Consider the following 72,089-nt stretch of genomic DNA (forward strand, 5'->3'; position numbering starts at 1 on the left):
GAAGAAAGTTAAATCAAATTACTCAAAAAGCTTTCAGTGCTAGTTTAAAATCTTTTTCTTTCTTTTTTTTTGGAAGATCCAATAATCAAGTTTTTAAAAAAAATCCAATTTGGTAATTAAAATATACAGCCTATTCATGTTTTTTGTGTGCATTTTTGCAATGTGAATTCCTTTCCACATTGCGTTTTCGAACGTTTGGACCATTTTGACCTTCTGCTCTCGCCGTAGCTTGAAGTTGGAAACATGGCGCTGGCAACTGCCCCAAAACTTTTCACAGGACCAGTTTAATGACCTGAAATGCCTTTTCTGCCTCTGTCAGCGGGTTGTGGACCTTTAGGACGCTTTGTGTTAAAATTCTCCTCCGAAAATAGATTGAAACGGATCAAACCACGATGTTCAAGATGTAACTTTAGCGCTGTTTGCGTTGACCGGGGCTCAAACCTGGGCTAACCCACAGGGAGCTAAAAGCTAACTTTATCAACAAGTGAGCGACGTAACGCTTTCTAAACCAACGTGAGTCCTGTTGATCGCGTTGAAATGACTTAAATCACCTTAAAGCGGTGTTCAATTAACCTCTGTGCCTTTAGTTGACACTGGTTACACTAAAACTGGGGAAAGATGTGTCGTTTTCTGCGCTACTGCGTGAGCCACTGCCTCCACGCCGCTATGACCAGACTGGAGGAGGTGAACGGGGATGTCAGCGTCTGGTCCTCGGTCCGATGGCTGGGATACGTGTCCGGGCTGAACCTCCTCATAGCCCTTTGCCTGGGTCTCTACGTCCGATGGGAGAAGACGGAGGGATCCACGTTGCTCGTCATCCTGATCCTGGCGATGGTTGTGCTCGGGGTGGCCAGCGTGTTGCACTATTTCTTCAACATGGAGAGAATGAGCTTGAGTCTGCTGCATCTGTGGTTTGGCTTTTTGCTCGGGCTGCTCTGTTTCGTCAATAATCCCGTCACGGTGGGGAGCGACGTGAAGGAGTTAGCGGCCAACTACATGATGCTGGTCAGCATGGCTTTGAGGACGCTCTGGGCGCTGCTGGAGAGGCTTTTCGGCCGAACCAGGTGAGTTTAGTACTTTCTTTGTGGACATGAAGGATAAGGAATGGAAATTGAAGGAAGACTAAGTAAACATGTGATGTAGAGATGGAGTAAGTTTGTTGTGATAGGCAAGGATGCATCTTAACCTTTTAACCCCCACCTGAACCGAGCACATTTTCTCCAGTTTGACTTCACCCAAATCTAAAGGCTTCTTGTAAAAAAAAGTGTCAAAATAGCGACAAAAATCATGAAAACTAGGATGAAAAGGCCACAAAAATGTGACAAAGTGACAAAGGAGAAACAGCAAAGCAACTGTACAAGAAGGGCCAAAGTCGCCTCCACCTTCTGAGGAGACTGATGTCCTTCGGAGTGAGCAGATATATGACTCTGTAGTCGCCTCTGCTCTCCACTACGCTTACCCGGGGCCCCGGGCAGCAAAGAGCGGGACAAGAACAGACTGAACAAGCTGGTCAGGAGGGCCAGCTCCGTCCTGGGCTGCCCCCTGCTCTCTGTGGAGGAGGTGAGGGACAGGAGGGTGTTAGCCAAGCTCACTTTCATCATGGACAACACCTCCCACCCACTGCACGGGACTGTAGAGGAGCTGAGCAGCTCTTTCAGTGGAAGACTGAGACACCCTCAGTGCAAGAAGGAGCGCTACCGCAAGACCTTCACCCCCACTGTATAACAAGACTGTGAAGTAACATGTGCAATAACCCCTTTGCTGAACACATGCAATAATCCCTGTATTTGCATCACTTTATCAACCACTTGCACAATGATGTAAACCTGCACTGCTAACACTGACTATAACATTTTTGTTAGTTTACTTATTATTTACTGTTTATACTTTTTGTCCCCACAGTCCTTGGTAGTCATTGTATAGAAGATATCACTATTTACTATTTAATTGTTTTTTTCCTCACATTTCCTGCCTATTTGCACACCCTCAGTGTTTCTAAGAGCTGAATGTAACAAGTAAATTTCTCCATTGTGAGATCAATAATGGCTTTTTTATCTTATCAACAAAAGAGTAACAAAAAAGAGATGCGAAAGTGACGAAAATGTAACCAAAAGGCCACAAAAGAGTCATAGAAAAGTGACAAAGAAGTGATGAAGAAATGACAAAAAAGAGACAAAAATGTGGCCATAAATGGGACACAAATGCAAGATAAAAGCAATGGAAAAAATGTCGTTAAAGCCTATGCGTTACACTGGCTTAGGCTTTAACATTTTAGATTTGGGTAAAGCTGAGCTGGAGAAATGCACTTTGAAAATACAAGTTAATAATAAATCAACAACAAAATGAATCAAAAAGTGCTTAACTAGTGTGTCATGACTTTTCTTTGCCTCTTCTCAGGTACCGTCCAGCTTTCCTGACTTCCGCTGAGCGCCTGGAGTTGGCCGGATTCGCTGTAGCCAGCACCGCCCTCAACCAAAAGTCCCTCTCCATCATGGTTCTACTGGTCGCGCTGGGCACCGTCATGGTCGCTCTGAGGATGAAGGCGCTCCTCTCCCTCCCGAACCTCGTGTCATTCGCCGTCATCGTGGGAGTGGCGTTTTTTCAGTCGCTGCATTTGGACGTAAACCCGTTCGCTCTGGCCTGTTTCTTCTCTCAGCTCATCTGTGACCCCCTGCTGGACGTGTACTTCAGCGGCCTCTCGGTCACCGAGCGCTGGCAGCCGTTTCTGATCTGGAGAGGACTGTGGAGGAGGCTGTCGCTGCTGCCTCTGCTGCTGGTAATGACTGGCTTTTCATTTTCATCTACTATTAAAATCAAATCGAGTCCCTGGAATGAGTTACATGAAGCTAACAAGTCTGTGTTTAGAATTATATACTGTATATTGTCAGAGGCAGTCATGTCTTTTTTGGGTTTTTCGTCAACTGAATGAGAAATCTTTCCAAATATTAGTATCTTCGTCTTCAGTCCCTTGCATCACTATCAAATACTGTTGATCATTTTCAAAACATAGATGATAGAGTGATAGAGACTTCCTGTTTTCAGCACCAGAAAGTCAGAGCTTTGAAATGAGCCCTCCCGAAACTTCCTACACCTATTTTACATATTTTAGTTTATAAACTTTGACGTATAAGTTTGGAACCATAACAGATAGAGATGTGCCGTTTTTTTGTTTTAGAATCTACTAATTTTTGGCTTTCAAATAAGCACCCGCTGAAGTGACTACTAAACATACTTATACAGCGCCCCCTGCTGTCAAAGTTCAACACTGACAACAACGCTTCATACACATTGTTATAGACAGACAAAAATATGAGTGGTGCATACCGGCATCGGCCAATCAAAATACCCGGTAATTGTAGTAGTTTAGTTTATTTAATAGGACAGTGTCATTATAAAGATGCTGCACCAGATTTAGCACTATGCTCATTTCCATCTGTGATCCCCACATTTCCATCTGTGATCCCCACATCGGTCGACCGATATTTCTATGATAGAAACCTTTACTCTAATATTAAATGCTTAACTCAAGGCTATTTGAGAGATAAAAAAAAAATCAAATTAACTTACTTAAAGAGACTCTATGCAAGTTAGCCATTTTATAATCACTACTGCCACCTCAGATCATACGTGTAACTGCACCTTCTATATTAAGCTCATGCATGGCAGCACTTCGGACCGAACACCTTTTTGAGTGACAGTGCAGGATTTTAGAGGCAGTTGTGGTGAACAGGTCTGGGCTCATTCTACACATTAGGACATTGTTGGAATATGTAGGGGGAGGAAAATACATAATTTTAACATTTTTAAACTCTATATAGTCCCTTTTAAAATATAGACCATTATATCTGCTATCAGCATGCCAACCCCCTTCATATCGGTATGGGTGTCGGACCTGGAAAATCCATATCGGTCGGGCCCTAGTATTTACACACTTGTTTTTGGTCCTCTTTAAGTGAATGCCTGGAGCAAATGTACAAAGTCTATTTTATTTTGTGCAATTTGTGAAAATGCAACCTGAAACTGATGTGCACAAACATAAAGCTTTTCTAACTTTTCTTTCCCCTAAGTCCTTATTTAATTTCCCAAGATTTTCTTGATTGCACACGTTGGTATTTTTCAGATGATCTAGATCCGTCCAAGTCTAAATGGTTTAGGCAACATTGGAAAAGTAAAAAGAAATGGTTCTCAAAGTGCTGTGTGTACAGGTGGAGGGGGCGTTCATGGCTCTCGCGGTCCGGAAGCTGCTGCACTTGGACCAGTGGTACCTCCTGATCCCCATCTTCATCGTGGCCTCGCTCTTTTGGCTCATCTGCCACATCGTTTTCGTCATCACCGTTTGGGGCTTCCACACCAAACTCAGCGACTGTCAGCGGCTCAGCTGGTCCCAGGGGCCGGACCTCTGCGGACTCGACAAAATCATGGCGTCGAAGGGGATGAGACACTTCTGCCTCATCTCAGAACGACTCGTGCTGTTCACCTTAGTGTCTACAGTCGCTGTGGGTGCTTTGTGCTGGCAGGTGAGACGCGCTGCACTAAACACATCTGTTAATCTGTTAAAGTTGTGTTATTTTGCACCACTACTACTGTTTCAGATGGTATTAGCTCACAGTACTGATAAATTATATATAGTTTAAACCATAAACGACCACAGAGCTAACCAGTGGCCACCATAGCTTTTTTTTTTCTTCCTTTTTCCATTTAGTCTGCGTAAACTAAACTTTGAGCGTTGTCCTCTGCCCCACAGAGCTCCAGCAGTCTGTTCCTGAGCGTCTTCCTCCTGGTTTTGCCGCTGGAGTCCCTGTTTCATGGACTCTTTTATGAACTGGGGAACAGCCTCGGAGGAACCTGTGTGGGCTACGCCGTCGTCATCCCAACCAACTACTGCAGGTAATGGAGCGGTGGCCGAAAACATACCCAAAAGACAAATAATGTTGAAAAAATAAGCAGAAATTGAACAGTGTGACCTCAAAGTCTGTAAATGGGAAAAAGGTGAGCTTGACGCAGGACGAATTACGAAGTGTAGACAACTGGGTGAGAACCTCTCCTAAACTGCAGCTCTTGATGTTCGCTTGGGCCGAAATTCAGCTCCCACGGCGTGTAGCGGGCCGCATATAATAGACATTTTTCCAATCAATGAATGATAATAAGCTGTGATTTGGTCAAAGCCCCAACTTGACTGTAGCTTCATTAATAACAACGGCTTACACTTGTATTGCACTTTACAAGCCTGTGTCACAAGTTCCTCAAAGTACTACATAGTCGTCATTATTCACTCACTCCATACTTGGTGGTGGTAAGCTGTTATTGAAGCCACAGCCGTCCTGGGGCAGACTGTCCATTAACCACATGGCTATAAAATGTGTTGTTCATATCCTGAGCTCGCATTATGTCAGTGCCCTCTGCTGGACACATGTGGAACGCTTTCCTTTTTTAAAATGTAATGCCCCCTAGTGGCTAGAATGAGCAACATGGCTGGGCCGGATGTTTGACACCCCTGCTCTAAGGCAAAGCTACAAAAAGCAAAGTATCGCTACAATCTAAGGCAACATTTAAGTAAAATCTACATCATTTAATTGTGTGTAACCAATTGAAGTAATTAAGGTGGTTCAACAAAACATTTTCAGTTGAGACTATTACACTTGAATAGTGAAGTTTTGCCCTGTTGCCCACACCTATTTGCATATAGGATTAGGTTACAGTCAAATCGGGGTAAATAAAGGTCAAATCCTCCACGTTCCCTCTCGTCTGCAGCCCTGACGGCCAGCCCACCCTGCTGCCTCCGGACCAGGTGCAGGAGCTGAACCTCCGCTCCACCGGGATGCTCAACAGCGTGCAGAGGTTCTTCGCACATCACCTCATCGAGTCGTTCGGCTGCGACTACTCCACCAGCGGAGTCACGCTGGACGCGCTCCAGGCCAAAGTCAGGGCCTTCTTAGACCTCAGGACGTCGGACGGGCCCAGACACGACACCTACATCATCTACTACAGCGGACACACGCACCGCTCCGGAGAGTGGGCCCTGTCCGGTACAGATGCAAGAGCAATGACTCTCATATTGTGAACTCGTCTGTCACAAGTACAAACTTTGCTTCTGTACATTTTCAAAAAGGAGGAGACACTCTTCGTTTGGAGCAGATCGTGGATTGGTGGAGGGAGAAGAACGGCGGGTTTTGCTCTCGACTCATCCTGGTGCTGGACTGTGAGAGCGCGCTGCCCTGGGTCAGAGAGGTGAGCCGCGTGGACGGGGTTTACGTGGCAGTGCAGGGGGCCACGCTGACCAGACCTGCCGACATCTCAGGACAAAACCCACAGGTGAGTGTCAAATTTGATGAATCATCTCAGGGCCATCGATTTGACAAAAGTGTAAGATTGTTTTCACATTCCTGTTGCTGCCTGACCATTTAACATCCTGATAGTCCAGTCTATCACTCCGTACTGTCTTTTAAAGGGGCTACATGCAAGTTGGCATTTTTTTACTCACTACTGCCACCTCAGGTCATAAGTGTAACTGCAGGTTCTATATTAAGCTCATGCATGACTGCAATTCAGACCCGGAGTAACAACTTTTTGAGTGACTGTGCAGGATTTTAGAGGCAGTTGTGGTGAACAGGTCTGGGCTCATTCTACACATTAGGACATGGCTGGAACATGTAGGGGGAGGAAAATACATCATTTTAACATTTTTAAACTCTGTATAGTCCCTTTTAACATGTCAAATTTTAAAATCTAATTTTCATAGATCATTCCTGCCTCTTTAACCTTAACCGACCGTTTTGTGTTGCGTTTTCCTCACCATTTTGACACTTTTTTCATGACACTTTTAGATTTGGGTAAAGCCAAACTGGACAAAATGTGCTCGGTTAAAGTGATATTTCAGGATTTTTGACATAGGGCCTCATTTTCTAGTTATCCAGAGTGTTGTTGATTTCTGGAGATACATATATGTATTTTTTTATTCATGCTGTCCTTATATTTGAAGAGTTAAATGGTGCTAGACTAGTGCTAGGCTAGTGCTAGGCTAGTGCTAGGCTAGTGCTAGGCTAGTGCATGTCTATGGTAACTAGTCGCCTGTATTAAAAACAGTCTGACCCAAGCACAGTGCACCTGAGGCAAATCACTTATAACACTAGACTACCGATATAAACGTCCGTGTTGACTGAATCATTTTTAAAATATAACCATTTTGCATTTAAAAGAACTTATATTTGAGCAGCATTAGCTTCCTGGTTGTATAAGCTATGCAGCGGCGGAGTGATCTGCTCGTTTACCGGATCTACAGTAGTTTGTTTACCTGCGTCCGGCATTACTACACGTGAAATTCACAAAGGAGCTTTCTACAAATCTGATATGGCAACGTTGGAGGACCCCATGATTTTGAAGAGGTTTTTAATGCAGGCTACTAGTTACCATAGACATGCACTAGCCTAGCACTAGCATAGCACCACTAAACTCTTCAAATATAAGGACTGCATGAATAAAAAATAAAAACAATCTCTAGAAATCTCCCTGAACTGCAATTTATTTGTGAATGTGAATAAAGAAATGTCACAAATGACTCTTCCTATCCCTGTGCAGGACGTCCCGCAGCTGGGCGACTTCACCTCCCAGTGGGTGGATTACAACTGTACCCTCAACAGCGACATCCGGTGGTCAGAGCGGGGGAGAGCAGTCAGTGCCGTCTACGGTCTGTCCAAGCAATGGGGCGACTACACCTTACACCTACCGACCGGTAACGACGTGACGAACCACTGGGGGGCGTACTTTCCGCGCATCACCTACCCCGTGGTGCAGCTGGCGCTATGGTGCAGCCAGCTGGACGTTTTGTGGCTATGCGGGGTGTGTTTAAGATGCCTGAAGCGGTTGAAATTGACTTGGTTTCCTCCGGCTGTGCTCGATACAGGCCAGGGGTTCAAACTAGTGAGGTCCTAGGTCTTTACGCGAGAAGGACAGTCCCCTCCGCTGATGTTGGCTCTCCTGATGGTGTCGTTTTGGAGAATTTGCCTCATAAACTCATCTCTGTGAAGAATTGGGAGGTCAGAAAGGCGCTTGTGCCACAACTAACAGTTTCTCATTGTCTGCAAATAAATATATCAGGGATATAGGCCGTTTTTCCCTCCTATTCTCAAACAGTGAAAGAAGAAGAAGTTGAGTTTAAACTGTAAGCTGTGGGCCAAACTTGTTTCTACACATCCCGATAGATACAGACGGCGTCTCTGGAATCGCCCATATATGGTCATGTTTAAAACCAGTTAAGGGGGAAAACAATTTGGAGAAAAATCCAATCTTTACTTTATTTTTCTACTAAATAAAGAAACAAAGACATGGAGAGGAAAAAAGGGGTTCAACAGCCCATAAATACATAAAAAAGCTTGGTGCTAACTTGATGCTACATGTTAGCACCGGGCTAATGCTAACAGTTAGCTAGCGCGAGCTACAACTGCCGTTTTTTCACCTCTACTGAACAATGTGCTGTGAGAAAATATCCATATGGGCCCGATTTACACCTGACTATTTATTTCAGATAAATGAGTTCATATTCCAAGAGAAAATGGCTTAAAAGAGTGAAAAATTGTGTTTCTCCAAAGATTCTGTTTTCCCCCTCAGCGAAGCCACGCCCCCTTCTATGACGAGATGCCGTCTGTATCTATTAACAGAGTATCGTCATAGCAACACGAACAAATCCCCGCACTTCTGCTATTTCCCTGCTATGGTTAAAAATGATTAATGACCCGATGCTCACAGCAGCCTCACTTAATCATATTTTATTATTGAGTTAGGAGGCTGTCCTCAATTTCAATTTAACAACATTTTACTTATTCTATGTATAAACACTCAAGGATTTTATTGTACGACAAGAGAAAAAAGTTGTGCACTGAGCCTTTAAACTGCTCTGATGCTGGAAAGTTGTGGATGGAATAATTCCTGGACATTGAAACCCAGGCTTAGATGAATGAATATCTTATTTATATTTGTATGACATTGTAGAAAGAAAGGGTTTGAGCTTAAAAAAACGAACAAAAAACTAGTGATGGGCGAGTGAAGCCATGTGACACTTCAAGGCTTTTCTGGCCAAAAATTTTTATACGGTTCGAAGACTCGGAGCGGTTTCCTTCTGTTTGAACACTGACCTCTTGTGGACAAACTTTATCATTGCGACTTCTCAGGCGTGTGGCGGTTTTATTATTTGGAGCCTGATATTGAGGTTTGAATGATTAGATCAATAATAGGCTGATAAATAAGTCATTTTCTTTATGGGTCTGTGCTTCACGGAGCTCCAGTGGGCGGGGCCTCAGTCACCTGCGGCTCTGCTGCTCCGAGGCACAACATCAATTCGCTACTTGCACATAACCCATAATGCTTTGCGCCTTGGGGGGTAGCTACGACCTGGAGGCCTTTGAGTGCGAGTGAAGCTACAGCCGAACAATGATAAAAAACAACTTCTGCTGTGCTCATAATTGCTCCAATAATCAAAAATGTAATCCGGAACTACAAAGCCGTGCACACGAAGTTAACCAGGGCTTTTGGCCCGATCGAATTTTCAAAATCAATATATAAAAAGGTACAGATTTTCTTAAAGGGGCTAGATGCAAGTTGGCCATTTTATACTCACTACTGCCATCTCAGGTCATACGTGTAACTGCAGCTTCAATATTAAGCTAGTGCATGACGGCAATTCAGACCTGAAGTAAAACCTTTTGAGTGACAGCTTTGGTTTAGTGGAATTGGATGTTTTTTTATGGTGTTTGAAAAATGAATATAAGTCTCTTCAGTGACAGCTCGCAACGGCATATTGTTTACAGCAGCGAACCCCCCAAGGCGCAATGCATTATGGTTTTGCGCAGGTAGCGAATGCACAATGTTTTTATTTCATTCAGTCAGAGCGAATTTAGACACTATTTGCTGTAAATGGCGCTCCTTACGTTTCCCTCGCCTGGTCAGCTCCACGCCTGCTTTTGTATCTGTTCAAGAGCAGGACTTTGTAAAGAATAGAATAAATCAGGGCAGCAGTGAAACGCTCCGAGACGCTGATCTCGCAGACTGAAGCACTTTCCAGACAATAGACACTTTAGTCACGTGACCAGCTGTTACCGAAACAGGCGGCGACACAGTGTTTTTTGCCCATCACTACAAAAACACAACACCTTCCTCCTGTCTGTCAGTAGCACATTAGCGGAGGGGACTGTCCTTTTTCAAAGTACATTTTGACCCAATAAACCGGGGCAGCTACTGTGTTGTTAAGTTAAAACTGATGCATTTGAATGGGTTCACGCCGGAGTCAAAAGTGGCCTCCATTTTTGTTGATCTGTAGCTCAGTCTGAACAGGCAAATCTTTTAGCGACTGTGATGAACGCCGATATGACGACTGCTACTTTAACCTGGCCATGACGTGGTAAGAAGATTTTAATTTCAAAATCACAAACGAAAATGAATTTGTCTTGATTCACATCCTTTTCATAGTTTTTGGAAGGTCAATTTTCCTTTATATCATCTGAATTTTGACCGAAAAACCTACTTCATCTGACTCCATCTTCTCATATTTACCTTGCCTCTCCAGAAAATAATCTACTTTTCATTTCTTATAGCGGGGGTGCCCAAACTTTTTGTCTCCGAGGGCCAAAATGAAAAAGTGTCTGTGGGTTGCGGCCCAAACATGAAGATGTCAAGCTTGAAACACACATAACTGCATTTAATAATAGTTTATTTTATTTTTCGTTATACGTTTGCATTTGATTCTATAACTATGGCAAGTTTTAGTAGAAGAAAATCAATTATTGTAGCAATATAGTGCAAAATGTAAACAACACCACCACCTGTATCTGCAGTACCTACAGTGACTTTACCTCATGCATTTGTTAACTAAAGAAAATGCGATATTAGATCATTTTGAAAGTGTCAGTTCAGCCTAAATTCTTTTATAAGGCAAGTTTTAACATGCAGCTTTGTTGATCTCAATGGCCTTTGCAATACAAGTTGGAGAAATGGGAAAGTTGATGCTACAATGCTCTGACACTACAACAGTGTTTCCTTAACTTTGCGAAAGGAGCGAAACAGCGCCCCCAATTTGACGCTGGTGGCCAAAAAGTGTACTGCACCCATTTTTACCATTGAGAATGAATGATAGAGTTCTCAAGTGAGGTTCCACTTTGGGCACCCCGGCTTATAACAACATGAACAGTAGTTAACTTTAATATTTGACCCTGTGTATCTGAGGCTCCCATAGAGATTACATTTTTACTTATTCTTTACTAACCGTCCACTTCTCTCGCCAGTGTGAACCCATTCTCAATAGTTACTGATTTGTTTGACATTTCTTAAATATTTTATAAGAATTTTAATATTTTGTAATTAACAATCCTGAAAATGCTTGCGTGGGGACAATCCGAAGCACATTGAGAAACTTTGCACAAGTGTATTTTGTAAATCTGTGCCTTTAACGCTGACCAAAGACCGATGTGATTCCAGTATTTTCACAAAACGCGATGACAATCTCTCAGTAATTTTACAAAGCTCCGCCTTCTCCACTCTATGCATTTTTATATACTGTAGATGTGAATTTACTAATCCACTGGACTGTTCAGCAATTTTCTCGCTCTTTTGTGATCACTCCAGTTGCTTAAGACTCCAAAGACGACTATTTGCACAAAAATATGAGAACTTACCTGCGCTATGCAACTGTTAAACATTTTTGTACTTATGCAAGATCTTGAATAGCTATGCAATAAACACGTGTGCACAGCCAGGTCCTTTGTGGTTGTTTTACTCTGTTAAAGTGATGTTCTGTAAGTTTGCAAAATGAGGAAAGATTGAGTGAAATATTAAATTCCTCCCCTCTTTAACCAGAAAGCCCTTCTTCGTTTGTAAAATGAGGAGAACAGGGACAGAATTTTGAAATGTAAACTATCAAGCTCCTCCCCCACCTCTCCTGATTGGTCCTGAGAGGCTGGTTCACAGGAAAAGCTCGTTTCATTGGTCAACACGGGAGGAAACAGGACTCTGATTAGTTGCTGAGATCCGGGAAGGAGGGACAATTAAAGGCAATTAATGGGTTTAAAATGTAAAAAAGTTATATTTTTATATGTATGAAAAGAGGAGAGTTAGACCTTCAAAATAAAAACAAAAGGTTTTGAAAAATATCAATCCTTCAGTTTTTTTATAGCCTTTTTTAAAGGTGTGATCAAGGGTTAAACATCATAGACCAGGGGTAGGCAACGTCAGGCCCAGGGACCAAATCCGGCCCTCTAGCAGAGAACCTTTGGCCCTCAAGGTGATTTTGAGAAATAACTTTACACAAATCAGAGGTACTTTAACCGTTGTAGAGTTTAACCTCTTAACCCCTGCTTTAACAGAGCACAATTTCTCCAGTTTGGCTTTATCCAAATCTAAAAAGCCTCTCGACTGGAGCTTACGGCACTAAAGGAGTAACGCCTCATTTGAAAGCTAAGACCATCAACACTGATCTACAATTTTCCCTCAAGTTGCTGCTGTGTTGCCTTCACATTTTTGTTGCTTTTTTTTGCTATGCTTTGTCACCTGTTTTTCGTGTTTTTGTCGACCTTTTGATGCTTTTTTTTTTTCCCCAAGAAGCTTTTTAGATTTGGGAAAGGTCGAACTGGAGAAAATGTGTTCGCTTAAGGGGTTAAGTACTGTAAAGATGTGAGAAATACTGTCAATGACTTAAAAAGGTCCAAACAGAAAACCAAATGAGGTCATATATTAGGCACAGCACTGGCATTTAAGCTTTACTTTTTACAATGAAGAAAATCGTCCCTCCACCGAGCAAACTTGCCTCCACATCACTGCCTATACCATATTATTCCATTGTGTGTGTGTGTGTGTGTAACCTATAGGTACAAGTTATGACATAGCACAAACCACAGACCCACATTTTAAGCTCCATTTTAATTGAAAACTTTATAAAATTGTATGATACAGCAGCATGTTTCAGTTGGTCTTGAACATATTTTAACATGGCTTCTTTTTTTAGCGACTTTCCAATGATCAGCGTCGACGAACTGCTTCCCTCTGGTGGCTGCAGCCGTGAACCACAACGAATGATTCCTATTGACTTTTTTCTTTTTTCTTTTTTACAATAGAAATCTAAAATCACCAACAGAAAAAAGCTGAAAGTAGCCCACAATCTGAAAACGAGAAAGAGTCCTTAACCAGTTCCACGTAAAGCAGCAATTTAAATATTCTAGGGCAAGATATACAAACTAGCAAAATATACAGCAATTTAATATAAAACGCTGAGACAAAAAAAAAATGGCAGTTGCGTACAAATTATTGCAAGTAAATTTGGATGATACAACTCGATGATAGTGTAATCTCAATCTGCGTCACAATGGCTTCCCTATCGTTCAAGGTCCAGAATTGTGAAGGAAAAGCATTTGAATTAATGAGTTTCGAGGCTAGTTTGGCTATTTTTTTTTAAGATTGTTTGACTCAAATGCTTAGGCTTAGGACAGTGGATCCTAAACACTTTTGGAGCCATGTCCCCCATGAAGCTTTGGCTGACGAGTCTCGTATCCCCTACTTTGTCTGTTTCATCCATTATTACAGCGAACTCAGCAGGTTTTCCACATTCATTCAATTTTTGTTTGTTTTTCCTTATTTTGAAGATGAGGATGTTAGTGTTAAAGGTTAAAGCTGAGTGTTTTGCTTTGTCCCAGTGGACCAGGACTCACTCTGGCCCCGCCCCCTCAGTTGTGTAGTGTCAAACCACCGTTAGCTACAGATCCGAACGCGCTGGTTTAAGCTCGTGTTAAGGCGAAGATCATTTCTACACAGGACGTTACGATCTCTGCGTGTGCCGCCGCCGTATCTCGCCACAACATTCACTTCTATGGGCCGTGGCCGTCAGCTGCATGGGCCAAATCGCGTTGTGTAACATCGAGGTAACATTGCAAATGCGATGAATCGTTCAGCGGCGTAGGAACGACACGGCCGCAGAAGCTTTTCCTTCTCCATATCAGAATGAGAGGAAAACTCGAAGTCTCCGATCAGTCTGACGGCACAGGCTCTTCTCTCCCTTTATGACACATAGGCCTAATAGTACAGAAATTGCTTCTCGATCAAACTTTGGTGCTGTTCATGTTAAAGGGCTCTCGGTCTCCATGGAATTTTACGCACAAGTTCGCCTCTTGAGGTTCGCTTTTGGACTGGACAACATTTAGCTTCAGAATAAGCTCATCCATATCTGAATTAAAAGGCTCTTCCGCCTCTATAAGCGTGTTTCCCATGCGGTGGTTTTAATTAAAGGAACAGGCCATCGTTTTTCCATACCGAGTCCTTACCTGAGCTTAGACAAGTTGATGCGTACCTGTCTGGTCTTAGTGCATGCGCTCAGTCACGCAAAAATACCAAAGATGTTGTTAGTATTTGGCCTCTCTCTCAATGTATTTCTATAGCTCCAAACAGGGTGGAGTTAGAAGCTGCCACGCTCCTCCACGGGCACCGAGACCAGACAGGTACGTATCAACTCGTCTAAGCTCAGGTAAGAACATATCACAGTGTGGAAAAACTGTGAACTATTCCTTTAACTGTTTTCTTTGCGTACCAGTTGGGAACGCCTCATTCAGAGCAAAAAGCTTTCACTTGCGTCGCCTGCTCCCTTGTTGGGCTGATTCTTGTGTTCGTTCGGAGGAATTCTGGGTAATATTGAATAAAAGTGAGCTTGAGTTCCAGTTCACCTTAAACAGGCCCTTCGTCATGAACGTCACATCACTATTCACAGCGTTTAGTTTGTTTAATAGTGTTGAGTCATTTCAATCCATGCATTTCCCTCTCACTGTGACAATTCAAAATAAATCAACGCTTTGGCTGGACCTTTTATCGTCTGCATCTCTGTGGATCCGTGTGGCATTATGGCTTTTTAAACGAAAGCTAAACTTTGGCAATTTAAAAAAAAAGGAAACTCTCGAAGTCACCGCCGGGCTTTGTGTGTTATTAACCGTTGTGATTTATGATTGTCTATTTGCTGCTCATTTTTCTTTTCATTAAAAACAAACCTAAAAGTTCTCATGTCGTCTACTGTCCGGCGCTAAATCCACCGTTAAGAAGAAAGCACTTACGAAAAAACGCACTCAAACTATACATGACCCCATCTATTATTATACATGAATCTATAGTCACCATTTGAAAACCGACAATATGTTACACCTTCCTATTTTTGTACAAAGTTACACCTTTTTTTTTTTTTTTGTTTACAAGAGAAGTTTAAGTACAGCGGCTCAAGAGCGTCGTTGGACAGTGAGGTCGATTAAGAAAAGAAACCTCCATGACAGTAGATATTAAGACTTTGTTCAAAACGAGCTTCTCCGCTATTGCCTCAAAGTTAAGGTTGTTGCCATCGAACTACGAGCTTAATTAAGTTATATGAACAAGATCGATGCAACGAGATCGGATAAATGTCACAGAAGTTACAAATACGCTTTCTTTCCATGTCCAAATGCTACATACGGACAAAAACCCAAGCAAAATCAGTCACTTATCAACTGTCCCTTTTCTCAACTGCACAGAAACGGCGCAAACAAGACCAAAAAAAAAAATCAGTGCATTTATGAAAAACAAACCAGGAAACGGGTCCTAGCAACCAGAAACTAGACTGGTTGTTGCTAGTTTTGTTTTAACAAGAGATATTTCCTCATGATTTCAACTTGGAAGATCCAGAGAAATCACCCTTTTATCCATTTTGGTCTTGAACTTCAAATTCCCCCAGTCCCCTTTGTGCAAAAACACCGTCTGCTGCGCCACATTACTACAATTATTTCCGAAAGTGCAGGAGAGAAAATGGTGGTCAGCTTTTGTCCATCAAAATACAGTCCCCCCGCCCCCCGTCGTCGCCTTCAACCCATAAACACAAAAAATATTTAAAAAGACAATGAGGTAAATCACTGCGGCACTATCCTCCTATGAAACTGATCAGCCAGAACATTACGACCATACGAAGTCATTTTAATTGGTTACATTATGCCTTTGTGGCCTGATCATCTTTTATTCTATGGCCCAAATATTTCCCCCCCGATCAGTTTTTTCCACCCTTTTCGCATCCCGAGCTTCAGTCCGCGCTGCATTGAACCTTTTTGCATCCATCACTACAGTCTTTCCTACATGTTCTAGCCGTTTTAGTTCCTTTGGTCCTGGTTTCATCTCGGTTTTAGTCCCAGAGCCGGTCTCGCGCGAGGGTCGGTCTCAGGACTTCCTGTGCCTCAGCGTGTCCGAGCTGCTGCCGTTGAGTTTGCTGCGTCCCGTCGAGGCGGAGCCGTTACCGAGGGGGGCTTCCTGTTTCCGTCTCCGGGTTTCCTTGTATCTTAGCGTGATGTCGCTGAGGGAACAGGGGAACAGTTATTAGAACAAAAGACGTTGAGTTGAATTATACTTTATTGTCCTAAAAGAGAAATGTGTTCTGCGAGACCGAGGGCAACCACTCACAGGGTTTACACAGATGCTTTCTGAATGCCATTTTAAAGCAGTACTAAGTAACTCTTCCCCCTAGAGGCCATAAGCACAACTGCAGGTGTAGTAGCAAGTTACGATTTTTTAACTTATTAATTGTCTTGGAGAGTAAATACTACGCTGACAGGAAAGGCGAAGGGAGAGAGGGTTACTGTGCATCCAATTATACAATGGAAATATTTTTTTTCACTCAAACTTGGCTGTATATACTGTTTAAAGTGACATTAGCACGCAGTTAGCTTTGCCCGTTAGCATGTTAGCTTCTTCTTTGTGATTCCATTAGTGTGTATTGCTTTCTCCGGACCGGTGGCAGTCAAGTTGCAAACATGGTTTTCTGGCCAGAGACACCAGGGGGAGATGAAAGACCCTCCAATCATCCCATAAACACTTGTATTACCCCCACAGGGACTATGGAAAGGATTTATTAAGGTAAACACGTTACTTAGTACTGCTTTAACTGTATCTTTGATGTAACGCAAAAAAACTTGTGCTTGAAATACGCAAATACTCCATCAAACAGCGGAATGGGACAAAATATTAGATACAACAGGCCACTTCTGTATAGACCAGGAGTTCCCAATTTTTTCGGACCGCGAACCCTAAAATCACCGGACCAACACTGTGAAAAAAAATGAGCATTTCTAATAATTTTTGGTTCAAAAGATAAAGATTAAATATTTTGATGGCATGCTTTGATATTTGGCTTAATCTTACAAAGGTATACTGTTTTCAATCAAAAATACATCAAATTAATCAAAATAAAAGTAAGAACTTATTCATCTCACGTGTTTAAGACCATCATTTTGGATACTGACGAACTTAAAGCAATTAAGTAACTTGTTTACTTTAATAAATGATTTCCGTAGTCCCGCTGGGAGTAATACAAGTGTTAATGGGATGATTGATTGATTGGGGGGAGGTCTTTCATCTCCCTTTGGTGTCTCTGACCAGAAAACCACAATTGCAACTTCGCTGCCACCGGGTAGGTGTCACCAAAACACACTAATAGAATCACGAAGGAGAAGCTAACAGGCTAACGGGTAAAGCAACTGCGGGCTTGCACCACTTAAACAGTATTTAAAACCGTTTAAGTGAAAAAAAAAAAAAAAATCTCCATTGTGTAATTGGATGTACAATATCCCTCTCTGTCTTTGTCTTTTCTGTCAGCGTAGTATTTACTCTCACGGACAATTAATGAGTAAAAAAACGCAACATGCTACGACACCTGCAGTGGCGCTTATGGCCTCTGGGGGCATGAGTTACTTAGTTCTACTTTAACCCGGCTCTGAGCAGCAGAAGAGGAGTGTAGTGAGTGGGATGGAGTGCACAGAGTGAATTTTTGGAACAATGTTTAGCAAATATTTGTGAGTACTTGTATGCTGTTATTGCAGCAACAGCTGCCCTGAGGGTAGACGGACCTGGGCCGTCCGATCAGTTGAAGCCAGGATTTTAATCTCTGACCTTTGGATCCATGGACGAATGATGTAACCACTGCACTGAGACACTGTAGGATAATAACATGTGGGAGAGGAAAACATGCTCCACTGAGAGCCCTGGGGCTGGGTACCGTTACATGTGATGGCACTTTACTCAGTTCACAATACCGACACCTGAAAGTGAACAATACTGTTTTTCGACACCTATACTATCATCTAGAACCATAAAACAGAACAATAATGTTAATTTAGACCATTTCTTTTACTTTTTATCATTTATTTGAGCTGAAAAAACTAAGTAACTTCCTTTAATGCTGTCCCTGGACCCACAGGCATCAAAACTTAGTCTCCAAAAGACATATTTTGTTTTCCGGAACTATAAATCTGTGTAAAATAATGACGTTAGATGCAGATATATTCACATTTCTCTATAAATTAACTAGTTTGACCTTTGCCTTACTCTGCAATTGCTGCTCAGCGGGTTTGTGGTCTGGTTGTTTCAGCAGAGGCGTGTGCTGTGTCATGAGGTGAGGAGTTTAAACTTGATTTGTCTAATTTGATAAGGGCGTATACAATGACCGCTTTGTTCCCCAGTCAAAAATGCGCAGCCTGTGGAGCAGTGACTTCATGTGACTTGTGGGTTGTGGTTTGATGCCAGCAGCCAGAAAAAATACTAGCTCAGAGTAAATAAAGGCGTTCTCCTGTGCATTTTGCCCTCACCGTATGAAGAACCTCCAGAGGGTCCAGGAGACGATGAGGATGAAGCCCAGGATCCAGCAGTGGATGATGGACAGGGGGATGGGCAGCGTCAGGGTGTGGGGGTCGTACTTCACCACGATCAGGAACTCGGTCACAGTGATGGCCGCCACGATCCAGGCCTGCTGACCCAGCTTCTTATAGAACTTACTGAGAGGAGAGAGGAGAACATTGTGGATGTTACAGTGAGAAGAGCACTTTTATAAACTATGGCTTAAAAACATCACTGGAAGGTTTTTAATCAAAGAAATTACTGCTGAAAAAACGGCAAAAGGAGATGTTCTATAACTTAACATAACAAATACAAATAGAAGTATAAAAGTATTGTCACCCACACTTAACCCAGATTTGGCTCATTTTTGAATACTTGTTTGTTGTGTTCTTGGGCAAGACACTTCACCCACCTTGCCAGACAGGTACGCACAACTCGTCTAAGCTCAGGTAAGAACATATCTCAGTATGGAAAAATGGTGGCCTGTTCCTTTAATGAAGAACTTCTCCCTCATGTCAGAGACGTCTCTAGACTCAGTGAAATACTATAATACTGTCTATATTCCAGTATTGTAAATAAGAATTCATTAGTATGATGTCAACAAAAAGAAAAATACTAGGAAGGAAGTAGTAGTGGTAGTAATATTCTTCTTTTTTTTTTTAATAAGATGTGACACAGATGAACAGAGTCAGACCTGCTCAGATGAGAGACCCAAACCCAAAGTAAAACTCATTATTTGATTTATATTTATACACTTGTATTTTGCTTGGTAGAGTTAATACATTTTGGGCAGAACTGTGAACTGTTACATTGAGTTCTTGTCACAAAATAAAGTGCAAATATATATACATAATTATCGGTGTCATTATCGGTTATCGGTTATCCGTTCAAATTGGCATTATCGTGCATCACTAATCATAACCCATCTATTTCTGCGCTTTTGGCTTTCTACTTGGTACTGATTTAAATCTGTGCTTAAAATTCACAAATACTCCATCAAACAATTTCAGCCAAACTGCACTTGAATGTATTTTAGACCAGTGGTTTAAAACTATGGGACCTGAGTTAGTATTTTTTTTAAAGTCTTGTTTTGACACAATTTAATGAAAAATTCCATACAATGTAGTTTGAATTGTATTAAACATAGCGTGTTGAAAGACTGGATAAATCCCCAAACCCTTACATACAGCCTTGATTTAAAGCAGTGAAAATTGCGGCTTCATCCACTGCACTCATGTCTGTTGTGGACGTGCTACTCACGGGTCGTCCATGAAGTCGTAGATTTCCCTCATGGCGACTCCGCCCACGTTGACGAAGAAGACGAGCCGCAGCAGCACCAGGTAATGCTCCGGTGGCATCCACAGAACAAACTTCAGGTAAAAAGTGTTCAGCTCGGCCAACAAGAACTGAACACAAGCACAAACCGGCGACATAAGGATTAGAAAAGCATTTTAATTAAAACAATAACACAGAATAGAGAGAATGTGCAATACTCAAAGTTCATTCATTCACCTCCATTTTAGCTTTGTTTATCCTTGTTAACGTCTCGTGAAAATGAGGTTGAAACAAAGTGCTGCTGATTGTTTTGGAAAGTATTGTAGGAAAACTATTCACCTCCAGGAACAAAGCTGAGAGGATTAAACAGTTAAGAGGCTGATCCCGATGAGGTAATGTGTGGGCGATAACACGATTACTGCTCGTAAGCAAACTGGTTTTAATCTCTGAGCTGTAATCTATATTAGTAATCCATACAATATTTTATTTAATATCCTCCAACAGGGATTCACTTTGCCTCGACCAGTGAGCTAAAATATTAAACTCATCTGTGGGAAACTGTGAGAAATTAAAGCCTGCAGCCTACTCTATGATACTATTTCATACCAATATTGAGCTACTACTATTGTAAACCACATCTGTGTTGAATTGTGCTGCTTTGACAGCGACACAGACATTCAATCCCTTTGGTTTCAGATAAGTTTCTCTGAGTCCTTACCATGAAGATGATGCCTAAAACGGCGAGCCAGCGCCGTAGATTAGAGGCAGGTTTCCACTCGAACTTGACCCAGCTGTAGGGAGTGAACTGGAAGGCAATGCGCTTGATTTTACCCCTGAAGAACAAAACAGTGTTTATTTTTAGTTTTTTGACCTTAGTGCAAAGTTATAATCAAGAAGTCTTTTTAGTTTTAATCTAGGTTTAGTCTGTGAATTCTTCATGTACATTGTGTTGTCTAATATTAAAGGAATAGGCCACCGTTTTTACATACTAAAATATGTTCTTACCTCACTTTAGACGTGTTAATATATCCCCGTCTGGTCTTTGTCCGTGCGCTCTGTCACGCAAACGGAGCACATACGCAGCCTCTCCCACATGTCACATAGCTCCGAAAAAGCTCACGATAGAAGCTACCAAGCTCTTCCACGTGTTCCCTATTTAAATAAAGTTACGTGAAGTGTTTTCATGCGAAGTATATTTACACAGAAATGTAAACATGTCGATTTTATAAGCAAATAAAAAGGGGGACTATATTGTGAGGCGTAATGATACGAGGAGCACAGCGTCCGCGTAGTAACTCCTAAAGACTTCCCCCGCTCACTTCCGTCAATAACCTTTAGGAGTTACTGCGCGGACGTTTTACTCCTCGTATCATTACGCCTCACAATATAGTCCCCCTTTTTATTTGCTTATAAAATCGACATGTTACATTTCTGTGTAAATATACTTCGCATGAAAACACTTCACGTAACTTTATTTAAATAGGGAACACGTGGAAGAGCTTGGTAGCTTCTATCGTGAGCTTTTTCGGAGCTTTGTGACATGTGGGAGAGGCTGCGTATGTGCTCCGTTTGCGTGACAGAGCGCACGGACAAAGACCAGACGGGGATATATTAACACGTCTAAAGTGAGGTAAGAACATATTTTAGTATGTAAAAACGGTGGCCTATTCCTTTAATATAGTTCAGTGGTTCTCAACTGGGAGGCCTTCATAATCCTAGGATGGCAAGTCGGGACCCAAAGAATAGAATTTCATATATATCATGTAAAATATTGTATTTTCCCCACAAATATCATTGATTAAACATTACACAAACCAATAAAGCTGAGATTGTCCAAAACAACAGTTATTTTTACAGATTCAGATAATTATATACTTTCATAGAAGACAAATATTGACAAAAATGTACCCTGGAAAAGGTTCACTGACAATGGACCCACCAGTTGAGAACCAATAATCAATCTCAATCAATCTCTGAAAAACGTATGCCCCATTTCGACAGGACCAGACCGGACCGGACCGGAGTGGTTTGAAGGTGTTTCCACAGCCAAAAGTGAACTGCTCCGCTCCCTAAGGGGGGTCCAAACCACTCCAGCCCCAGACCATTTCAACCATGGGGTCTGGAGCGGTTTGCAAACTAGACCGGTTTGGGGGGAAAGGGGAAGGGGGCTTGTCACCACTGATTTTGTCAGGCCAATAGTCAGCTTGCATATTCAAAGTATCTTTCTCTTCAAAAGGCTCTATCATGACTGGTTCACAGAAAATCTAGGCATTTTTTGCCATCTCTACTCAAAGCCTATCCCTGATTTTGATGTGAAATCATTCAATTAAAAAATATATATCATATTTATGTCAGTAATCGACTGCTCAAGTTTTCAAGTTTGATTTGCACAGTTTTCCCATACACTCTTTCTCTCATACATCCCTCTTTTATTTTAGAATTCACTCTCGAACTACAAAGAATAGGTTTACTCGTTTTGGGCATTGTTGTGTTTCTTTTTTCTTAATAACTGTTCCTTTGGCGCTTGAAAACTGTTCAAACACTTGAGCGCTCTGTCCCTCCTAATGATCATTATGTCCTGCATCAAAACAACTTTTTATATACAAGGCACAGTGATATCAGGCTGTGGTTGTACATGCATATGAATGTCCTTGGCATAACGACCCAGACCACTTTATAGTGGTGTCTAGTGCTGTCGAAATGGGCCTATATTAAACTATATTCACTGCTTTGTGGCGCTTCTCCCACCTGAACAAAGCACTGGACTTGCTCCTGTGGCATTGAATTTAAATAACATGAGGCTCTTTCATTGGGAACGTGATATTTTTATTTCTTCATGTTCCCTTTTATCTACGTGAATTTCTGGAGAATCTAGCCAACGTTTTAGTCTCTTTAACTCTAATTTTTACGTTATGTGGATGCAAAACTATATAAAAACAAATGCCTGAGTGAATCCGTCGTACTTGTAAGTGGGGATGTTCCACAGCCCCTGCCACTGATAGGGCTTCATGGAGAGCCAGGCCAACGTCTTCATCCCGCAGTAGATCCCAAACCCGTTGCACACCAGCACATCCATGATCCACTGTCAGGAAAACAAACATGTTCTCATCTAGGTTGTATGGAACGGAAGAGAAAGACACGGGACAGCGTTGGCACGTACGTGGTCCCACCAGCACTCGGAGAAGTTTGGCAGCTGGTGCTCGAGGCTGTACTCCAGGAACTCGAACATGACGCTGATGATCATGCACATCCACCAGTCACGGATCATCAGCGTCTGAACAGAGAAGAGACAAAAAAAAAAACATTATAGTGATTCCTTTTACAGGAGCTGTATCTATTCAGACTGTGCATACTTTATTTAAGAGTGGCAAACCTTCCAACAAAAAGAGGAATGGGGACATTTCTATTTTCTAGAATGGGGAACTCAAAAGCATAAATGTGTACAATTTCAGCCAAAACTGCAGTTGAATATGTTTTAGAGCATAACTTCTGCATTTCTGACAATCTTGTGTCAATAATTTCTACATTTAATGCCCGTTTGAATCCAATAATAGTAATGCCTTTTAATAACATTAAGGCCTGATAAGCTGATATTTTCATACTTGTAGTAAATTTTGTTTGGCAGTATATTGTGTTATTGGGAAAAACTTTCGCCTCAAGTCTGCTGCCTGTAGTGACCGATTGCAAAACAGGAAGTAGCACCAATGCTTAAGAATTTAGAAAAGTTAACCTACAGGAGGCTAATATTGTAAACATTACCGGTTCACTGCGCCCTCAAAGCTGGTAAACCCATTCATGCAAAGAATTGGGACGTTAATAAGGGGTGAGGATATTTAGGGGAAACTTTGCAGGGTTTTAAAAATGGGAAGCAATTTTTTTTACAGAATCTTTAAATAATTGTAACACTAGGCTATAATATATATATATATATATATACGGGTGGTAGTCAAATTTATAATAATGCCTAAATCAGCCCTGTGAGGAAACTCCTGTTGTGATATTGGGCCATACAAAACAACTGATTGATTAAATACTAACTTTTTAATTAAAAAAAAAAAGGTACATTTCATTTTGTAAGATTTGTAAACAATCAAACGGCGAATGAGGGACATTTTTATATTCAAAACTAAATTGGTCACAACAGAAAACTTGAGTAAAATTTCAGTCAGAACTGCAGCTGAACTTTTTTTTAGATCATAGTTTTTGTGTTTTATTTAAGCAGTAAAAATAGTCGAGGAATGTTATTGTTGTGGGTTCTGTCTCTTAAGAAAACATATGTCATAAGAAATTTAAATTTGATGCCAGTTTGATTCCAAGTTAATGGTTTTTAATGGCTTTTAAGGCCTTCATTTTGGCATGACTTTTAATGCTTTTTAATAGCCAGCTGAAACCCTGAATGAAAAAGTATTTATGACTTTGTAAGTGAGATGGAATACAAGGAAACGTCATAAAACGGATATAAATGTATATAATATCAACTTTTAAACACAAATCTTTTATCATCCTTGCTCATCGTATATTTATGCAGAAAACAGTCGACCTACGCCAAAAAAATCACCTACCATTTTCAAAAACAATGCATTTGACCAGACTGTACTTGCAGATATTGACAAATATATTATATTCTGTGATGTACCTTGATGTACCATCCCCAGAAGTGAGCTGGCACGAATCCATCCATCTTGTCCTGAAAACAAACACGCAACATCAACCCATTTCCTGTTACAACATGTTTTTCCTGTTGATGCTGCGGCGAAGACGGGGCCGTTTATTGAGGAAGGAAAGGGACCATCGTCCCGGTTCATCATAAACTCGGTTGTCTGTACAGTATGTAGCAGCTGCACAAACTTCAGAGACGAAAATGCAGCAAATAGAGACTGAAATTCTCACCCAGATGTTGTGAAAAGGGTCAGTGACGTTGCCCGGGTCGTAGATGAGACAGTTCCCTCCATAGCCTCGCTCCGGTAACGGGACTCCGAGTTTAGGATCAATGTATTTCATGAAGATGCGACCGTCGTGCAACGTCTGCGGTAAAAACAAATAAAGTTATAATTAGGGGTTGTCGCAGCTATCTCCCTCATGGGCTGAATTGATACAGACAGGATCTCCAGAATGTTCGAAGCAGCCAGAGGGGGAAAACAAACAGGGAAAAGAACTACTCTTTCATAGTCCAAAACAAACACTCAATTGTGAATATATTTTCCTCTAAATAAAGATGTACAAAGGAGAGGAGCAAACTTGGTCAACAGCCCATGAATACATCAATTACAGAGAATCATTTAACCAGAATTCTAACAATAGCTTCATGCTACATGCTAAAGCTAGCTTCGAGCGCCAGTTTTTCACTTCTACTGGACAATTTCCTGTGTCAAAACATCCAGAAGGACTCAATTTTGACTTTATTTGTGCGATACATATGCTTATAGTCCTCCAGAAAACGTCTACATGTTTCGTCAACAAGAATGTTCCTTCCCACTCATATGACACACTGCCATCTCTATCTATTAAGAAACATAATTAATCATTACGCAGAATGAAAGGGTGATGAATTGGTACTATCTGAAAGTTACGACACGCAAGACTACAATAATTTCAACAATAACTGAGCATTTTGATGATGAGTAAAAACAACAAAAAAAGATATGGTTTATGTTGAAACCGTAAACCAGTAATTGTTTGATAAAGCAACCGATTAATTGAACATATTTCACAGGTTGAGTATCCCAAGTTATAATATTCCTCCTGTGGGATTGCAACGCTCCATAAAGATTTGCAGAAAAACAAGATGGACAATTGTGGGAGGAGCGTATGTAGTGAGAGCGGTCGGATGTGATGATCAAATATGCATAAAATATAATATTTTTATGTTTTGTATAATCTGGTTGCAAAGCCTATTTTGGAAACTGGCAAAACACAATTTTCAGAGTTTAAACTTATGCCAGAAACGTTATTTGAGACTTTCAAGGAACTCCATTTATTATTAAATATCTTTCTAATGCATACAATATAAAATGTACAGCACAAACAAGATACAGTTCAGAGAGGCTGGAATAGAATAGTGATTATATCTACGGTTGATCAGCATCTTGCTTTAAAATGTGGCAGTAAGTCTAGACTTTGCAGACATAAAAGGAAAACCATGCTGCAGTGGAAGCATGTATTTGTTGTTTAAGATGAGGTGGACAAGTCTGATCAAACGAGACAGCTGGACATTTCTTCATATAGACGGACAAAGTTTTGTGATTAGCCAAACCTTCTCCATTTCTCTTTTTGAGATCAGGTTAATTCAGAAATGTCTGTGTCAGTGTTTCCCCGACGGTGATACGGTTACAAAGCTGCTTGTGCTGCGCGGGAGTCTCTCTGCAGGTCTAGTTTTTAATTAAATATCAATTTACTCGTGTTTTTTCCTCCACTGCGCTAAGTCTAGGGTTTAGAACTAATATAGTCATGGCTTGGTCCAGTTGGAGACTTGGTTTAGCCCTTCTTAAAGCCTGGTTTAGTCCTGGGTTTAGATCTTTGTCATATTTTCCCACATCTTCCAAATTGCAACAAAACAGCCTCAAATGTGCGGATAATTCGTTTATCGACTCACCTGAAAGAGGATGAAGATCAGGAACAGCTCGTAGACCACGCTGACGCACAGCCAGAATCTCCAGTACGCTGCAAAACAACCACAATCGATCAATAATAATGTCTGAACAGTAAACAAGGCCAACATGTGACTGACTCCACAGACCACACAGCGCTAACAGCGTTCACCGCGGCTCATTATCCAGGCTCTTCACGCACACACTGAATTACCCTGAAATGAACTCACGTCACAACCTCGACCACAAACTCCTTTCCCTGAATTCAATTTGTTTCAGTTCTAATTATCGAGTAAATTCTTCAGATACAGAACAGATAAGTGACCGTCAACTTTAACATGGAAAATGTAGAGCTATTTTGTTGCATGAAGCTCTTTACTTTAATAACATAATAATAGAAGGGATACTGCATGCTAACTCTGGTAAAGGATTAATGCATTTTGTGGTCCTGTTTTTATAAACTATACATGCCTTTCAGTCATGTGACCTTTGTTGTTATGTTACTATGAAAATAAAAGACAACTGATTGGCAGTGACATTTTTATGTACTCGTAATCATTGCTCAAGAAGATAACAATAAAAACACGGCCCCAGAGACGCACGTTTATGTGAAGAAACCAGTGAGTCAGTATTTAAGATGTTCGCATTCTACCGGTTAGCATTTACCTTCAGCAGCTCAGCTCCGACCTCTCCAAGAGAAAGCCCTGAACCACACTCGAAAACCTTTGCTACAACTTGAGACAGAGCTCAGATCTGAGCTGTTCTCCAGTGTTCATAGATGTGAGCCACACATGTGTTCATCATGTTGAAGCCATTGGCAACTGATTGAATCAACTGTTAATGGTTAACAGTTGCTAACTGGTAGCATGATAACGTCTTGAGCAGCTTAAAGACTGACTCAAACTGTTGTTGACATGACAAACTGTAAAAATCACAGAAAAATGCTACTTTGGTATTCAAAATGGCCGCCGGAACGATGCGTGATGTCATTGGAAACGCATGTAAAGAATATTTTAACTGTTTTCTAGTAATTTACAGTTTTAATGGATATTGATGAGAAATAAGGGAAGGGAGCGAAAATCTTTCCATTGGTTGGGCTGCAGGTGGTCTTGCAAAATGCCTCCTGGTTTTATGTTTAGGAGCGTTTATGGGAGGTGTTGCAGGACTGGGATGTGACACCTGTAGTAGAGCGGAGGAGGGAAAACTAACCAGTCGCCAAACGTGTCCAGTGACGTCTCGCCCTTTGATCCTGCCTGCCAGAAAACACCCAACCCAGAGCCTCTACCACAACTGACTTCTATGACACACTGGCTAAAGTTGAACGACACTATATGTTTGCCCATGTAGCACGTCAGTGACAGCGACCAATAGGCTATTCTTGATATAAAAAAGCAGTGTTTTGAGTGACAAAATCCCCAATCCAAGGTTCTCAGAGCTTTTTCAGTGAGATGAGGAGGAGCACATTGGCTCACACCTTTGAATTACATTTGATGTAATAGAACCATGGATCACAAACATTGGAAATTCCAGTCGCACTAAATGTCTGCAGACTTTGGGCGGCTTTTCAAATATTGGGCGGGTTTGGCTGCTGAGACACGCCAACGCCTGGCACTGTGGGGTCGAACACGAAGGGCGAATCCGCATTAGGTCGCTTTCTACAGCAGCGGTAGTCGAAAACACACACAGCGTTGTCTGTCCCGTGGACTTCAGCGCTGTCTAGTAAAATACAGATGGCATGTCAACACACCTATCATTACCTCTGCTCAAAGCAGAGAGAGGCCTCAGAGGCCTCTGCAGAGGGAGGAAGTACAGCGCGAGGGTAAGAACAGATCACATGCGGGGGAGACGCTGAGCTGATCCTGTGACATTACGTGTAAAAAGTACATATACAAAATTTGATAAATGAGACTATGACAAGCGGAAACTAACTAATACACTAATGGGAAACCTTGTACATTTGTCATTCATATAAAAATTATCTTGATTTTCATGGATGGAATGGGTCAATTTTAAATACTACATTGTAAATAAAGATTGCGGTTTATTCATCACTAATAATTACCGTGGAAATCTAAACTGCAGCAGGCAGATTAAAACAGGTACATTTCTTTTGTGTTTGCCTCCACACCTTAATCCCTTGTGGATCTGCTCCCAGGAAACCGAGCGAAGCGTACACAAACTGTGAGCAACGCTGAACCGCCTCGTCTGGTTCAACGGGTCGAGGCGAGTGACGCGATGCAGCAAACGACCGCTAACAACAACCCCCCCCAAAGCACCTTTGTCTGATTTCAAAATCTCAGCTTCACAAACAGCTCCGGCCTCAGAACGAGAAGCTCAATCAGGCCTATCCACATCTTGCATCAAACTGTCGACGAGCGCCCTTCCCCGCCCTCCTCTCGCTGACTTCCTTCCCTTGAGTAAAAGCTGAATGTTTGCATGACGGTAACCACCAACACAACAGTCCGCCATAGGGATTTAAGAGAAACTAGTTTGTGGAAAATACACTGGGGGCCTCGAAGACTTTGAGAGACATTTACATTTACAAACAATGACAGAAAGAGAATAAACATTTGATTTGTGGTTAGTTTTTCCTTAGTGAGGCGAAATCTAATAGAAATCACAATCACAGCAATCCTGTGGTTTTGTAGTTAGCAGATCAGCACAATGAAAGATTTTTTTGGGGGGGACAGCATTGTTCTTTGGGCTGGACTGAGGAACTCTCTCCTCGCTGGACTGAAACCGCGGATTAATGGCAACATCTTTACCCGAGAGTTCAAAGAGTGGCTGAAATCGGGCCAGAGCAGTTCCTACAGTATGCGTAAAATGTGCTTTGTCTTGTTCTGGTTAAAATGTGTTTAATCTATTGTAACCAAAAAAAAAACTATGAACCCTTTAAAACAATGCATCTGGTCTGTCCAATGTTACAACGTTACTGCTATGTCCTTATTAAATCTTAATAAATCAGATATTCTTGATCAAGCCAGAAAAACGTTTCCTAACACTGGTCCTGAGCTCTGTTTTCAGGTGTCCCCTTCACTTGGCCTTACATTAAGCTGAATCTGCGAGTATTGATTTGCAGCACTCAGACGATCCGTATTACATTTTCTTTCAGGATATCGATCCTTGTAATGCACACGGGGTGAGATTCTCATCAGAGCATTAAAAGCACCTGAGAATCTTTCAGTGCTGTTACGATGAGCATCAAAAGGTGCTCACAGGAGTATAACAATGAATAGTGCAAATACTAATCCTAATTTTCCATCCATAAAACTTCTCTCTGCTCCTCTTCTTCTCAGCTTCGTGTTTACTCTGCATCATCCCACAGCTCTAACAGACTAATTTTTATGAGTGTTTGATCGTATTCATACCTGGATGTGGCCTGGTGAAGGGTCCATCTTTGGCTTGTGTGACTCCAAAACAAAGAAACACCAAGATACTGGCAACAATCCCTCTGAAAGAATCCACATACAGTTGTCAGTGTACACGACACTTACAGTGAAGCGATTACTGTGGCTATATGAACTGTTTTAGATCAAGTAGGAGTGATTATGTTGTGCAGTGGCTTACAAATGTATTGGGCTTTACATGTTTGCTAAGCTTCTGAAAGTGCTACACTGTTCCACAAATTCATTACCATACATGATATAAACAGATTAGATGAGAAAAAAAAACATCCATCCATCCAATTCCCTCTGCTTTATCCGGTGCCGAGTGGCCGAGGCGGCAGTCTGAGCAGAGATGCCCAGACTTCCCGATCCACGCAAACCTCCTCCATCTGTTCTGGGGGGATCTCGAGGCGACACCAGGCCAGCTCAGAGACATAGTCCCTAATGGGTTTTCACGGGGGCCTCCATGCCTGGAACATGAGGTGACAAGGAGGCATCTGAAACAGATGCCCGAAGCACTTCAGCTGCTCCTCTCGACGTGAAAGAGCAGCAGCTCTACTCCGAGTTCATCCCCGGAGACTGAACTCCTCAGATCTCACGACCAAAAGTGAGGGACAGAACGTAGGTCGTAAATCGAGAGCTTTGCCCCTGACTCAGCTCCCTCTTCACCACAACAGTCCGATACAGCGACCTCATCACTGCTGACGCCGCACCGATCTGTCTGTCGATGTCACGCCCCATCCGGCCCTCATTCATGAACACGACCCCAAGGTACTCATGCACTTGAGGACCCTTCACCGGAAAACAAAGTGGCTTACCCTCTTCCAGGTCGGTGGAGAGATAAAAACGATTGGTCAATTTGGCACTTCTGTGGCTTTTTGTAGAGAACGCTCACAGAGGTTATCACTGGTGACAGAGTCTGGAGGTGTCAAATATCCCATTACATTTTACTATATAATAGTAGTACAGTATGTGTGAGCGCAGCTTTAGCCACAGAAATAAAAGAAGCATTTGTAAAACTGTCATACAACCAGTCCCCACGGTATTGACATCATGGCATTTTAAGACCCGTAGTCTAAATATATAGTGCATTTTCACCAATCGCAAACGTGGACAAGTAGTGCAGTGTTTTCTTTGACGGTCAGCACAGGTCACTTCTCAACACCGTCTGAGCTTGGATTGAAACACAAACCTAATAAACTCACTTGAGCAATCAGGAGGGCTAGAAAACATAATTTTACACAACTGCCTCTGACTTTCAAACTGGATAATTCAGGTCGTGCAGCTTTAATGCTTCACTATGTGTATGTGTAAGATCTGCATATAAAAATTAGGCATATATCCTGAACGCATGTAGTTAAACACTAAAATGTTTTGAAAGTCAAAGGAAAAGGAAACACCACAAAGCTGTGATGTCATTTGAAAATCTGAACACACCCTGGAGTCAAACACCCATGAATATGCATCAGGTACAGAATAAATTACAATAATGATATGACAAACCAGCTCTTCTCCTCGTGGGGTGTATTTTTAGAGCGTGTGTCGAAGCGTTCGGGCTCAGACTGACCTTTTCGTGTTGTAGGTGGTGTCCTGCGGCGTCTCCTCCAACAGAGTGACGTAAACCAGGACACAGGTCAAGATGAACAGCACCGTGACTGTGTGGGCCCGCCTGAGGGAGAGAGGAACAGGCTCAGGATCAAAAGGAGCTGCAACTAAACAACAGCCCAAGTGATTTACTTGAAGAAAATCAATTAAATACAAACATTTCTAGGTAGTAATTCACACTTGCTTGACTCTGAAAATGAGACCCGTTTGCAGAAGTAGTGTTTTCAAAAGTCAGAATAAAGTGCGAGCCGCAGCAGTAAAGGTGGTAGAGTCCAAACAGAAATGAAATGATTTCCAAGAGGAGTCTTGTGTTGTTGGGAACAGGACCAATGATCACATCTTGTGGGTAAACGTGATTACAAACACGCTACAGCCGTTATAATGAAATCTGAGCTTTTACTTACACAATGTTGAGATACAATGTCATGTGGAAGAAGACGCCTCAATCGGAGCATAAAGCTTTCCGTAAGGCTGAGCAATATGACGATGGAATCACAAACAGTGATCTGATCTCTATGACCATCTGCATATTTTGGAAATTATGATCATTCAGTGGATTTTATTTTGTGTTCAATGTGCTCAAATACAGAGCGTTCACTCACTGCACAGAGATTGACTGAATATAATTAAACGATCTTACTGAAGTGTGAACTTAAAGAAGCAGATGTCTTTAGTTACCTCCAAAAGGTAATATATAGATCCTACAAAGTGCAGATAAATGGGCTATAAGCAACACATTACTCTCATTATTTCTTTTTGAGTTAGTAACAGTGTTTGTCCAATAAAATAAATGCCCTACTTTACATGGCAGGCAGGGAGTTACTCAACAGCCACTAGCATCACAAAGACTTCACCGGAGGAGCTTCGTTGTTCATCACGACTAACAGAAAATAAAAGTTAATAACAATTTTTCATTATTGTGTTGTTTTTTGATACTAGCCATTAGGGCTGGGACAAAATATTGCATTGCAATTTTGCTGCAATACCAAGTATCGATACTTTATCAAGTATCGCAATACTTTCAATACTTGTGTTTGGAGGCATTTTTATCCTGCACTCCTTTGTTTTCCAGTTGTTTGTTACATTTTGTGTGAATGCACTTTTCAATCTGAACACTTCAATAATTGTTGTTGCGGCCAAACTTTGCCCTGAGCCACCGTCCGCTCTGGCTGCAGTGTTTAGGCGTCTCGGACGCGCGTCTTCCTCCACAAATAACAGGAAATCTACTGTGTTCCAAGGTTTTATTGGCATTCCTCACAGCCATCTATATATACACAGGCGATTCCAATAGTAGACATGGTCAAAAGAGGTTTGCCTCCACACTGCCACACCTGAGTGCCCCCGTCTCCCCCCTTATATAGGGCAGGCAATTAGATAAGCGCACACACAACGCCACGCAGTGGTAGGAGGAACAAACATGGCTGAAATGGCTCCAACAATTGTAATTTGGTATATAAACTTAACTTGACTGATTTCTGAACATATTACTTATTATCATAATTTCTTGTTGTATCGCAATACTTATCGGATCGTTCCCAGAGTATCGTGATACACGTTTTTAACACGTAGCCATCAGTATTTCAGCCTTTTATGTTTATTGATGTAAGGAACCCTAATGAGGAAATAACTCTGCCTCCGCAGAATTTACTCAGAAGTCACGTGTCACTCATGTCCAAAGTAAAAAAAACTAATTTGTGATCTAGGGCTAAAGAAAATCCTGATGCCCAACACTAATTTCAAAACAACATTTTACTTTGTGAAATATTGAAAATACGAGCGTCACATATTGTTGAGAAACATTGCAAGCATTTCATAAATACCCAGACAAGGTCATCCCTGGCTTCTCTAGCTCCTGTTTTCTGATAAACTACGCTGCTCATGCATTTCGATGCAGCCTTGTGTCCTCAGAGGTCAGGTTTGTCCTCCCTGAGCTCTGCTCTCTGTCAGTGCAGTGCTGTGTCAGACTCTCGTGTCGAGGACAGGCTGCCAGCTCCAATCAGGGCCTCCCCTGGTCAGACCTGGACGACTCCTCTCTGTTCTGAACCACCTACACCCCCCCCACAGCATTCACACCGACAGGAATAACCAGGCAGGCACGGCGACTAATGGGGAGGGCGGAATCAACAGTGCCATCTATTCACGACTTCAACCCCTCTGAACTGAGACTGACGCTACACTGACTGTCGTAGATTTGTTAAAATCACAACCTTAATATTGCCTAATGACACTGCAATGTGACCTAATAAAACATGAGCCACTTAAAATGTGAGCTCTAAATTAAGTCCAGGGTGAGTCTTTGCCAAACGGCTTTTTTTAACCCGTGGATTATAACTGTACATGGCATGTGCTCATGCTTTTTAGCATCTTGACTGAATTAGCATTAGGCGGCTAAAAAAAGGCCCAATAGCAGGAGCAGGACAGGGGCTGGAGGGCTGTGGAGGGGAGACGTCTGACATAAATTAACCCAAATTGCAGCCCTGGCCTTTTTTTTGAAGTCGGTTTCCAAGAGACTAAAACTTCAGCCTCATGTGACCGCGAGCATAAAACCATCTGATGGATTTGGTCGGATTTGTTTTCGCAGCAACTTCTGTTTCCGTACAAGGCGTTTCTTATCAAAAAATGTGAAAATGTTGTCACGGCTGCGAAATGTGTGGTAAAGTCTGAAACGTAGTGATAACAGCAACGAGAGCATGCTATATATGGAGCGGAGCTGTTTATGTCTGTCAACTACTGCGACTGTGATGTGGAATATATTTGTAAGATCAAGAATACACCCGGCAGCTTTAAAATATTTGAGAAGAATGAAAGGTGAGCGCCTGGAGACGTTATATTACCTATACAGGGAATGCGAGTGATGTCATAGCAGCTAGATAAGTGGCACGCTCAGTCAGTCCGGAACCTTGCACAAATCAGAGAACATAAGCCTAAAATACTCAAACATATGTGAAATACTGACAATTTATTTAAAGCTTCTTAGCAGAACACACAATTAAGTTATAATGTACAACCCTGGCATTTGTTGAAAGTCATGCTTTACTTTGGGCTACAATTGGGCGGGTTCAGCCCTTGGTCTTGTGACAATGACTAAAATTGGTCCTCCATCAAGCCTCCTGCACCTTTGTGACTAGAGCTAGGCAAATCGCAAAAAACAGCAGTTGGTACGAACGTCCTCTGAAAACAAAAACATGTCTTATTACATATCAGATTTGGGTCCCTAACACTATAATACAGGCAACATCAAAATGGTAAATCAAGTGCAACGTGCCAACAAATCAGCATTTTTTTTTTCTGCTTGCACCCACTCTTTAGCACCTGCCTGCAGCTGATGCGATTCACAAAGGTCTACAGCAAATGCTTTAATACAAACCACTTGTCCCAAGTTTGGCCTTTCCACACATTTTATTCACAACATAGACATAACATTGCACACTTAAACAAAATGGAAATCAAATCGCAATAGGTAGCGTTCACGTGACATCACAACATTCTAAAGAGCCTATAGTTTAACACTGAGGTGGAGGTCAACTGACGGTAACTATGGTAACTGTGGTAAATGCATATATTTATGTCTTTGTTTTTTGGCTCATATCTCAGTCATTACTGGAGGAATCCACATGAAACAAAAGCTGTCACAAAGTTCATTGTCTCCTCTGTCGGCAGATATGAACTAATGTACAATTATTATCTCTAAAAAATATCAAAAAGTGGTGACAATATGCGAAAACATGACCATGATGTTGTCCAATAGAAAGGACTTTCAGACAAAAAAATAATATCACAGGTTTGTGAATCCGATCACGATCAGATACTGAAGAGGAAAAACATTTGTCAATTTTCGTTTTGGAGATTTCTTACAAAAACTGCATTTCTCCCATAGAGTTGTATTGGCCCTGCCCTCCATCTGACAATATGACATCATCACATTCTAAATCGTGAACGCTACCTATTGCAATCCTGGTCAGAAAACACTTAATTTGATTGTTTTCCCCCCCAAAGTTGTCCATTCAAATTGTGACCATTCAAATTTCGACTCTGATATGACTGATATTAATGTCAGGCCTGGTCTTAAAGGGGTATTGCAGGATTTTTGACATAGTGCCTCATTTCCTAGTTATCCAGAGTGTTGTTGATTTCTGGATTTTTTTATTTTTTTTGTAATTTATGCAGTTCTTATATTTGAAGAGTTTCGTGGCGCAGGGCTAGTGCAAGGCTAGCGCATTTCAATGGTATCAGCTACCCTGCATTAAAAACAGTCTGACCCGCTCCACAGTGCACCTGAGGCAAATCACTTATAACCCCAGACTAACCATATAAATGTTTGTGTCAGTAGAATAATTTTTGGAATATAGCTGACCTTGCATCACATGAATGATCGCATTTTGAGGGACTATATTCTAGCAGATCACTCCACTACATAGCTTTTACAACCACAAAGCTGATGCTGCTCAAAAATAAGTTGTTTTAAATGCAAAATGGTTAAAATGATTCTATCGACACAGACATTTATATAGTTAGTCTGGCGTTATAAGTGATTTGCCTCAGGTGCACTGTGGAGTTCGTAAGACTGTTTTTAATGCAGGCTAGCTGATACTGGAGAAATGCGCTAGCCTTGCACTAGCCGAGTGCTACGTAACTCTTGAAATATAAGAACGGCAACAAAAAATAAAAACAAATCCTGAAATATCCCTTGAAGGTTAGCAAAATCCTTGCCACCAAAATGTGAACTAAAACTTATTGTACAGTAGGTGAGCGGTCAGAGAACCACATGCAGCGAACACAGAGATAAGTTTCACAGTTACACGGTATTTCAAGTTTTGCATTTGTCAAAAACAGGGACCCAGTCATTCCTCATTATCAGCTCCCTATAGGCCTGAACCTGGGAGTGTCGGGTCAGCAAAGTCAAGCCGCTCCATGACAAACTATTGGCCGATGAAAAGATAACAGTGGTGGTGCGGTGTTAACTGGGTGGTCTTACTCTTTAGGCCAAAGTACAGCCCATGTTCTTTTGCCAGAGTTAGAAAAGGAAGTCTGTACATGTGGAAGAATATGTGTCCAAAATTTCACATGTTCAAAACCACAATGTATTCTAAATGTATTGAGTATTACTATGAAGTGAAAAATGAACTTTATTGGGAAATTATGCCGTTTCTCTCTCATGCATGTGTCAATGATTAAAAAAGTAGCATAAAAAGGCATAAGCGTATTTTAAATGACAGGAAGTGTGCCGTTACGAGATAGAGGACCACGGCAGGGATGTGAACATTCCAGTTTCTCTTCATACCTTTAGCTTTAACATGACAACAGCACCTTTTGAATGAATGAATTACTGGGTCAGTAGGAGCAACAAGAAAAACGTATTTGCCATGTCGTCATTTCAGAAGTTGGCTCTTGGGCTGCACTTTTTTATCACAACAGCGCCCACCACCATATGGATCACACAGGGTTGAAACTTTATTTTATGATTGTGCTAGTACCAAAATCAGAAATAATGAATGGTTAATGTAAAAGCCTATGTGTGATCAATACACTAAAGAGATGTTTTTTCCAGCATCCTTTGGTGATATAGCCATGTTGTGACTGGACATGAATAGCACCAACAAACAGATTGATACATGAATTCAAATATTTCATAGGTGTGCCTGGGTTGATGGTACTTTTACCCACATTGTTGACACATTGTGCAAGCCTGGCTGTCACTGTGTCATGTTAAAACAAGACTCCTACAGGTTTGACCCGAGCAAAAACAATGCAACGCTTTACGAAACCCCAAAACATCACCTTGCTGTTAACTATTTTAACCTACTTTTATTATTAACTACACGATTAAGGATTAACGTAATTAAGCATATATTAACAACCTGCATTCAGAGCTCTTCCCAGCAAAAGATGGCCGGGTAAAGCCCTGGTATAGTCCTGGCTTGAATATGTTTTCAGTCTAGTCTGATCACCAGTCATTACTTGTTTAGAAGCGATTTGGTCTTGGTTTGGTAGTTGTTTTTCCACAGCAAGTGCTTTCATGAAAATTGGTTGCGGCTCTTACAAAACAGGATTTTTTCTATTCACAGGGAGAACTGTCTCTCATGAGTAAAAAACATCCACAATAATAGTCTTCAAAGCCAACTATTAAGTCCCCTTTCAGCCCTGATTTTATCCTATTAAGCTCAAGCCAATAACAGTAAGTATGACTTGCATGTAACCTTGACTCATTTAAAACACAAAACCCAGACTTACACGGGAGTTAATGTGTCATCTACAGGGTGAAAGCTTAAAAAAAAAAAAAAAAATCACTCACCAGAAAAACGTGTTGGTCCCGTCATCGTAGACCTCGCACTCGGTATTCCTCCGGTGCAGGCTTTCTTTGGACGTCTGCTTCATCACCTTGGGTCTGACAGCGGGCTCGTAACAGCTGTGCTCCACCGCCGCGGCGCCGGTGCCGCTATTGACCTGCTCCCCCGCCGACACGCTGCTCTTGCCGGCTACAACAGACGAGCTCGCTGTGCCCTTCTTGCTGACTTCGGTCTTGGTCATGTCCGCAACAGCACCGCGCTGCTAATAAGATGACAAAGATGCCTCAAGGCGAGCTGTGGCGCGGAGGTGGGTTGTCCTCCTTGCATGCGCTCCTCGGTCTGTGTCAGCCCCACCCCAGCGCTGTCAACATCCTGGGGTTCACACACCGGACATTATCGTTAATTGTCATTGAAAAAAAAAACAACAGCCAGATTTACAAGTCCTGCGAGTTCTTGCTTTTCCCTTCACAACACGAGAGGATCCACCGCGCGCTTGTCCATTACGCAAATCCCTCACCGGTATCGCCTACGCAGCCTCCCCTTATTCAACATGCGCACAAAAGGCACAGTAGTCACCCTCCCTTGAAGAAACATACGTGTTACACTTAAGCACCGCCACGAGCTGTTTGATTTGTAGCTGACAGGCAAAGGGCATGAATCACTGCATGCTGAACTGGGCGTCCATGACCGTTTTTTTGTTTGTCACCGCACACCCTCATGAATGTTGCAATGTTTCCCCTTATAATTACTGATGATCAAGCAACTTCTCATTTGCAGCTTTAAGAGCGTGTTACAAACTAATGGACTACAAATGTTCTGCTATGTGGCCTATGCACTGATGCAGAGTTTGGTTAAAGTGATAGTCTGGAAGTCTTAATGTATTACTCGTTTTCTAAAATGTGCAAAATCGACCACCTGGACTTGCATTGTGATGTAAAGTACAAGTGCTAATATATTTTATTCTTTGTAAAGTCTCTCCTTCCCGGATCTCAGCGACTAATCAGAGTCTAGCATCCTCCCGCGCTGACCAATGAGGCGAGCCTTTCCTGTGAACCAGGTCCAATCAGGAGGGAGGAGGAGGAGCTTGATCATGCACTTTTGAAAACTCTGTTCCTGCTCTCCTCATTTTGCAAACTAAGAGGGGAGGAATTTAATTGTTTACATACAATTTTCACCCTGTCTCTCCTCACTTAGCAAACTTACAGACTATCACAACTTCCCGACATTGACAGGCTTTGGCCTAAATACAAAATAACCAGGACCTGTTAATTCCACAGTTACCATGGAGATCCGCCATCTTTGCAGCTGTTAGCATACATTCCGATAGACTAGCATTAGCTAAAAACAGCATAAAAAGTGGAGGAAAAAACTGTGGAACAACTCCCGTTACTGCTGGGAAATACATCTAACACACTGTGGTGTCCAAGTGGTTTAATGTGAACAATAACTCCAGAATTGTAACTTTTAAAATCTCCATTAGTTTTCAATCGCTGCTAATCCCAAAATGCTTCGCGATATGACGTCACATTCCCGAACTCTAGTTAATAAATTAGTACGTTCAGCACCAGTTTAAAAGCTACAAATGTCTAATACACCACAATTGTTATCATCAAAACAAATGCATTCATACAATATCCAAATTTATCTTTTTTTTTCTCATTTTAGCAACTTTTCACAAAGGGCTGCGTGACTTAGACGGGGACACGGATTTCGCCGTAACACCCGCGCTGCTCAGACTACTGTTGTCTGAGTGTCACGGCTTTGCTAAATGTGTTAGCTATTTGTAGCAGCCTATTTTTGCCCGCCCGACCTTGCACCACTAACAAGGCTGCGATCAATAAATCAAGACCAAAGCGGCACGTATGTATCTGCACTCATCTGCCCCACTAACTCTCATAAATAATGCACATTATTAGCGTAGGAGTTTTTAGGTGGGTGTGTTTAAAATTAAAGCTAACGTTACTCACCAGATGAACTGAAGGGATTAATTTGTCCGCGCTGCCGTTGAGAAGCGTTAAAAGTCAGCAGTCGCTTTATCGACATAAACGCGGGGTATTTGTTGAAGTTTTAGAAAGAAAAGATAGATTTGGCGTCCAGCTTTGACAACAACACACAAACATCTCCAGACTTCACCGCATCACATGGGCACGGGTTTGGTCAAGTGTGCAGAAGCTAACAAACAACATCCGGGTACGTCTTTTCAAAATAAAACGGATCTGTTTTGCCTGATAACGCTTTTCTGGATTGTTTTGTCAAAATTAATGAAATATTGTTAAAAAATAAATGAATTAATAACGCATAAATATATTGGAAGATCGCAGATAGCGTAGCCAGGCATGTTGCTAAGCTGACTAAAATTAAATTCTAATAAATATGCTTTGTTTCCTTTAGATTCTGTGTGGTCTGACAACACTGGTTTCAAGAAAGAAAAAAAAGGAGAAAGTAACAGCGAAACACAACAAATGAATTATATAAAAGGACAATGACATTTGCTATACTGTGCTTTTTTTATTTGTTTTTTTTTTATCGCCAACTTTGAATACCCGACCTGTCTGATAGGGTTCTGTTCTTTATGTAATAACAAAACCTTTTTTTCTTACACAATAAACACGCAAACGCTTATTTTAAAGTGGTAGGCTCTTTTGGGGATGTTTACTTATTTAGCTACTCACGACTTGTTTTGAAGGTAGGCTAATCAATGTCTGCCGTCATTTCCGGTCGCCTGAAAGTAGAGGTCATCGTCAGGACTACACAGATCTATTTTAATTGCCTGCAGCCTAAATAAACACGGACCAATGCTTGTGCGTCATAGTTGCGTGAATAAGATGAACACTTGTGAAATCTGAGCACATTTTGGAATCAGAGCCAGATTAAATGTCGGCTAATTAATTGGGCCTTAACCTCTTAACCTCATTACCCAAATAAGCGTTTCTTTTCTCTTCTTCTTAGAAGCGTCAAAATAGCAACGAAAACGAGGCTGAAAACGCAACAAAAGAGCCACAAAAATATGACAAAAAAAGGTGACAAAAACCTGAAAATGAGCAACAAAAAAGTGACTAAAAAGCGATGGAAAAGTGACAAAACCCTAACAGAAAAAGTGACAAAAACATGATGAAAATGTGGCAAAAATTGGACTAAAAAGCATCGAAAATGTGACAAAACCTGATGAAAAAGTGACAGAAATGTGACAAAAAAGCGATGACAATGTGACAAAAATGTGATTAAAAAGTAACAAAAACCTGACAAAAGAGTGACAAAAAAGTGACTAAAAGCAATGGAAAGGTGACAAAAACCTGACTAAAAAGGGACTAAAAAGTGATGAAAATGTGACAAAAATGTGATTAAAAAGTAACAAAAACCTGACAAAAAAGGGACTAAAAAGCGATGAAAATGTGACAAAAATGTGATTAAAAAGTAACAAAAACCTGACAAAAAAGGGACTAAAAAGCGATGAAAATGTGACAAAAATGTGATTAAAAAGTAACAAAAACCTGACAAAAGAGTGACAAAAAAGGGACTAAAAAGCAATGGAAAAGTGACAAAAACCTGACAAAAAAAGCAATGAAAAAGATTTTTTTTTAACAAAAAAGCGATGAAAATGTGACAAAAATTTGATTAAAAAGTGACAAAACCTGGCAAAAAGCGATGAAAAAGTAGTAAAGATGTGACTAAAACAAAGATAAAAACGTGACACAAAAGCAATGAAAACTAATGTAAAAAAAAAATTACGACAAATCGGCAACAAAACAGGGAAAAAGATCCATTTAAATGAGTTTTGTAGGTCTTAGCTTTCAAACAAGGCATTACACTCTGACTGTGACCTCTTAGATTTGAGTAAAGCTGAACTGGAGAAAATGCGCTTGGTTCGGGTGGGGGTTAAAGATGTTCAAAATATATAAGGCCATCATTTTTGTAGCCGTCAAAATAGTTGGCCCATTTAAACGTTCATCCGTTCAATCAACAGCCCAGAAGCCCAAGCCCTGAATCTATATTATGTTGTTTCTACTTGAAATAACTGAAGTTCTACCCAGCGGGAGTCACGTATTGTCCCAGACTGAATAGCTTGTTTTGTGTTTGCATTAGAATTGTTCAATCGTTTTATCCGCACAGAGTCGTCTCAGCTACCAGGCGAACGCAGACGCTAAGCTGCCCACGGTTTTGTTATTGTAATGGTAAATGATTGGCAGCCGTTCGTCGCCCATGGGGGTCAAGTGTGTCTAGACTGGAGTTGACATGTTACTGAGGAGCTGTTCCCATTGAATAACAAAGACTTCCTCCCAAGATAAAAGTGGAGGCTTTGAAGAGCGTTGACATAAAATAAAACCCTTTCAACTTAAAGCAACCATATCCTTAAAATTAGATTTGTTATTAAGATAGCTGAAAGGAAGTTGTTGGAGGCTCTTCATTAGGTTTTAATGTGACGTAAACACAAGATGAAACAGACTTGGTTTGTCATCAACTCTGGGGAAATAGTAGAAAACTACAAAGAAAACAGTGTAAATAAGTTGAAATTTGTTCAAAAGGCTGCAGCTTTAAAAGAACAAGACTGCGTGGCTCTAGAGATTTTCCCCGAATTCAGTGTGACGCACTGTCATAGATAATTTTAAACAGTCTAATAAGGTTTTCGATACTCAAAGATAAGATAAGATAATCCTTTATTGATCTCACAACGGAAAAATTCACTTGTTACAGTTAAATAGTACAAAAAATAGGTATCTTTTGTGCAATAAGTAAAAGCAAAAATCCTGGGGGGCGGAATTATAACAATAAGGAAATGAAAAGAAATAAAAATAGAATAAAAATGAGAACAGACTATAAAAAGTAGAATATCGAGGTGCAAAGTTTACAGTAGTGTTGTACAGTCTGACAGCAGTGGGAAGGACCTGCTCCTTCATGCACTGAGGGTGTCTCAGTCTGCCACTGAAAGAGCTGCTCAGTCCCCGTGCAGTGGGTGGGAGGTGATGTCCGTGATGGAGGTGAGCTTGGCTAACACCCTCCTGTCCCTCACCTCCTCCACAGAGTCCAGGGCTGGCCCTCCTGACCAGCTTGTTCAGTCTGTCCTTGTCCCGCTGTGGGCTGCCCGGGGCCCAGCACACGGCAGCATAGTGGAGAGGAGAGGCGACCACAGAGTCATAAAGAGTCCTGAGCAGAGGCGGCAAAGGGCGTTGGTGTTGTGGGACCAGTCCAGTTTATTGTTGTACTTGAAACTGTCCACCTCCTCGATGTCCTTGGATGTTCAGCGGTGTGTGTGGTAGTGACTTCCTCCTTCGTCTTACTGGTTCAAGAATGTTTTCTCTGATTTGTACCTTACAGTGATGGTGCTGGTAAATAGAGCTCATTTACCAAAGCTTGTCTCCATTTTTCCCCCACCTGTTTCCTTTTGTAAATATGATCATAAATCATTTAGCAAAGTTAATGGTTTAGGTGGATTTACACTCGAGGACGATTCTTCCTCTCGCTGTAAAAATGGCAAATGCTGACATTATTTTGTTTACATGCAAAGCCTCAATTACACCAAACATATGACATATTATCTCAACATTTTGATCATGTTTCCAGTTCACAATTTGAAATGTAGCATGTGTTATATTGAGTAGTGTTTCTTCACAAGTATCAGATCTAAATATAGCCTAAAATAATCATCAAAACTTCCAAAAAAGCTTCATGCCATTTGATTCAACATCTCTTGTGCTATTTTGCCTTGCTTGAATATTGTCTTTTTTTCCACATACAAAACTCATTGTACAAGAAATAAATAACGGGTAACAGCGTCTTTATTTGTACTGCATTGTCAGTACACAAAGCACCTGTTAAGAGCCACACACTGTTTTATAGTTGGATCAAATGACACGCTCCGGTGTATCCCGCAGGGCCCTACACAGCGTGGCCCCAAAGCCCCATGTGACTTCAAAAGGCTGGGGGGGGCTCAGGTGTGGGGCAGGAGGAGGAGGAGGAGGAGGGACACAGTCTGTAGTTTGTTTATTGCAGGTGCGTCCAAAGCAGGGCCCGCATCCCAAACGTGGCCCTTTAATGGGGTTTATTATTATGCGGCGGGGGCTGAGGCACTGATTTGACTCTCAATAGTTGGAAAACCCATCGTTCAAGAGCCTCTTTAACCCTGTGTCAGTTTGACTTGTGAACAATTGTTTCCAAATTCCTGATTTAGAGCTGGTCTGGTCATATTTATTTAGACTCGATAGGCCCTCTTCCGAATTTTTGTGGTTACAAACAATAGAAGCGGGAGCCAGTGCAGTAAAATGTGGTCCGAGCTCATTATAACTTTCTTAGTACAATTGTGGCATCCCAATTCTTCACAGGGAGGATTTTAAAGGCACATTTCACAACTTGCAGAGCAGTGTTACTTTTGACAACATATTTAAATTTAGTTTTAGTCTTTTGACTAAAATGTAATTAAATTTTAGTCGAGATTTAGTCGAAAAAATCAAGACTAATTTAGTCGACTTTGCATTTATAATATTCATGATAATCATATTTAATCAGGTCCTCGGCTTCATGGAGCTGCTCCACATGAACAAAGCTCAGACCTGTTCATTTGGCAGAGACTTTACATGATCTAAGGCTCTTTCAGACGGTCAATAGAAGTTTGGATGATTTTAGTCTCTCCTTTTCATTTTTATTTAGTCTTATTTTAGTCGACTAAAATATCTGGACATTTTAGTCATAGTTTTAGTCTCATGAAAAACTTGTAATTAAGTTTTAGTCCAATTTTAGACGTCAAAAATATCACTTTGACTAAAATTAAGACATATTTTAGTCGACAAAATTAACACTGTTGCAGGGTCACTTTCCAGGGTCACGTTCACAGAAATGCCAGAAAACTATACGGCAGTCTATGAAATTGATACAAGTGTTTTATAATTAAGTGTTTTTTTTTCCCTCAAATGTCTGAGGACCAATCCAAATCTAGTGCCTTTAACTTTCCCAATACATTTCCAACATCTCAGTTGTTGGACAAAAATAAATATTCCACAACTACAATAAAAAGGCTCGGTTTAGTGGCGGTTTACTTTCACTGTGAACTTACTACTCAAAACTCTTCATTCGCAGCGGCACTGTTTCAATACGCTTCTACACAGGCTTCTCGAGAGGCCAGTGTAACGCCTCATTTGAAAGCTAAGACCTACAAAACATCTAAGATTTTACGTGGCATTGCTGCACTGTCACTTTTTCAGCATGTTTTAGTTGTGTTTTGTCGCCTCAAGCATCAACTTTTTTGTCGCCTTTTCTGTTGCTTTCTTGTCGTTCTTTGTTGCCTCTTCGTCACTTTCTGCTTGCCTGTTTGGTGCCGTTTTTGTCGCTCTTTTGCTGCTTTTTTTGGCTGCATTTTCAACACAGACTAATTTTCAACCTCATTTACTTCTCGTTTTTGTTGCTATTTTGATGCTTTTACCTTTAAGGTTTGGGTAAAGCCGAACTGGAGAAAATGCTGGTCATTCAATATTATCAGTTGTTTGGGTCCATATCACTGAGCCTAAACCCGACTTCTTAGAATTTATTTTTTATGTATACAGTTACAAATGTCACTCAAACAATGTATACTGTCTGCTACCTCTGCAAAAGTCCCGGTGCTCAGGTGAGAGGTGCCGGTGGAGGAGGGGGGATAATGAACCATGTCCCGCTCCCATTCAAAGGCTCCATCTGAGGAGGTGAGCACAAAGACACTTTCCTTCAATGGATACATTTACAAATGTACTGACCTACAAAGCACTGTTAACAGACTAGTTAAAACTGTATTTCAATGCGTCAACAAAAGCAATAATGTTGAATAATGTTGACACTGCTCATTGTAATTTCTCGTGCATATTATTATACCCATTTCCTATGATTTAGACAAGGTGTTTCAGGGTTCTCTTCAAAACTGTATCCAAAGCTTTTCAATCATCTTTTCCCTGTTTACAACATGGATTTCCAAATGCTCAGCGTGGACAGTAGCAAAGTATCTTCCACTAGAGGGCGCCATTGTACAGCAATTTGAGGTCTGTCTACAACTTCATCTGGTGATAGAGATGTCCAGCTTTATCCTAGAAAAGCAGGTGACAACAAACACATTTGTATCTAGCCTAAAGGTAAAATAGGTTTCCAACCGCTTCAGTTAGTAACAAACAAAAGGCCTATCTTCTGTATCATCACCTCATCATCTAGGCTAATATTTACTACAATCAATTATTGGAGCAGGGACTACGGAGTCTGTCTGTCCCAGAGCCTGCAAGCACCAAAAGAAGCTGTTCCCTTTCCCTTCTCTTTTTGCTCTTTTTCATAACTGTTCAAATCCTTGTCTGAGTTTTATTCCCACCACCACCGCTAAGGGGCGCTCTGCATCCATGTCCTACTGCCTCATACTCTGACTCTGGATAATCGTCTGTCTGAACGCTGCAAGTGAAGCCACTGAGCATCGGGAGCGTTAATGGAGAATGTCATATTCTACAATATTTCTCCTGCGCTTAACGAGCCTCTCGAGCACAAAGCTAATCTGCCTCGTGAAGAAATCTGATCAGTATCAAACGCTGCGGCGGCGCGTTCGTTTAGCCGTGTGCTTTGACAGCCTCTTTGTTTACTGTTGTCAGTGTCCTCGTGCAAACGCAGCAGAGGGTCCTGTTTGGGCTGTGTTGACTCGACGCGCGTGTGTTGGAGACGGAGCAAAATGAGCCACAGCCATTTACATTGTATTTAGCGCATATTATGTGTGTTTTATTGTTGTTAATTAACTGGCTCAATTTGTGTGGAGTCAGCATTTGGCCCCTGCACATAACCCCGTGCGTAAAAGCCTGTGCGTAAACCCGAGTGACCTGCAGACAGCGTAAGCGCGTATGACCCAGAGCTCATGGAGTAAACGCTGACATTGGGAAACTCCACTCACTCCAATCCACATCGACAAAAAAAAAAATCAAAATGCTGCGCTCCGCTGTGGCACAAAGCCAAACGGGGCGCAAGGGGCCGACGGGAAACGCGTCGGGGAGGGGCCAGTGTGCGGTTTTCTGTGGGGGAGGGACCGACAGTGAGCAGCCAATCAGGAGGTGGTGCGAGGTGTCTGCGGACCCGCAGAGGTTTATATGCCCCGCAGAGCTGGAGAAGGTACATTTAAACCCAAGTGCTCAGAGCAAAAACACGCACGGACTGAGCTTCAGCTCAACAGCGATCACCTGATCCGCCCTCAGGAATACTTGGACTCTGTGACCCTCTGTTGCGGTTGTTTTGGTTGTTTTGGACATATTTGGAAATGTCGGACGTGCAGCTCTCGAGCAGCCTGGAGCGGCTGGTGGCCAGGCGGACCTTCCCTCTGCAGAAGCGCACCTCGGTTTGTCGAAACCTCTTCGGCCCCGTGGACCACGACGAGCTTCAGCAGGAGATGAACACCAAGCTCCGGGAGATTTCCGAGCGGGACCAGGAGAGATGGAACTTTAATTTCGAGGCCAACTCCCCGCTGAACGGAGCGTACGAGTGGGAAGAAGTCTCCGGGGATGAGACGCCGGCGTTTTATCAGGACTCTGTTCAGAGAGGCAGGATGCGAGTCCCGGCTACGCCCGTGAAGAGGAGACCGGTGGAAGAGCAGGATCAGCCCGAGACTCCACAGCGGGACGTGATGGAGCGACTGGCAGCTCCCGAAGCCACCAGTTCCCCCTGTCCCACTGAGGTGAACCAGGAGAACCGCAAAGACAAGATGAACTCAGGGAGGCCGACGCACAAACTCGTTCCCGTCGTCAAACGCAGGAGGACGGACTCTTCTGACAACAACGCTCACATCACAGGTACGTCAAGGCAATTTAACTCATGTGTTAATATTTATTCATGTGATTTATTATTGTTTTTCTTTATTTATAACGGATTTTTAATTTATTTTATCCAGACTTTTTCGCAAAACGCAAGAAGGTCGTGGACAGAAAAGATATGGGCTCGTGCCACCACTCCTCAAAGTCCCCCATCCCAGTGGAGCAGACCCCGAGAAAGAGGATCCGCTGAAGGTAAATAGTGAAATCTGATTTATTATTATTATTATTATTATTATATACTTTCAGTGTTTAAAATGATTATTATTCTGTGTGTATCGTGGTGGTTTCGTGTTATTATATTCGCATATCGTTTAGTCCCATTACACTGATGTGAGGCAAGACGCCAGGGCCGGTGTATTTGCGGAGGGGGGTGGGGAGGCTGCTGAGCTGGAGAAATGGCAGCGGTGGAGATAGTAGTAGCTGTAGTAAGACCATGGGTGTATTGAGTAACACTCGGGGCTGGGGGAGGGGTGAGTGCGTCACGAAGTGGCGGGAAAAGGCTTGCGTAAAGAGGGCGACGCCTGCTGCCGAGGGATCGAGCTTCTCGGAGCAGATCGCGTCTCTCCACACAAAGAAAGCGCTCTGTGCCACAGGATTCTGACTGTTTCCTTCTTTTCTCCAGGTGATTTTTGCACTACTGTCTGAACGTTTTTGGTGACCTCGAGAAGGACTCTACTTCCAGTAAAGCGGTGGAGCCGAGACTTCGAGAGAGCGGAGTGAGTGGATGAAGAGACCGAGCGGTCGCTTCTTTCTCCGAGCACAGAGCTCCGCGCGCAGTGCGCACTGAGCCAGGACCGGGCAGCGGGGACACGGGGAGGGACCGGCTTCATGTAGCAACATTTTGGACTGATTTCTGACTCGTCTGATTCAGGTTTTTGACTAGTTCAGCAAGGACTGGCTCAAACTTTGCGATCGTACGACACTACGACAAAACGATTGGCTTACCTGTTCGCCTCACTTGCTTTTTACGCAACTCATGGGAATTATTTTGTGAACATAAAATCAGGCCCGGTCTGACTCCTCTGTGAAGCCGCTCTGATGTGAGAGGATATCCAGTACAAATGTAGCATTCATTGCCTTTGCATTCAGCCACTCGACAGTGTTAAATGTTTAACATCTGTGCAATTCTAAATTAATGTCTACACTGGCCAAAAGTGTACAGCTTTATAGAGACAATAATGTTTATTCTGGGTTTCTGTAAATGTTTATTTTTTAAAACTATTCTAACTTATAATTTATTTATGTTTCTTTATTTGTTAAATGCCTTGTTGATTTAGCCAAAGGGCATAATTTTATAATGTTATTTTATTCATTTTTTGTGATGTTTTGCAATCATGTAGCTTCATAGTCGACACTTGAAGATAGTTTCTTTGTGTTCTGAGCCTTTTAATGTTTGTGATTTTGCAAATTGTGAAAATAAAATATTTTTCACCTTGAACTTATCTTGTTGAATGTATCCCTTTATTCGTTCATATGTTAAATCTGTTCAAACAGCATTTTATATATTATTGATTTGAGCAGTTTCTTGCTGTAAAGCGTAAGAAATGTCTGTTCTGGTTTATGATTAATCTGATGTATTGCCCAAGTGCATCACCAAAAACAAACTAAAGCTTCTGCAAACACAATAAAAGGCAGTGCTGTGTGATCAGTCAGATTCGGACAGGTGCCTCCCTCCCTCCCTCAGGTATCGCTCTGTGCGTCCTGAGGCCTGTACCTTGCGGAGCGGAGCGCACGGAGACGTGAGCGGCTCGGGCTGGCAGCTGCGCGACACAGGCTGGATTTAAAGGGCCTTTCGCCACTTTAAAGAAACAGCAGCTGCCTTTGGATCCCCGCTTTGTCCCCCGAAGACACCCCCATCCTCCCGCACTCAAGCCCCTCTAAAGACCCACTCACACAGTGTTTACCCCGGCCTGGATACACCGGGCGTGGAGGCCACCTGCCAGAGCCGCAGAAAGAAAACTACATGTCTTTGTAATTGTCCAGCTCTATTGAAACAAACCATTGAGCGGGTCAGACTCGCAAGTTTACTCTTAATTGAAAGAAGTCTGAATGCGTGGGCCCTCTCCGTGCGTTCGTGTCTTTGTGTGAAAAAAACAAAAACAAAACAAAACTCATATTTTCTCTGATTAAGTGATATGACATTTCGGTTTTGATAAATGAGACTCTTGACGGCCACGATGACTTTGCCAGATCTGTACAGCTATAAGCTCTGACGGCCTTGTTCTTATTTCCAACACAAAGCTCTCTGCGGCTCCATTCTTTCCTTTTTGTTGCCATATGGCAAATCCATGTAGACATAGCCAAGACCCATTCACTCAGCCACAGAATGTCCTGCGTCACAGAACAAAAGCCACTTTGTCTGGCTGCTCTATTGATACGAATGGCTGAAAAAAATATTATAATTAATCTATGGCTATATCCAGCTAATTAACGCCCATATGCTCAGGGGGAGCCAAGAGGGCTTTGAGCGGACTTTTAAAATCTCAATAGTTTACATGTTAAAGACAACAGCTGCGCATGAGTTACTTTAATGAAGTCCGTCTCTGCCTGGACTGGACACATTCAGGTCCGCCTGGAGTTAAAGGGTCATATTCCTTTATTTGTCCGCGCTACTATTTATACAGTGTCCCAATTAATACAAGTTTAATTCACTTTGTTTCCCAAAATGCAGCGAGCGCAGAGGTCAGGGGTCAAGCAGGCCTAAAGCGCAACACTGTTTACGTCTGTGGTGGCGTTTTTGGACACTTTTACGCACTCGGCCCATACACAGCCGTATCCCCCAAGGCCTCACACAGGGAATAGGTATATGAGAATGACAATTACATCTTAATTTGTGACTGCTGTACATTCAGAGGGCCATAAAGGAAAGAGATGACAGCGAACATACAGCGCTGATTAACAAGGCCCATACAAAAGAATACGATTATGAAGCCAGCTGCCCGAACGCCTTGGGCCTGGTATAGTCCCCCGAGTGACCCTTTAACTCTCACGGCCTTACATCAATCAATCATAATAATGGCGGTGTATTAAATATGAATTAGGCCTTGTAGGTGAATCACATTGAAGTAACGAGGCTATGACAACCTGTCCTATTATAGATTCCCGCAAACCCAAGCCTACATTTTTTGGAGTCTGAAAAATAGGAAAGACAATTGTTTTTGTGTCATGTTGAACTGAAAAAGCCTCAGATTCTCCCGCTTCCATTGGGTTAATCGGTTATTTCACGAAAAAAGAGAGGTCTAAAAATGGTGTGTGTGTGTGTGTGTGTGTGTGTGTGTGTCATTTGAACTAAAAATAGCTTCTCCTCATGACAAATCGGTACTCGGGGTAGAGAGGGAGAGGGAGGGATGGAGGGGGGGAAAGTCCAAATTGTCACAACACAGCATTAACGGGACAGCGCACAAAGAAACCCGCAATTAAATATAGAAAAACGCAGCAAAATCATCCAAAAAGGGAATTAGCATTTTCCATGACCATCTGGCATCAGCGCAGGCGACGGCGAACAAAGGCGAGGCTGGATGGAGAGGAGAGGCGAGTGTGCCATCGCATTGACCTGCAAATGAGGCTTTGTCACCGAGTTAAAGCTCCCTGACCCCCTTTACCCCCACCACCGAGGAGAAGAAGAAGAAGAAGGAAAAAAAAACAAAAACAAAACTATAGCGTGACGAATGGCGGCTTGCGTTCAGACCTGTGCGCGCATCATATTGGAGGAGTGTAAACAAGGAGGAGAGAGGCATGTGCGTAAAAGCAGAAACCCACTTGTGTCCTCTTCAAATGCAAAAGCTGGGTGATAATGGGAGAAATCAGGACGCAAAAAATGTTTCTGTTTGAAATTAAAGGCAAAGACATAACGGGTTTTATTTATTTGTTTTGGTTTAGTTTTACGCGGAGTTGTTTTGCCCACTCGGACAGACACTTCGATAAAGCGTCAGTAAAAAGTCCTAATACCATTAATTGCGCAGTCTTGCCTTGAATTACACTTTTGTCAACGCAATACAGGACGTCAAAGTGATCTGGGAAATTGAAAAGCCGATATTTAACGCTTTTTGGTTTTAGCGTATATAGAAAAATGCTTTTTACGCACGCCGTTTTTGGAACATCATTGTGTCACACACGTGCGTAAAGTCACTGCGCCATGGCACCACCGCGATATACATTTATTCCAGGCTATCTTGTATTCAAAACATAAGGTAGCATGCTGGTTTAATCTAAATAACAAGTCATGCACATGAGGGGTTGTTTTACGCATGATATTATGTGTTATCCGTTTAAGGCTAGAACAGCAAATTAAGTAGTTCAATGGCGATCTGTAATTTCTGCTTTATGAGGCGGCCACCCCACTTTACGCACGCATCCCTCCTTTTATTCGCACTGCGCAATGCCGAACACATACATATGCAGCGGATTGATATACTATTTTTGGATTTCACTGCGCTTAATTATTCCTCCGCAGCGTAGCCCTTTAAACAGCGTATATCATTAGTCTGTGGCTGAGCTGGAGTGTTTTGGGGAGGGCTTGGACACCTGTGCGCGCTCCCCCCTCTCTCCTATCCTATCCCCCCCTGTTCAAATCCCCAAATCACCCCCTTCTCCTCTCCAGACGAGTGCGCAGACAGAGGCCCACGTGTTTGCATAAAGGTGATTGTATCCGGAGGGGAGATGGATTAGCCCTATAGCCTTATGTGCGCCTTTGTTTGCGAACTGAATCGGCATCCAACGTACTGTAAAGAAGAGACAAAAAACTCGAAAGTGCTTGGGATAAGCGCACACCAAACAAACAGCGGCGTAGGCTACAGATGCGTACAGCCAGTTTTTTGAAGGCGTGATGCTGTTTGATGCAAGAGCCTATCGTTATAAAAGAAATACTCTGATCACTTTCTCCGTTAAAAGGCGTTTACATTTTGTTTTCCTGTCTTTTTTTCCCCCACTTCACATTCGTTTGGTTGAGAGATTTGTTTACAGAAAAGTCTGGTTTCAATGCGCTAAAACGCCACTCCAAAGCGAGCCAACCAAACACACCACTTTCTCTTTCGCTTTACGCACGCATCTCTCATCTGTTTTTCCTCCTTTTTTTTTCTTTCCTTGTGTGTGGAGTTTTTTTTTCCCCCTTACACATCCACTCAGTATTCATGCTCGCGGATAACAAAGAGCTCGCCTCAATCCACACAGGAGGCGGCGTGACAGCGAACTCGTGGCACCTTTTCTTTTCGCTCTCTCGCTCTTTCTTTCTCCGCGCACCTCGATCGCGTCCCGCTCCCCTTCGCGTGCATCGGGAGGGTCGAGAGAGAGAGGGGGGAGTGGGGAGGCCCTCGCTCTCCACACACCCCCACCCCTCTCCCTCACATGCTTTACTTTGCTCTCCGCACGCATCAAGGAGATTAAATTTAACGCTGCCCGCTAAAAAGGACATCCTCGACAATGTTCTCCAACGTGACGGAGAGAGGAGACCGAGAGTTGACGCGTTTCCAAAAAGAGAGAGAGAGAGAGAGAAAAAGTGCAGCGTCTTGACTTTGAATGGGTATTATTGTGTGGTTAAAATGACATTTGCCACGGTCAGGTTGGCGCACATCTGTCAGAGGAGTTAGACCTGGTTAGGGCCATGAATGAGGACTCTCTCGTCTTCAACAGGCCTAGATTACCCAACACCAATTTTAAGATTGTAGCCAAACCTTTTAAGCATGGATTTCATGATCTATTCATTCGGTTCAAATGCCATTTCAAACAAGATATTGAGGAATTAGGTTTAACATTATTGGATATTTTAGGCCAATATCATTATGTCAATCTCCATACAATAACACTTTCGGGTCTGACATAAAAACACAGATTTAGTTAACTCACGGAATCCCACCTTCTATAACAATATCTATATGTCTACATTAAGCAGAAAGTGAAAATGCCTTTTATGTCTTGCATCTGTATCAATGTAGACTTTGTTTTTAAGAGTCACATGGTCCGCGCACCGCCCTGAGCCATGCGTTTTCCCGCGTGGAAAGGTCAGAGGTCAAGCCATTGGAGAGCACAAATAAATGACCCCCTCCCCAAAGGACTAAAAACGTCAATTAAGGTGATGCATTATGTTAAAATCAGCGATCAAATAGAACATTATAGAAGTGATTAAGTATCTTCTATACAAACGCACATGAGAGATACGATTCGAGGCAAGGATCAGGACATTTGATTTATTTCATCCGACTTATTTAGTTGTTCTCCCTCAGAAATGTTATACAAATAAACCAAACACTACAGTCTAAACATTAAAAAGTTCCTTAAACCCAACCGTGCATGATAAATAAGATCCTATAGCGGTCATTCAAAGTGAAAGGTTCTTAGTGTTTGTGGCCTTTTGTTAAAATTGTTACTCACCAGTCTTAGTATAGGCTATTAGGGAAACCTTTCACATTTGGAAATCAAGTTGTGCAAAAGGAAATAGGTTGAGGAAGTAGCAGAATCAGGAGTAATTCACAGTAATTTAAAAAAAAAAAAAAAAAACGAGAACCACAAAAGAAGAAGTCGGCAAAAGTCAATCAGTAAATACTATGAGTAAGACGAATAAGTGCCAAACATAATCAGTCATCAGTGGTTCCCAAAGTGGGGACCGGGGCCACAGTGTCACTGCCGCGTCCTCCCTAAAAGTGATCCTCACATCACTCACATAAAAAAAGAAGAAAGTCTGGGTTTTCATTGACAGGCTGTGCACAGGGGTCTATGAGAAAACTTTAGATGTCGGGAATGGCCATAATAATAACGGTCCAATTGCAAACAACTTTAATTTCTTCACCCCCGCTTTACCTAGTGTCTTTTTCTCCAGTTCAACCCAAATCTAAAAAGTTACAGCTTATAGGACAGAGAGACACCTCATTTGAAAGCTAAGGCCGGAGCTCTTAAATAGTTGTCCTCACATTTTCATTGCGTTTTGGTCACATTTCGTCACGTTTTCATGGCATTTCCATGATGTTTTTTGGTTAGTTTTTGTCACATTTCTTCCATCATGTTTTAGTCACATTTTTGTCACAATTTTTTCATATTTTTTTCACATTTTCGACACATTTCATCACGTTTTCATGGCATTTTCAGTGCTTTTTCATCATGTTTTTTGATGAGTTTTTGACACATTTTCTCATTATGTTTTACATTTTTTTAATGTATTGTTTAAAAAAAAATCTGTAGTAGTGTATATATGCCAGATTATAGCAAACATGCTAATTTTCATCAATAGTCCCGAGGCAGGGGACATATTTTTTCTAAATTTATTTCGTCCTTTTGTTCATTTAAAAAATAAAAAGTATTTTCACATTTTTGTCACATTTTGTCATATTTCATCACGTTTCATCATGTTTTATGTCAAATTCTTAAATTATTATTATTATTATTATTTTTCAAATTTCTTTTCACATTTTCATCACGTTTTCATTGCGTTTTCATCAAGATTTTGGTACGTTTTTGTCACATTTTTGTGTCAAAAATCCGTCAAAAATGACTAAACTTCATACAAAAACATGGCAGAATGAGCTTTGAAATGAGCCGTTACACTGGCCTATAGGCTGTAAACTCTCAGGTCAAGAAGCTTTTAGATTCGGGTAAAGTTGACCTAAAGAAAATGCACTCGGTTAAGGCGGGTCTAACGCAAATGAACAAATGTACATTTCCGCTCTCCATCTTCATCCTCACATACAGCAGAATCCTCCCTGTCTCCATGGGCCAAACGCTGACGTTCCCCGCCCCGCTCCCGCCCTGTCCCGGGCCGCGGGCGTGAGAAACAGGTCCCGCACATGGACACCAGGGACATATGGCCTGCAGAGGGTCCTTTATGAGCTCATTCCCACAGGAGCAGAGCACAGCAATGTGACGGACACCTTCACATATGTCGCCATGTCCCCGGAAAACGACAACAGTGTGCGGTGGAATGTGGATATTGATTGGTTGGCTGTATAGAAGGCTGTATAATCATGATGGATTAGTCTGAACAAGGTTGGAGAATACAAGTCCCAGTGGTGCTGAGAAAAGATACACAGAAAGTAAGTATATACAGAAGTAGGGCTAAATGTTATAACACTATTAAATGACACAATATACATATCGCAAGGAGCCACAATCTGTCACAGAATCTTTAGTGATCTTTAGTTTTATTTCATTCATGGTCATATTTCAAAGGGCTCAAAACACTTGCCCTCCACCCACTGATGTCATGAGTTGATGCTCCTATGTGTTTTTAGAGCTGAGACCACTTCACGTAACTATATCTGATCCTTTTTACACTATTTCTTTAGAAAATTAAATAATTTAAACCAAGGCTCTTCTCCATCATCAACAATCTCTATCTACAGTCACTGCTTTTCGGTATTACCCTAATCTGAAAGCTTCTCACCCGGAGAGCAACAGTGTAATGCAGGGGTAGGCAACCTAAGGCCCAGGGGCCAAATCCAGCCCTCCAGCACAGAACCTCTGGCCCCCAATATGATTTTGGGAAATAATCATTATGCAGGGATCATATACCTGTTAAAGTACTCTACAAATGCAAGAAACAATGTCTTTTTATGGTGTGTTTTTTACATGTCATTGCAGCACACCCCACTTGGTCATATATAATGTGAAACAGTGATGCTCAACCGGTGAGTCGGAACTCAAAAGTGGGTCTTGAGCCTATAGGGAACTTTTTTTTTCAATGTTTTAACACACTGGAGTCTGTTAAAATTAGTATTATTGTTGTTTTGATCATAATTTCAGTCTTAAAAGCAAATATACGGCTTGTTCAATAGAAGCATGCGGTTAATACAATATTTTATAAGATATATGACAAATTGCAGTTTTATTTGGGGTCGCAGCTTGTTGTTAAGGTATTGGCGGGTCTCGGAGCCGGGACCACTTTAGAACCACTGGTGTAAAACATTGGCATTTGTAGAAAATGGTTCTTAACTTTAGGCTACACCGGTGAGGGTCGGCCCTTGGTGTTTTGGTAATGATGAAAATCGGCCTTTATTCCCTTGTGCTTCACTATATTGCGAAGGTTTTTCCAGAAGGATTTGTTGACATTGTACACGTCTATTCAAAGGCTAAACAAGATAGCCAATGAAAAAAAAGATTAATCCATAATCCACAATTTGCACACATACATTTTCCCTATTTTCAACTAAGACTGTTTATTGTTTTCCTGCAGTATCGTCAAATCCAAAAGAACTAAGTATTTAACAAAGCCAATGATGATCTTTGGGCCCTTACAGTGACCCCCCCCCCACACACACACACACTGTAGCAGGAGAGGTGCATTGCTCCCCTTGATGGTTTTACAGCGGTGGGACCATATGTAGCTCGGCGGGACGGGGCTTGTAGCATTGTGCCGGCGATTGTGAGGCGAGCGCAGAGGAGGAGACGCGGACAGAGCGGAGATGACACTTGAGAAATTAGATCTAACTCCAGCCCAGCGCCATGTCCTGTCCCATTGTCCCGCGGCCATTCACCAAACCTGTTCCCCGTCAAACCCCCTTCTCATCCGGGACGGCCAACGGCTGCTGTAGAACATTTTATCTGTCCGACTCCTCAACCCCGCGCTCTGCACTGCAAAAAAAAAACCTCAGCCTGAAGGACACCAGCAAAACTCAAAACTATTTACTTCAAATATTGGTCTCTATTGGTTCACTTTCTGACAATAATATTTCACACATTTATACCTTGAAATGAATTTACTTTTTTCTTTTTAAATACAGCCATTTTCATTTATAGGAAAGGAGCCATTTTATTATGTCCGAGCTATAAAACGAACATAATGGGGCAGGATATAGTAACAGGAGGAGATAATAGGAGATATATAACTTTATTCTCACATTAAGAAGAAGAGCGACCAATGACAAATAATGTTATAGTGTTGTTGGGATTACTCCATAAAAGTACTACTGATTACTAGTTACTTTAGTCTTTAGGCTGTTTAGGTTTGCCTCAGTTTTCCACAGTTGACAATGTTCTTGTTTCCCACCGGACCGACAATGAATCCCAATCATTTTTGCTTTAGACAAGTTTTTGGTTGTTTTCCAAAATGTAAAAAGATGTTTTTAGCGGTCAAGATAATACAAAAAGTAATCAATAGTTACTTGATGAAGTCATTATAATTAGTTCTGCTATTATAATCTTGCTACATTATTACTCTGTGATTTAAAAAGAACTTTAGTAATCCACTACTGGCAACACTGTTTATGTATAATGTAACTGTAGATAAGCTGAAATCGAGATAAAAACAACCCAAACAGTCTTTTCAACAGACTAAGGCAGGGGTAGGCAACGTCAGGCCTGGGGGCCAAATCTGGCCCTCCAGCACAGAACCTCTGGCCCTCAAGATGATTTTGAGAAACATTATTACACAAATCAGAGAGTACTTTTATACATTATTAGAGTTAAATGGGAGAAACCAAGAGTAGTAGAAAAAATAGAAATATGGTCAATACACCCAGTTCAGTCACATATTATGTACAACACTGGCATTAGAAAGAAGTGCATCGTTTTAAGGAAGAAATGACATAAATCTGCTTGAATTAAAAGATTTAATCTAAGGTTTGAGTAGATTTGGTCTGGTCTTAGATGAGATAAAACCTCTAGTAGTAGTTATTCTCTTAATTCAGATCATTTTGTGTCATTTCAAGTGAAAAAAAAATATTTTTCTGATTTCAAGTTGGGTTTTATTCTTGTTCCATTGGCGCTAGCATTTGTATCTAGAATTAGTTCAAACCGACTCAAATTCAACATAGAAGAACTTTCATTCTAAAAATTTAAGTCATTTATCTCATGATGGTAATTTTTCCAGTGTTGTGCTTTCCTTGGGCTAATAATCAGCGGCTTCGGCCCTCGGTCTATTTACAATCAAGAATCAAAACTTGCCTACCCCTGGACTAAGGGTTCTGTTCAGTTCAGTTCAGTAAACTTTATTTATCCCACATGGGGCAATTCCTTTAGAGCAGAAATATATATATTTTATCAGTACTTAAATATTACTAGGAATGTTTTCTGCGAGCCCGCCGTCGGGTCTCGATAGAGTTGAGAGTTTTATCTAGTTCTACATATTGAAGTGTACACAGTGTGGAGGGCCACTGATCTGTGCTGTGAAATATTAAACAATTAGCGGAAGTTTAAACTGTGCCCCACACCTTTGTTTAGGTTTGTAACTTTAATGTCAGCTCTGTTGGACAATGACATGTTAGTTGTTGAGTTTTCAGTGTCACTTGATCAATCGCCTGCACTATAACTGTAAAGTTTGCACTGCTAATGTTGACTCTTTGACATTCGGATATTTTACTATGATGTTTTATCTAATAATAATAATGCATTGGTTTTATATAATGCTTTTCTGGACACTCAAAGACGCTTTTCATTGCATTATTCGTTCACTCCATACTTGGTGGTGGTAAGCTACTATTGTAGCCACAGCTGCCCTGGGGTAGACTGACGGAAGCGAGGCAACCAGTATGCGCCATCGGCCCCTCCGACCACCACTCACTCACTACATTCGCTAGGCTTCCTGGTTTTCCCATACGGTCTCCCATCCAAGTACCGACCAGGCCCTTCACTGCTTAGCTTCCAAGGTTATTATCTATATCTTTTTCTTGCTCCTTTAAAGTTCTTTATTCATTATTTTCCATTACATGTTTGCACATTTCCCTAACTGTTGGCTCTCCCTGAGTGTTTGTGCGCTGATGTAACAAGATAATTTCTTCATTGTGAGATCAGTAAAGGTTCTGATGCATATCTATATAATAATAGTTCTATATAATAATAGTAATAAAAGTGAAAAAAGGTCTTTATTAATTTGATATAAAATACTCTACCATTATGTGTACATTTCCCTGACTGTTTGCCCCCCCTGAGTGTTTGTGAGAGCTGATACAAGAGATCAATAAAGGCTCTTTTATCTTTAATCATGTGGCATTATCAAACTTGTAGTAAAATGTTCCATCTCTGGCCATGTGTGCCAATTCTACAAGAAGCCTGAGGGCCACATTTAGGCCCCAAGTTAAACTTTTGGGCCCCCTGATGTTAAGTTCAGTTTATCTGAGCAATTCCAAACCATGGACAACAGATATTAGACAAAGAAGAAACACAATAATGCCCTAAAGGAGTAGGATAGTATTTATGTCTACCCCTGTTATGTAAAGATGTAAATGAAACAAGAAAGTTAAATTAATCTGCTAAACTTCTAAACTCATGCATGATATCAAGAAATCCTCAAACCTTGACCACACTGGGAGGCAGTTTTTGCAGTGTGTCGGTAAAACTTTTCTTTCTCCGGGCCTCTCCATCATCGTGGCTCATAAAACTCGGGGAGGAGGAGCGGCAGCGGTGTTTTCAGGGCTGGCTACACCGCTATGAGTGCACTGACTTGGACTAATGCTATTCACGCCTCGCATTTGCTGCACAGGTCCCATGAAAAGACAGGGGCACCGCGGCTTTTATCAAACCACTGACAAAGGAGCGTCATTCATCAGGCGCAGAGCGGAGAGGAGTGGCCCGGCCCGAGATAGGGGGAGAGCATCATGTTGTTCGGGGGCGAAGTGGATTTTTCAATGGGATTTGTCTTTATTTAAAGCAAGGTCACGGCTGCGGCGTGGAAAAAAAAAACGCTCTGAAAACAACAACTTTTTTTTAATAACAAGTTTAACCAGATGGGGCTCGGAATGACGATCACAGATGAAATGTGTCAGTTTTAATGTTATTACTCTGCAAATTGCGATTTCACACAGATACGGTGGCCCTGAATGAACATGTGTTTGTCCAATTTCACCCAATGAATAGCAAAAAAGTCTTATTTCATCCGTATGTGTCTCGTTTCTCCTGAGACCTAACCTGGAAGGCGGGACATCACCGGCTCGTTTCCATGGAGATGTCGCTTCTTTCCTTCACAGCCTCTTCATCAGATCAGAAAGTCGAGATGTTAAAGCCAATACGGAGAATACATTTACAAGTTAACTTTTTTCACATGACCAACTGTCTTTTGGCTTGTATTGGGTGTTCAGGAATTCACTCTGAAAACAATATACAAGAAAAAGTAAGTAAAAAAAAAAAAAAAAAAAAGTAAGTACTTACTTTTTCTCGCCACAATATGGCGAGAAAAAGTAAGTACTGTATCTCCCAATGCTATGGACTTTGACTTTTACATTGTTCTCTGTTTATTTGTGGCTTATAAAAGCCACAAATAAACCAACGATGCAATCCTTAGATCAGGGGTCCCCAACTAAATTAGCTCCAGGTCCACAAACATTTATTTCTTAGCTTTCGACGTATGTCCAGGGTTCGGACATGTGCAGTCATTGCTCTTGAAAATGATCTACATGACAGAGCTGATCAATGAATCTCTCATTTTGCCATTTTATATCAATGTTATTCAAATTGTTTAGATAATTTTTAATTCAGCCTTAGAAATTAAGTATATGGAGAGGATGAAAAGGCTTTGGGGTCCGGACTAAAACCTCTGGAGGTCCGGATCTGGACTCAGGTCTGGCAGTTGGGGACCCCCTGCTCTAGTGCCATAAAACAATGCAATATTGTTAATTTGAAACAACCAAGTAACTTTCCTTAGTGCTGACCCTGGACCCAAAATGTGTTCGATATCACTTGCACCTAAACCTTTTTTCCAAGACCAAGTAACTTGTTTACCTTAATAAATCCTTTCCGTAGTCCCTTTGGGAGTAATACAAGTGTTAATGGGATGATTGGAGGGTCTTTCATCTCCCCCTGGTGTCTCTGGCCAGAAAACCACATTTGCAATTTGTCTGCCACCGGACCGGAGCCACCAATACACACTGATAGAATCACAAAGAAGAAGCTTTTGTGATTCTGTTTTGTGATACAGGCTAACGGGCAAAGCTAACTGCGGGCTAGCGCCACTTTAACAGCCACACAATTTCACAATTCACAGCCAAGTTTGAGTGAAAAAAATTTCCATTGTGTAATTGGATGTACAATATCCCTCTCTCCCTTTGTCTTTTCTGTCAGTGTAGTATTTACTCTCACAGACAATTAATAAGTAAAAAAATCGCAACGTGCCTGCAGTTATGCTTATGGCTTCTAGGGGCAAGAGTTACTTAGCACTGCTTTAAAGGTACCCAGCCCAATTGAGAAGTCAACATGACTCAATTTAAGAATATCTGACCTTAAAGATGCATTATGAAACTTTTTATTTGTGCTTATTTGACCTTTCAGCGGCTGACCCAGCGGCTGTACTTTTTGCAGTGCACTTAAAAAACAAAAAATAGAACTCATTTGAAGTAAATTGACTTTATTATCTAATTTTAAGAGTAATGAGAAGTTTTTTTTTCTTATTTTAAGTACACAAATATTTGTTCCACTTGCAGATTCTGGGTAAATAAACTTGTGTTGTAAATGGCAGCTATTATCATTGAGTTGAATATTCAGTGAAGTACTTTGTAGGTTAATTTGATGCATGGTTCGCTGCAGAGCTGTTTCAAGCAGTTTGTACAAGGCGCTGATTCGGTCTTTAAATAAACTGAGGAATCCCCTGAAGGAGGAAGTGAGGACAGGGAAATCACAGCATCGTAGAAGTCAAGATGGATGGCAAAGATTTGAATACCTATTTATAAGACTTAACGACTCACTCATTATGTATTTTGTAAAACCACTGCTATACATTGTTGTACAGCAGTGGTTCCTTCATTTCAACTCAACGTACAGCCATGTATTTAGAAAAGTATCTGTTAAACTTGATTTATTGGTGTTTAGCTGTGTATTGTGTTAGAATTAAAGCAAAAACGCTCTGAAATTCAAACCTTTTACTGCAAAGTGCTCGCGTACCCTTCGTTGGGAAACACTGGTGTATAGTTATATCCTAATACAGAACTACAACAGCAATTATACACATTATACACATGATGACAATTATACACATGATCAAGAGTTTCAACAGGGACTTTGTCTCCGAGCTGGCCTGGTGTGGCCTCGGGTCCCCACAGAACAGCTGGAGGAGGATCGGGAAGTCTGGGCATCTCTGCTGAGACTGCTGCCTCCATGACCCGGAAAAAGTGGAAGAAAATGGATGGAATGGACATTTCGCCTTTCATGTGATTGGTTATTGGTAATTGGACCAATCTTATTTCGTATTTTAATCCAATTAGATCATTTGTATTTTAACCCCCACCTCAACCGAGCACACTTTCCCCAGTTTAGCTTTACCCAAATCAAAAGCTTCGCCAAATAGTGACAAAAACGAGGATGAAAATACAACAAAAAAGTGACAAGCCGGACATGCCGGAAAAGTAACAATAACTAAATAAAAAAGTGACGAAAACATGACAAAAAAAAGCAACGGAAAAAGCCAGAAAGCAGCAACAAATGAGCGACAGAAATGTGCCAGAAAAGCAATAATAACACAACAAAAAAGTGAAAAAAAAAAAGGCAAAACTGTGACGAAAACACAACAAAAGTGTGACAAAAGAGGGACGAAAAAGTGGCATAAAAGGAGACAGAAACACATCAAAAAACGGTTCAGAAATGTGACAAAACCACGACAACATCAATAAAAGCTACAATCAGTTTTCTTTCTAATGAGGCATTACACTGTCTCCAGTCGAGAAGCTTTTAGATTTGGGTAAGGCTGAACTGGAGACAATGCACTCGGTTAAGACAGTGAAGTTTTTTCTTCACCACACCTTTTTTTACTATGACTTGTTTCGATTGCACATTGTTTTCCTGACGATTTGAACCCCTGACGACCCCTAAGAGCTGCTGTAACAAAGTTCTCCATTGTGTGATTACTTTAGTCTGTCTTATCTTCCCCTCAGAGAAGGAGTTCCCCAAAACATGTGGACGAAGTGTCTGGGGTGACGTGCAGTATAAAGTTTAAAGCTCCCTATATGTTTAAGCTTTTTTGTTTCGGACCGAGTCGGACTCACAGTAAAAGGCGTTGAGTTTTGCTCATCTGTCCACATTTACATCAAAAGACAAAGCCGATTTTACGCGATCTGTAATTGCCTGGAAACTCTAAACCCATGCATACTCCTCAGCTACTTAAGCCCACTTTTGTTAACTAAAGTAACGTGTCCAGTGACCCGGCCGTGATTTAAAGTTATGGCGGGCCCCCTCCACCAAAAGAGCAACATGGTCCGCGCCGCACATTGTACCGTATATAGATTTATAGCACCACTCCCAGGTCACAAAGCCACTATTAATCTCCACCTTTTGCTTTGCCGCTGCCCCCTTTCGCATTTAGTCCAGAGGCTTTGGGTTCTCCCGTCGGCGTCTCCCGAACAATACCCAGAATGCCGCTGGGCCCTTGTCAGCCTGCGTCTAATTTGTGGCAGTGGTCCCATTGGTTTTGCATTGAGCCGCCGCCGCCTGCTTGACCCAGCGCTTTCTCTCGGGCGGATTAGCAACATCTTTTAGTCTTCACGCAGGGGGCAGCGGCAATGGCGGCAGTCGCAATTACCCAGCGGGACGGGGCCCGTGTGGACGCGTTAGGGGCGTTGGCTTGAGGCGACTTGGCCCCGGAGAGAGGCAGGTGATGCGGAGGTGGGAGCTTTGAAACGGGGCAGGGGAGAATAGGTCTTTAAAAAGGGGGCACCGTGGCCGTGTGTGTTTAGGGTTTTGTGGCGCACAGCAGGTCTCTGTCTCATTGTGGGACACGGCACAAGTCCAGTCTATAGACGCCTGCTGCAGCGCAGACTGACAACTGTATCCATTAATGTAAAGTGAATAGCTCCGGGACAAAGGGGGGAGAGCGCGGTCGGGCCAGATGAAGTCATGGTGTTGCCGGGTTTGAAGGCTATTGCTTTAATCATGTGAACTGCGGAGCGCCGTTTCCCAAAGTTCAGGCGGTTTGTGTTTTTGTGCTTTTAAACGTCGGGAGGTGGGGATTTTTCATGGCCTTTTATCACTGATTAATGTTTAACTAAGCTGATCATTTTAATCTGTTGTTAGCATCTCAAAAGCTAAACCTCGGTTTGTTGATTTTTATCCATAAAATGTTTCCGCTTTATATTATAAGGTGTGCTCTTTAAAGTGCATATGACAGGTTTTAATGCTTTTGACTTATTTAACATCAGTTGCATAATTATCAATTTATTTCAGTAAAGCAGCAATTTTATTTGAATTTTTAAGCTGCTGACGGGAAGTGACATAGATAAAGATAAAGTTCCATAGCAGTTTGACTCATTTCTCCGTGACTTAACATGTTTGGAACAGCAACAGTTTAAAATTGTTGTCCTTCTTCTATCAGACGACATCTGGATGCTTTAATTGTTCAAAAACTAATTTAACAAATGATGAATTATAAATTTAGTTTTCTACTAAATAAAGATACAGACATGGGGAGGAGCAAAGTGGTTCAGCAGCCCATAAATACATAAATGACGGAGAATGTTAGCATCGTGCTAGCTAGCACTAGCTACGACTGCCATTTTTTCTGCTGTGAATAAACATCCATATGGACCCGATTTAGGCTCGACTTTATTGTATGTGATTAATAAGCTAAATAAATAAGAAAATGGTTAAAAAGAGTGAAAAATTGTGTTTCCCAAAAGATTCTATTTTCCCCCTTGGTGAGGCCACGCCCTCTTCTATGATGCTGTCTGTATCTGTGTCACTTCCTGTCAGTGTCCAATAAGGAAGTGAAACTATAAACATCACAAAAAATTGTCAAACTAAAGAAAGTTGAGTACAATCTTTAGCAAAATCTTAAATATAATTTTATTAATTATGTTTTCGCAAACATTGTTTCTAATGTGTCATATTTATACTTGTATTAATAAGGCATTAATAATATGCTTGTAAAGTATTAACATGCTGCTTACAATACTTTTATCTGTTAACATGCAAGTAGGCCATTAATAATATTCTAATATAGATATTAATAGGCTGGTCATTATATTGTTATCAACTACCATGCTATAGGCCATGAATAATTATGCTTATTCACAGCCCTCACCCTGACCTGAGAAAGATTACTGATAGTTATTAATACGAGCACACCTTAATCTAAACAAGCAATACCAAGTTTTCTGTTTGCAGACATTAATGTTGGGCGTTTCTCTTGCAATGATCTTTCTATGAGGACAACAACAGCTCACTCTAAACTCAGAAAGTAGCTGTTAAACCAAAATGCTCCCAATATATAATAAAGGAACATGAAAACGTTTTCCCCACATGAATGCGGCACAAGACTTTCACCAACTTCCACAGAGGAAAAGACTGGGTCACTTGAGACCACATGAAACATCTTTCTCCGCTCTTACTGTGTATTTTTTAAATATAGGCCATCAAAGCTGAGGTAATTGATCAACTTTCTTGTTGTAGAGTCATCTTTTTTCCCCACAATAGTCTAAACACAGTAATTATACCAGACAGACCTCACGCTGCTCAATATAGCACATTTTTGTTGCTTACTATAATGATTATTTTTTGTTGTTTCTTTATCTTTCTTCTATACTAATTGTTAATGTGTCTTGTAGTCGGTTTAAATCCATTGACTGATTAATCATGAACCCCCCTATCTTCGCTATCTTTATCTCTATGGCTTGGATTATTCTGAAATATAATATTAATCAAAGGTGTAACAGTTAATGTGGTTTGAAGTCAGACAAGGCTGCTCTTAAATGCGTTGATTGTTTTGGGGCCTTTATTGCCGACAATGTGGTCAAACAGCAGCTTAAGAAAAGAGATGTCAAATGTTCTTCTGAAGGATGTACACAGCCTATATCTGATTTCTTGTTCCCAGGCTGGGAGATTGCCGCAAATGAAATGTAGTAAGGTGGAAAAGTGGAGCAGAAACACTTCACAATGTAAAAGGTGTCAGAACTGGAGGCTCTGAAACTGTGAGTATCAGCCCCGCAACAATAACTTTGTACTGACACTGTGAGAAAAACAGGGAGGACCGGGCGCTTCGTGCATCTGTTTACTCTGTGCAGGACTGGGATGTAAGATGTTTCACTCCGACTCATCTTCTTTCACTTGATTCCTGTTATGTTAAAGAGGGGGTAGCATGTTTTACCTACTATATTGACCTCTTAACCCCCACCTGAACTTTATCTCCAGTCTGATCTAAGAGTCTCTTGTAAAAAGTGTCAAAATAGCGACAAAAATGAGACAAAAACAAAGATGAAAATGTAACAAAAGAGCGAAAAAATCAGACAATAAAGCGACGAAAAAGTTGACAAAAAGTGACCAAAAAAATTGCAAGAAAATGTTAGGAAAAAAGTGATGAAAAAGTGACAAAAATGTGATGAAAAAGTGGCAAAAATGAAATGAAAAAGTGGCAAAAAAGTGACAAAAAAGTGATAAAAAATGCAAGAAAATGTTAGGAAAAAAGTGCTGAAAAAGTGGCAAAAATGAGATGAAAAAGTGCTGAAAAAGTGACAAAAAAAGCAAGAAAATGTGACGAAAAAGTGATGAAAAAGTGGCAAAAATGAGATGAAAATGTTATGAACGAAAACACGGCAACAATGCGAGGAAAAAGATCAGTTTAGATCATTTCTTATAGGTCTTTGCTTTCAAATGAGGCACTGGCCTAGAGGCGATAAACTACAGTCAAGAAGCTTTTTAGATTCGGGTAAAGCTGAACTGGAGGAGGTTGGCTAATACCTAGCTCATACTGAATAGTTCTTCACATACTTCACTCATTCATTGTTAAGCAGTTATTAAGTGTTAGCTCTGTGACTAATGTTCATGAAGTGCAGTTGGTCAGGTCCAGGTTCAGCAACACTATGAGCCCAAAGAATAAGATCAACTGAATATCCTGAAGAACCAGGTTGTTCTATGAGCTGATTTCTTCTTCCCAGATGGAACAGGCTTATTCCAAGATGCCGGGATTCATCAGGCTCACATTGTGAAAGAGGAGCATGAAACATCCTTTTCACAGATAGATCGGCCACCACAGTCCAGATCTTAACCCCGATTGAGAATCACTGGGATGTGCTGGAGAAGGCTTTGCGCAGCGGTCACACTCTCCCATCATCAATACAAGATTTCAATGAAGTTGTGCTGTAATCAAAGGCACTACAACCAAAGATGGCGGTGGATATTGCTGTACTCAAACAATCTCCCTGTAAGTCATTAGCACGGGAGGTCAAAGTGCATCTGCCATTGTGTGCGTAGAACTTTATCCTTTGAGATTAAGGGGGAGGAGGTGTCTTGCCCAAGGGCTACACAGCAGTTTTCAGTGGCTTCCTCGCCGGTCGCAGGGATCAAACTGCTAAACTTACAGTCGGTGCAGTCAGGCAAGCGATATCCATGATGTAATTTCTCTCGCTTTCAGAAAAAAACACGTGGATCTTTGTTTTCCGCCGTTGTGTTGTCCCTTTCTGTCACAGGTTTGAAAGATCTGCCGCCGTTATTTCCAGTTTCGTTGTAAGCAGATATAGCCACATCGCATTGGGAACCGCTCGCAGCTGTAGTTTTTGTCTTTGACCGGAGCGGACACAGTATCTTTCATTCAATCATTCATCCAGGGCTTAAGGACAGAGCGGCTACAAGTTTGATGCAGAAAAAAAAAAACACAAAAAAAGAAAAGCCCAGCGGATGAACTTTTGCCAGGACTGGGACACAAAGCTACATCTGCACGCCACGTGAAAAACAAAAGACCTGCGCGTTAACGACAGATACGGAGCGGGTCAAGCGCACGTCAGGTTTGGCAGTGCGCAGTAAACAACAAGAAGAAGAAAAAAAAAGAAGAAGAAAAAGAAAGAACCCCTGAATGAGCACAAAGAAGTGAATGATGGGAATGAGGGGAGAATTGGCAAACGTTAAACGTGGCGCCCTGCCATCGGCGCCGCGCCCTCCGCCTGGATCGCAGCAGATGTATAGGCCCACGAGAAGACACTCACCCGGGACGGAGAGGGGCATTAGTGGACACAGGGAGCAACAGGCCATTCGTAAAACCGCACAAGGAGAGTTTAGGAACCCCTCCATTAAAGCAGCACCAAGCAACGTGTTTACCTTAATAAATCCTTTCTGTAGTCCTTCTGGGGGGGTAATACAAGTGTTAATGGGACGATTGGGGGGTCCCCCTGGTGTCTCTGGCCAGAAAACAACGCTTGCAACTCCCCGCTTCTGGGTCAGAGGCCCCAATACACACTAATGGAATCACGACGAAGAAGCTAACAGGCTAACGGGCAAAGCTAACTGTGGACTAGCTCCACTTAAACAGTATTTACAGCCAAGTTTGAGTGAAAAAAATTATCTCTGCTACGACACCTGCAGTGGTGCTTTTGGCCTCTATGGTTACTTAGAGTTACTTAGTTCTGCTTTAAATGACAAATCAACATTATTACTGTATTACAAAAGCAACGAGTTACAAAAATATATTACATTTTTCAGTAACTAAGGAATATTATAAGGCACTTACACAACATACGCAATATTAGTCATTACAATTCAAGTAACTTGAGTAACAAGAGCATTTAAATGTATGAAAACGCCAAATTCCTCGTCAAATCAAGTTCTGCAAGATCTGCAGTCTGTAGTTAATGTCATCAAAACAAGACACGAGAGAATGGGGGAAAGCGAAAGGAAATCTCTGACTGCACTTTTGCTAGGTGGGATTATTACTTTTAAAAAAATATATATATATATTATTATTGACTTTATTCCAGACACTAAAAAGATGGTCCATATTAAAAGAAAAGACACACATAAAAACAATACATTTATCTCCTGTATAGGCTCAACAGCCAGTGAGTCCATATACATTGTTTTAAGCAACTCAAAAGTAACTCATAAGTAACTCAAAGTAGTGTAACTCAGCTACATTTTTGAAACAGTAATATGTAATAATACAAACATATTACATTTTTAAAGCTGTAATCACTAATATAGAATATATAAAAAAGATTAACCCAACACTGTTTAAATGTAGTGCTGTGAAGGTGATAAAACCGTGTATTGACCAGGTAATGATTTCTAAGAAGTGAGAGCATTATTTTGATTTCATGGGTAATCTGATCAGCCTTGGTTTGGAGACTGTGATGTCAGGACTGTTTTCCAAATCTTGAATCAGGATCTTGTTCTGGACGCAGCTGAAGAAGTTTGTACATGAATCAAAACAAAGGAATCCGTTCTCATCCAGTTCTTTTTTTGTCATGAAGATCCATTGTCTTGATTTCTGACAATGTGAAATGCCCATGACCATTTATAAAGCATGGAGCACTTTATACGCCTAAGTTGCACTGGTGTGTGACCTGGATTTCCCCTTACATCGACAGTGTGAACGTAGATGTAAAGTGCATGTCATATCACACACAGGCGCTGCCACAGTCGTCAGCTGCTCCCCAAGCCTCGCTCCAGGCCTCGCAACAGGCCTCGCTCCAGGCCTCGCTCGGCGCAGATGGCGTCGAGCTCCATAACTCACTTATCAGTCAGTGTCTAAAGGAATGCTCCAGGCCTGCGCTATTCCCCCAGGACATCCCCAAAAACACAGGCCAGAGGCTCACCATCTGCTCTGGGTAACCTCCTCCCCCTTTACCCCCTTGTCCCAAAACAAAACCCACAGCCTCACAACTTCAACTCACAAACATGGACTTCAAAATTATATCAGCATTTTCAAAACTTCACAGGGACAGGTCTCTTGGAAGTTTTGTGTCTTGGAATTTAGAAACCAATTTGATTGATTTGGTTGTTTTGCCACTGAAGCAATCTGCCAAAAGGACAGCTGTTGAATATCATAGTGCTGCTATACACTCACCAACACAAAAACTGTGTCAGGCAAAACTTTATGGGTACAGTTAGAACAAACAAAAATAATGTAAAGTGGTTTATAAAGGTACAATTTGCAGCTCTGTAATGATTGCACTTAATTGTACAGAAAAATGTGGGGGATAGTGCATTGCTTCCATATTATTTATTACCAAAAATTCTAACCAGGTTTCCAGGAAAAGTACAGTCTATACACTGGGTGAGTGATGAATAACAACACTCCCATGAAGCACATTTAGGGAGTCATTTACCAAGAGAGGTGCTAAATAGCAAGTGCAGGCTGAAAGCTTTGGTCTGCTGCCTTCTGCCCAACCCCGTGTCTCCGGATGGAACAGTCCCGTCCACATGTTCGGCCTTTGTCCGACATTTGTCTGTGTCACTTTTTGGGAAGTTCATTGTCAAGTGACTTGGTATTAGTGATACTCGTTCGTTTGGTCATGACTTTGTTCGTATTTGTTAGGCCTAATTGACTCTGTGCATAACTTCAAATCATAACAACGTTGCCCAAGAAGTCGCTTCCTGTTTCGATCCAGCACGCCAAAATAAAAGCACCATCTTATTCACTAGTTCAGCAGTTCATTAGTTCAACTTTCTTTCTGCCTAACTATTAACAGACAAAACACTTAAAATGTGTGTATTTAATTATATTCTTGTAATGTTGCAAGTGAATTAATCACTAAGATGAGCTGTGTATTTTGGCGTGCTTGATCGAAACAATTGAATCGAGTCAATTATTTTGTGTGCATTGATTTTTTGGTTTAGTTTGCACCTTTTATTAAATTACAACTTTATTGAAATATTTTCCATCTTGTTTTTTGTTACTTCGCGTTAACCTATAGCAGAGCTGGTTATAACACAGCATGTGATTTAACATTTGAAAAGATGTTTGTTATGGCAAAGGGGCCACAAATCTGACATATTAATAAGAAATGCTGCATGAGTAAAAAAAAATGCTTGTATATTTATTATTATATTATTTATAAGTGTTCATATGGTTTCTATTATGTTACTACACTTTTCAAATTCTATTTTTTTACAGTAAGGTTAGTTTCTGAGTTAATTCTTCTTCAGTCATTAGAAAATATGTCATGTTTCAGTGACCTGGTACGTTATACAATTAAAGAAACCAAAGAGACCAAAAGGGTTTAGGTGGAGGTCAAAACTACGAGTGGTACCAAATTCCTTTTCCACACACATACTATCCACATTTTACACTGTGTTTTGTCACATAATTGTTTCAAAACAAAAGAAAAACAACATTTTCATTCATAAAATGCCCCATATGTTTAAGTAGTGCGCAGGTGTAAGCTTCGGGGAAAAACAGATGTGAGACCGGCCAAAGGTCAAGCAGATTTAATCACCTCTCAGAGCAACGAGGTCGAGAGGAGACCGGAGCAATTGCGCTTTTTATTTTTACGACTTTTTCCTTCCTACAGAGAACACCACGGAAAACATCTGTCTGTTGATTTTTGTAGATGTTGAGATGTGCTTTGCTGTGCTGTTTTATTTATTTTTATTTATTCTCCCGCGTATAAGCCGATCGACAGGTGTGGACTTGAGTCAGACTTAGGGCTGCTCGATTATTGAAAAAATAATGATCACGATTATTTTTGTCATAATTGAAATCACAATTATTCAAACGATTATTTGTTGCCTTTAAAAAAGTCTTTATCTTATTTATATATTTATTAATAAAAAACTATGCTGAATATTTCTGTCATAAGTCATAAAGGTACAAATGATTTCAAGTTTGCCTCAATTAAGGAGAGGTCTCTGTTTCACACCTGCCCCCTGCTGGCCAGCCCTCACACCTGCACAAGTAAACTGAGCAGCGTGGCCTGATGA

General features: G+C 41.4%; 3 protein-coding genes across 3 annotated transcripts; 2 read left to right on the forward strand and 1 right to left on the reverse strand.

Moving 5' to 3' along the window:
- The first annotated feature begins 262 nt into the window (after positions 1 to 262).
- tmem168b (transmembrane protein 168b) lies at positions 263 to 7,974 on the forward strand. The gene is made up of 7 exons (XM_079567095.1): positions 263 to 1,064; positions 2,398 to 2,776; positions 4,206 to 4,517; positions 4,745 to 4,887; positions 5,752 to 6,026; positions 6,110 to 6,312; positions 7,576 to 7,974. The coding sequence occupies exons 1-7, from the start codon at positions 619 to 621 to the stop codon at positions 7,927 to 7,929; spliced, it is 2,112 nt and encodes a 703-aa protein (XP_079423221.1). The 5' UTR covers positions 263 to 618; the 3' UTR covers positions 7,930 to 7,974.
- Positions 7,975 to 15,858: 7,884 nt separating this feature from the next.
- Positions 15,859 to 39,929, reverse strand: ptdss2 (phosphatidylserine synthase 2). The gene is made up of 13 exons (XM_079567120.1): positions 39,747 to 39,929; positions 37,785 to 38,151; positions 31,455 to 31,556; positions 29,870 to 29,952; positions 26,507 to 26,574; positions 24,805 to 24,939; positions 24,551 to 24,601; positions 23,075 to 23,188; positions 22,878 to 22,996; positions 20,633 to 20,747; positions 19,900 to 20,045; positions 18,612 to 18,797; positions 15,859 to 16,324 (listed from the first exon to the last, which is right to left on the reverse strand). Exons 2-13 carry the CDS (start codon positions 38,018 to 38,020, stop codon positions 16,192 to 16,194), a joined length of 1,488 nt encoding a protein of 495 aa, XP_079423246.1. The 5' UTR covers positions 38,021 to 38,151; positions 39,747 to 39,929; the 3' UTR covers positions 15,859 to 16,191.
- A 6,932-nt stretch (positions 39,930 to 46,861) lies between these two features.
- Positions 46,862 to 48,909, forward strand: LOC306971363 (uncharacterized protein). The gene is made up of 3 exons (XM_079567602.1): positions 46,862 to 47,546; positions 47,645 to 47,759; positions 48,190 to 48,909. Exons 1-2 carry the CDS (start codon positions 47,018 to 47,020, stop codon positions 47,755 to 47,757), a joined length of 642 nt encoding a protein of 213 aa, XP_079423728.1. The 5' UTR covers positions 46,862 to 47,017; the 3' UTR covers positions 47,758 to 47,759; positions 48,190 to 48,909.
- Positions 48,910 to 72,089: the final 23,180 nt, after the last annotated feature.

The sequence above is a fragment of the Gobius niger genome (assembly GCF_951799975.1).
Source record: "Gobius niger genome assembly, chromosome: 12".
Classification (NCBI taxonomy): domain Eukaryota; kingdom Metazoa; phylum Chordata; class Actinopteri; order Gobiiformes; family Gobiidae; genus Gobius; species Gobius niger.

Bases quoted from the DNA above. Each gene is read 5' to 3' on its own strand.
- tmem168b (XM_079567095.1), top strand. From the start codon at position 619: ATGTGTCGTTTTCTGCGCTACTGCGTGAGCCACTGCCTCCACGCCGCT. The intron at 1,065-2,397 runs GTGAGTTTAGTA...GCCTCTTCTCAG, and splicing joins AGGCTTTTCGGCCGAACCAG to GTACCGTCCAGCTTTCCTGA. The intron at 4,888-5,751 runs GTAATGGAGCGG...TCTCGTCTGCAG, and splicing joins ATCCCAACCAACTACTGCAG to CCCTGACGGCCAGCCCACCC.
- ptdss2 (XM_079567120.1), bottom strand. From the start codon at position 38,020: ATGACCAAGACCGAAGTCAGCAAGAAGGGCACAGCGAGCTCGTCTGTT. The intron at 29,953-31,454 runs GTCAGTCTGAGC...GGATTCTTTCAG, and splicing joins ACCACCTACAACACGAAAAG to AGGGATTGTTGCCAGTATCT. The intron at 23,189-24,550 runs GTACATCACAGA...TTCTCTGTTCAG, and splicing joins TCTGGGGATGGTACATCAAG to ACGCTGATGATCCGTGACTG.
- LOC306971363 (XM_079567602.1), top strand. From the start codon at position 47,018: ATGTCGGACGTGCAGCTCTCGAGCAGCCTGGAGCGGCTGGTGGCCAGG. The intron at 47,547-47,644 runs GTACGTCAAGGC...TATTTTATCCAG, and splicing joins CAACAACGCTCACATCACAG to ACTTTTTCGCAAAACGCAAG.